This window comes from Piliocolobus tephrosceles, chromosome 2 (genome assembly GCF_002776525.5).
Source record: "Piliocolobus tephrosceles isolate RC106 chromosome 2, ASM277652v3, whole genome shotgun sequence".
In the NCBI taxonomy this organism is placed as follows: domain Eukaryota; kingdom Metazoa; phylum Chordata; class Mammalia; order Primates; family Cercopithecidae; genus Piliocolobus; species Piliocolobus tephrosceles.
Window position 1 is genome coordinate 169865646 of NC_045435.1, and position 70684 is coordinate 169936329.

The following is a 70684-nucleotide window of genomic DNA, read 5'->3' on the forward strand; positions in this document are numbered from 1 at the left end:
TTTAGTCTGGTGTGTGAGTTCTGCTGCCACTTCCAGGAAGTCCTCCGAATGAACCCTATCCAAATGTAACCACAGCTCTCCAGGCTAAGGAACAGAGTGTGGCAAGGGGCAGGTTTTCAAAAGGATTTGGCAATTTGAGGACCCTCAGCCCAGAAGACCACTCCTCGCCAATCACCCACTGGCAAGGATTTGGGGGTATGGTGGGAGTGGGGGCCAGAGAGATCCTGCAGGATAAGGTTAACACTGGGGTGATACTGGCTTCAAAGAATCTGCTGCAGTGAAAGGGGAGGTAACCATTTTGAACTGGATTTTCTGAGCCCCAGCGTTTCTACGCGGGGCGGGGTGCGGGGGTGGGGAAGGCAGTCCAAGGAAACAAAACAGTGGACCCTTTGGCAGTGCACTGCTCCCAGTGCCTGCTCTGTTACTTTCAGGCTGAGTGACCCCAGCAAAGTTTTTTAACCACTACCTCAACCCTCCATTTTCTCATCTGTAAAATAGTCATAAAATAAAATCTGTTTCGCCGGGCGCGGTGGCTCAAGCCTGTAATCCCAGCACTTTGGGAGGCCGAGACGGGTGGATCACAAGGTCAGGAGATCGAGACCATCCTGGCTAACACGGTGAAACCCCGTCTCTACTAAAAAATACAAAAAACTAGCCGGGCGAGGTGGCGGCGCCTGTAGTCCCAGCTACTCGGGAGGCTGAGGCAGGAGAATGGCGGGAACCCGGGAGGCGGAGCTTGCAGTGAGCTGAGATCCGGCCACTGCACTCCAGCCTGGGCGACAGAGCGAGACTCCTTCTCAAAAAATAAAATAAAATCTGTTTCAAATCAGTTTTTTGTTTGTTTTAAACAGGGCTGTGAGTACAAAGCATTTACAGAAAATCTACAGTAAATACTGGTGTGTTGTGGGTGTTGCCACTGTTGTTTTGATTATAAATGCTGAAGTAGGTTTTGCCGCGATACTACCACAAAATACAGGTTCCTAACGAGCGGTTCATTGGACCCATGCCCTCACTCTATTAGCTCTGAAGATTGAAAAGTGTCCAGAGTTGGACACCGAGAGCCCTTCCTGCACCTCTACCATTCTGGAATCACACTCACAAGGTAAGAGCCTCTCCCCGACTGGGATCAAGCCCACAAGCTGAGAGGTGTGAGCCGCGACTCAGTCGTGGTCTGGGCAACTCCCTCCTTTCCCTGCGCTGGGCTGCAGAGCCCCCTAGAATACCTGAGGGTATCCCCAACCTGGTCTCTCAAAGATGCCCCGACACTGGAAGAAACCTTTAAAGATGGACTGGAGAAGCTCTTTTGGAAAAGATATGGCGCTCACTTTTCTACTTTTGGGAAGTAAAGTAAGAGAACCAGAGGAAGGCGTCGCGGCAACTGAGAGGATCCCATCAGCACACACAGCCTACTTCAGGTTCACATCTCCAGTCGTCCCACTGAAGTATTTTTTTGCAGAGAATGCCGGGAAGAAACCTCTTCTCCCAGGAGGACTGCTGGGGGTCTGGGTAGGGAGAGTTTGGTTCCTGAGTGGGAGTCGCGACCTCCAGCTGCTCCCAGACCTGAGGAAAGGAGGCACAACTGCAGCTCGGAACCCAAGACACACCTTTAAAATACACTGCCAAAATTAATGACCTCATATTGTAGGAGAAAGGAACTAAAAAACAAACAAACAAACAAAACCCACAAGATTTGGCGGCCGGTTTACTTCAACCAGCACTTAGTGACACGTAGAGGAGAGGTTCTTTGACCGCTGCTTGGAGTTTCCCCACTTATTTGTAATGTTTGAAGTGCAGAATGGTTTGAAGTGCAGAATGGTATCTACCAGAACTGAGGATTCAGTGAGGATTAAACTTTCTGTCAATATTTTCCCAGTCTTGACTGCCACAACGACTCCCAGGATGTCTCATGCCTCAAACTCAAATTGGAGCCCTGCCTGGCACCCAAGTTAGAAATTGAGCAATACTCAGCGTCCTCAAGAGAAGGGACTATCAAGAGTCTAATACTGCTAGCCCTGGCTTTGGACTCTCTCACCTGCAGGGAGCTAGGGCCAAGAGCTGCTTGCTTAGGCTGCAGCAGTTGGTCTGCTAGCCACCCCACCCCTACTGCTAAGGCTCCTGACCTTGTAGATGATGGAATTCCCAGGAAAGTGTCATCGTAATATTCACACCCTGAAGAATGGAGATAGGACAGAGAGAAATTCATGGACAGAAACTGGTATCTTGGTTGTTTGTAGATAAAGAAAATCCACTGGGTTTAAACCCAAAGGTTTCCATAGTTAAAACTCAGAAAAACAATCTGTCTGTGCCCAATAGATGTGCGTGGAAGTGGGGTGAAGCTGACTTAAATATCTGTCCTGACAGATCCCTGAACTACTGAGCTGAAGATTTCTATGACTAATGAACTTTACTTTGTTCTTTACAATTTTCATGGAACTATCAGAAACTATAACCACTTAAATACGTGACCAGTTTTGTACTTCACAAATTGTGGTATATCCAAAGCACTCATTTGCTTCACCTCAGCTTTTATGGCGCTCCACTTGGACAATTCCAGAGACCCCAAAAGTTTGCACAAGACAAATCATGTTCCCACTCCCAACCCACCATCTCTCTCTTAATTCTCACTTGTTTGTGACTTTCTATGTTGGGCAGTATCAATGGAAAGGAACTTGGGCATTGGGTGGCTAACATTCCTGCCCACCAGAGGCGGGGTCCCGGAGTTAATTGTCCCAATAAATTGAGATATACTGTGCATAATGCAATGGAGCAATATGGTTATAGACCACATGTATGACTTAATTAAGCTATTTGCAAGCAACTTGATGTTGCAAGTCAACGGGTGTGCAAGTGGATTAACAATTGCTGGCTTCCTTATCCTCAGAATGGTGCATAATTACTTTACTAGTGGTACATATCAATTTTTGATGATTGTGGAAGCCGTGTCCCCTGCACCAAGAAGCTGTTTAATAACTCTCCATTGCGTATTAAAAAAAAAAAGTAGTGTTTGGACATATTTTGAAGTCCCTCCCAACGTTTGAATACATTCTTATTGTGGCTTTTAAAGGGGTGCTGTTTTATTCCTGATGTATTTTTTATAAAGGGGCAAAGGCTAAACTCTAAGTCCTTGCTCTGAGAGGGAATGGGAGTTCTCCTCTTGCCTTCCATGCAGAGAATGCCTCTCACCTATGCTCGATGTCAGGTTGGCAGAAGAGGATGTAGTTCACCAGAATAAAAATATGCAGCTGAGCCGCTGCCTCTAAAATTGTGTCTGGCCCCATCTCTCTCTCTCTCTGGATGGATAGATAGATAGATAGATAGATAGATAGATAGATAGATAGATAACACACACACACACACACACACTTCAGCTTAAAGATAAGTGAGGACTGGAAGTGCTCTGCTCCTTCCAGCACCCCTTTCCCAATTTCACCAATGCTACAATATCCCAAATGCTACAAAACTCCTCACGGTTGAGGCTTAGGAAAGCACGGAGTCTGGCAGCCCCACAGGGTAGTGTGTACCAACACGGGTTGATGAAATTTGCAAGAGAGCTAATAAAATTACCCAACCTGATGACAGAGACATCGACATTCCTACTTCCTGGGCTCCTTGCCCTTTGTTTAGAGTCAGATGGCTCCAAAACCCCAGCTCACTTCCATCCTGTCTGGGGATGAGTGGTGACGATGTGCATTTGTTCCATGTGATTAACTATTTAAATCCTAAGTCAAGGTTGATAATTTGACCTCTCTGGATTGAACTAAATTCATCACCTATAATTTTATTAAAAAGCCCAGTGGCCATCAATCAAAATGGGAGCATGGGGAGCCAACATTTTCCAGGAAAATGTGTCAACTTCATTGGCACATGGTGCTTCCACCATCCCTTTTCCATCTTGAGTTGAGCAGGCATGTACCTGGGGTTTCCTCTGAAGATCCAAGGTCAATGCAGCACCCAATGAGTGGTGGCACTTGGGAGGAGGGTTTTATTAGTTATTATTTTCCTTGACTGGACGAGATGGTGTCCCACTGTCTGATTTAAATCAGTTCTAAACTAGTTCCCCACCTTTGGACTGTGAGATAATTTGGCAACTATGTGTCCCAACTTTAATCCAAACGATATTTCATATAATTCCAAAAGGTGAAATCAGGATCAGGGCTGATCTTCACCATTTCTGACAATGCTGCTGTAAATCACTTTGAAATCATAGTATATCAGCCTGTACATATGCAGAAGTATTCACGTTATTGCCTGCTGGTGAAATAAATATAACAGCACTCTCATTAAAAAATTTAAGAAGGGTAAAATTTTCCAGTGATCTTTTAAACCCAACTCGGCATTAATTCTGTAAAACTAAGGTTGCAGAGTCCCTGTTTTTAATGTTTCCTGGTTAAAGTCGATTTGTTCTTATACCTGAAGCAGGTGATGTTTCTGTAGAGACATCTGAACGACAGCGGGAGTGAAGGACAAATCTAATAAAGCCTAATAAAGCGTGAGCGCCAAAATGTCATTAAACTTACAAAGATGAGACTCAAAATCACTAAAAAGGTAAATGTCTTCATTAGTCTGATCTCTGAAGACTGTCGAACATTTCATTAATTTATAATTTATGATTGTTTGACAAATATTGAAAAGTATGTAAATATGAGCTGGATAATGTCTTTTCTGCGGGAGATGAGGAAATGACCCAAACTGTACGTGCTTGCAAGATTACACACAGGACCTAGCTCTCTGTTATCAAACTGTGCCGCCCCTTTAGCCAACATATTGTGCAAGTGACAAGTGAAATAGTGCAGATAAACCAATGGTTTAAAACGTAATAAAGACAACAGCCATTTGCATTTTTTACATTTTATTACAAAGGTAATTTACTATGACACATTTCTGAATGTAATTTATGAAAACATGTTAAAGCAATTACATCGTGTATACAGCACTCAGAGCTACAAAATTCAGATAAATATTAATATTATAGATCTTTAGAGACTTTCACTATTGAAAACATATCATAAAGGGAATCTTTTATATAAAAAATGATTTGTACGGAAGAAAATAATGACATTAAAATCAAAACTTGAGATAAAATCTTGAAGAACAATAGTAAATGAATACTATGCTTTGCTGGATTTGCAAAAATAAATCTTCATGATGCCAATTTGCTTATTTCACAGAGTGTGTTTTCAATTATTTTTTTCTTTTCTGGAGTTGTTAGGTGAAAAGTATTAAAGGCTTCTTGAGAGGGAGATACAAGATGAATATATGTTTCCTTTTTCAAATTTGTGAGGTGATTTCTTCTCTCCATTTCTCTTTTCTAACGTACAGGGCTGTGCTAACTTTGAAAAGTAAAAGAGATATCTATTCCATTATAATCAGTACTGTGTGAACCAACCCTTCAAGCACACCAGCCTGTCAGGAGTTATCAAAATGGGAGAAAATTTGCTGGAGGAAGATGAAAGAAAAGTTTGCATAATAAAGCACAAAATGAAAACTAGAAATATTTCATATCTCCTCCTACTCCCCAGATCAAAATTTATATTGCAGTGTTTCCTTAATATGTTCTAAAACTGGTAGTGCATGATAAGATACTAGAGATTCAGTCTCAAACTATTCTTAACAACTTTTTTTTGAAAGGAGAGAATCTTCCTTTCTTCTGTATTTGTAGGTACAATACTTTTCTTAAATATTTTAGCTTTAAAAATCAATCCTAATGCAAGCCTGAAATGGGACCTTTTCCTGCCTATGGGGCACTGCCCTGAGTTTGTTTCATAACCTTGAGACAATCTACTGGGCCTTCTGTACTTTTATCTGAAATATCCCCTAGGGAACATTACCTGCTGTGACAGACTTAAAGCCACAACTCCCCTCCCACATGTATTAAATCTCTTCAACCTAAAAAACAGGCCCTAGACCCAACTTAGATCCAAATTACAGTGGCATTGGAAGCATGTGATAGTTGCACTGGTTTCTTCTCTTTCAGTTGGCTGTCCTAGCAACCCACAGTAAATAGCCTCCAAACCTTCACCTTCCTCTGTCGTTCAAACATTCAACATCCTCAAGTGTGGGTGTGGATGCAAAGGTACTGGAGCCTTTGAAGTATGTCCGTGCCCATAGAGCCCATTTAACTACCAAAGGTGGACCATCGCTAAAGTTGGACCATGGCTATGTTCAGGTAGCCAACTCTTTCTTTGAAAGTGTTGGGCAGGTGAGTCCCAGATCTACCGAACCGGACTCCTGAAGTCCTTACTATAGACTCTTGCTCTAACCTGCCTTTTCCTGCTAGGTGTTTTGCGACCCAACTGGCCATGCTGTTCACGCTACTATCACCCTCAGGCAAAGCTAGCGCCCCTCTCCTATCAAGGATCAGGCAAGTCGGCATTCCTGGCGGATAGACAGGCATCTCGAAGGGCTTGAGCTCCAAGATGCGATCACTGACCCCCTTTCTTGCCTTTCATTGGCGTGGGTCACCCTTCTATTTTGCATTGGAACCTATTTTTACATTCCCACCAGAAATTGCCCCACCACCGATCCCTAGCCCAGCAGAGGCAGGGGCCTAAGTAAGTATGAGAGCTCCTGACCCTAGGAGGGTCTAAGAGTCCCCACATTACCCTGCAAAGCTCTAGCGGGCAAGAGGGTGAGCTGTGAGTTAGTTTTAACCAGGGTTAAAGTCAGTCCTCGGCTCCAGCCTTTGTCTCTCTTGGAATGTTTAGGGGCTGCATATGCTTTTGTGTTGCAAACAGCAAGCAGGGTCCCCAGGAGTCCCTGATCCCGTGCCTTGGCTGGAGCGCCGTTTCCCTGGACGACTGTGGCTGAGCTGGCCTCCCGGCAGTAATCTTGCGCAGACACACCGCCACGCGCAAGGACGCCAGCTCAGACACACAGCGCCCCGCGCTTACAAAGGAAAGTTCCCTCTTGAAAGAAAGAAAGAAAGAAAGAAAGAAAGAAAGAAAGAAAGAAAGAAAGAAAGAAAGAAAGGAAGGAAGGAAGGAAGGAAGGAAGGAAGGAAGGAAGGAAGGAAGGAAGGAAGAGGAGGATGGGGGAGAGGGAGGAGGAAGAGGAAAAGGAGAAGGAGAGAAAGAAGGAGGGGGCAAAGAATAATAATAGATATAAGAATGCATTTCTCAGTTGGTAAACTACCCACGAAGGGGGAAATGTAGTGGGGAGGAGTGTTGAGTAAAAGGAGAAGAGGAGAGGGGAAAAATGATACCTGCTGAGATGTCAACACCAATAGTCAAATAATCTCCTAATAATAAATGAAACAATGAAATGGCTGCATTGTTTCCTATTAAGCTTTTGTACGTGACCCCACCTAAATCTGCACCTCCATGCTTTGATGATTTACAGTATATGCAAAAAACAAAGTTTCCCTCAGTGTTTTTTTTTTTTTTTTTTCTTCTTCTTCCCCTCTACTTGTCAATCGTTTCCTTCTAGTCAGATGGTTTTAGAAGAAGGAAAAGGAGAGGAAGAAAAAACCCTCCACCATCATCACCACCCAAGAAATGATAAATAGCATCGCATAGCTAATCGCTGGAGGGCGCATTTACCAATTCATAATCATTTATTCTTGGTGATGTATGGCTGTTACTCCTAAATCTGAAAAGCTTCTATTTGAAGGTGTAAATAGCTTTTTTTTTTTTTTCCTTTCCTGCAGTAAACCTTCCTGCATTAGCAGTGATTGATCTCATGTACAATTCGTCCCAGAGTGCTATTTTACAGGGGGAACACTAGCTTTTGGAGATTAACTGGGGAGTCTGTTACATATTAATGAAGCCGGGAGATATACTAACGTTTTGGTAATTTAGTTATTTGTGTCTATAGCTATCGTCATTATTTTCTTTTAGACCCCTGTGGTTGCTATCCATCGAATTAAAAAGTGGTCCTTAGAATTTTTTTTTTTCCACTGGCAACTCATGCCATTTAATGTGAAAAACAAATGTTGACTTCTCTCTGGAAGGGAGTGTGTTTCTTGGCAAGACATCAAAGTGTTTTATACTGTATTAGTAGGTTATGTTAGTTTTCTTCCCAGAGCCTGATCTAAAGTAATAACCAAGGAGGAAGAAAAAAAGAAGTCTGAGACATCTCTATACTAGAAAAATTATTTGATCTTCTATGATAAAGGGAGGAAGTTAAAACACTAGGAGAAAAGTGTTCTTGGCAAGAGGGTCCTTAAAACATGTGACAATCCAAACTGAATCAATGTTGGGAGTAGAGGTGAGGGAGGAAGAGCAGTGGTTGCTCATTGATTTGCAACCTGATAATTAATATCCATCAAATGAGACATCAACGTCATTAATGTCCCTGTGTTCCTAGAGAGAGACTGAGTGAATTCCCATCTGGAGTGAAAGCCAGATCCAACAGAGGTTGCTTCTCCACCCAGTATAAAATCGTATTAATCCTCTGTTTTCCTGTAGGATTTGTATGGGGTGAGAGTTTTCCTAAAATACTCTGTGGCCCCCCACAAAAGATCTGGGGCATTGTCTGTGGGCAGGAAGCTCCTCCATATGCCCCCACAACTCCCTTGGCTCTTTGGAGAATGCAGGACTACAGCCAATTGAGGGAGTGAGGTGAAGTGGGAAGAAAAGTTTGCAAAACGCTGTGGTCAGAGTACAGTGAGTGCTAGCACCTGCCTTGTGTAAGAAAGGTGGATCACTCCTTTCCACTTTCATGAAGTCCAGAAACTGCCTGATGAGTTCCGGTTAGCCCAGGGGATCTGCATCACATTCCTAAAAGACACATCTTCCCCTGGATTCCTAGTATATGAGTCTTAGCCCCATTGCCCTTCTGTGTGTCTACATCCCCCACCCACTAAAAAGGAGGCCCCTATACTTTTCTCTTTAAGGAGCCCAGTCGCCATCCTCCTCCCAGAAGCCCAGATCTGGAGCTCTGGAGAACTGGGGACTTCCAGCCCAGTGTTTGCTGAGATGGAAGCCTCAAGAACCAAGAATCTTTCTGGAGCCCTGAAACGCTGAAGCTTGATAGCGCCAGTTGGCTAGGGCGCGCCCCTTTTGTTTTCGGGGGGCGATTTATGTCCTTTATAAAAATGTGGTTTGGAAAAATAGAAAGGGCCTTGAAAACGTTGTTACAATGAAAAAGGGACAAATTAGAAGACATTTTCCGTGATCAAAGGAAAGAGGGAGAGCACGCACGGACATTCACAAAGCTTGACTTATTCACTTCCCTCCTTTGCAAGCCAGGGCAACAAGCGTGTCCCCCATTGACAAGGAGTCCTATTCAGACTGCAGGTGCGAAGTGGGCCGGCGCGCCCGGCCACATTATGTCAAGGTTGTTGGAGATTAGTGTTCGGCCCTAATAACTAAAGCGCTTGATTTACATTGGAAAAAAGCCTCCTCAGCCGTGAAAACAAAATCGTTGAACGCGTGATCATTGCGAGGGCGGCTGATATCCTAATACTTGCATTGTCTGGGCCTGGCCCAGGCGCGCCCGGCCTCCTTAGGAAGGGCAAGGCCTGGGCTGCTGGCCGTGGATCAGGTCCCCAATCATACACCCTGTCAGGGTCTGAGAAGAAAAGGTGATGGGTGGGGCCTGCTTTAGTGACGCCCAAGGAAGGCAGAGTGAGGTCTTCCCTGAGAGTCCTGATCTGGGATCCGAACTCTGGCAAAACCGGAGATAGGAGAATAGTGGGGGCTCCAGGGCCTCCACAGGTCTAACACAGTCAAGTGTTCCAAGGCTGAGGCAGCTCCAGCTTTACTATGGTGGAACAGCTGGGGAACTTGCCTTGAAGTATTGTGAGTAAGAACAATTTTACTCACAGGTGAAGAACACTTCGGGGTAACTAAGGAGCCGAAAAACTTACAAAGAACTAAGCCACCCCCACTGGGTTTGGCTGCCTCCAAAACCACTATGGAGTGTTCAGGCCAAATTTACTTCCTGCAAGAAGAGTCCACTTCAGAAAAGCCCGGAACAGCCTGCATCCCATGACTTGGGTGTTTTTTTAAATTTGTTTTTGCTGTTGTTGTTTTGAGTTTTTTCTGTTTTGTTTTCTCAGGAGTGGAGGGGTGGGGGTGTTCATTTTGGCCTTGGTTCTGTGTGTCCCTGTATGCCTATTTCAGGGCAGATTTTATTCCCTCATCTACTTTCTGTGCCTCCTAGATACCACCCTCCCCCACCCATGAGAAGAGATTCAGAGAACAAGAGATCTGTAGTTGGGACTGAAGAGCAGGCATTTCAGTATGGATATGTATCCATTCTATCCATTCTAACTGCAATATCTTTTGTGAAAGTGAAGCTACTTAAGGCAATTTCCATAAAATCCGTCCTAGAAGAAAAGGTTCTGTGGGGACAAGGTGAGAAAGCTGTTAACTATTGTCTGGCCCTGAAAAGGTCGTAAGTCAGAGCCTCAGTAGCTGACCTGTCGGGGGAAGGTATAAAGGCTTTATTCATGCAGTTGCTGCAATGTTCTCAGCTCTCACAAAAGTGTTTTTATGATTCGATTTTCTTACCTCTTTTCTTAATTAAAAAGCTGAACCGTTAGAATAGCACCTGCATCGGTCCTGACAGTGCCTGCATACTAATTCCAGAGTCTTTACAGCTTGTAACTATAACATAAAATCAGAGATTGAATAAAACAGAAGGATTTTGCTCCCAAAGCCCTGCTAATCCCCTTTTAAAAGGGTCTGGTGAAATAATTCACAACAGTTTCCGGAAGTTGGATTACCACTCCTTTTTTTTTTTTTTTTTTTTTTTTACTTTTTACAATGAAATGATATTTTACACTTTTAAAAAGGCTGTTTTTCTACAACAGGTTTTTATTTAATTTTTTTATAAAAGAAAGCTGTCCAGCCTTGGGGGCAGTAGAAAACATTTCACTATAAATTTCTTACTCACTAAATGCAGTGGGGAAATGTAGAGAAAAATTTGTGGTATGTTTGAAACTATTTTCTCAGGTGAAAGTGGCTAAAGTGTGATGAGGAACTGCTTATGTGCATCAGGCAACTCACTTCTCTCAGAGGAAATAAATAAGCAAATCTTTTGGGGGCAGATGCCTATTTTTCATGGCTTAGAAATATGAACATTTCAGGAAAAATGTTTTTCACCAAGATGCTGGGTGTACTCTTTAGAGGATTAATGAATACATTAATCAGTTCAAAAGCTAGAGGCCTCTGTTAAACCCTAAGTAAGACTTTGCAATGACACAAAGCAAGGACCTTGAGGTGTCTGCAGTTTCTCCTTAGTTTTGGCAAAGAATACTGTTCTCATGTGGCTAATCTGGTCTTGCATGGGCTAGCCTTCAGTCATAGACAAGGGAAAACTAAATCATCCTTCTGATAGCCTATATACATCATCTACTGTTATTGGTAGATTATTTTTTCTTATTTTTGCAATTCTACAACTACATGTCACAACTATAATGATAGATAATTCTCTAATTTTGCTTTATTTTCTCTGCAGACATTTCCCAAGGCTTTTCAGATTCAAGATAATGTACAGCCTTGCTCATTTTGTTTTGCCCTGCATTTTGGCTCACGTAGTCTACACTGGCTCGAAATGAGGAAAAGAAAAAAAAAAAAGAAGGCAGGACAAGTTTCAAAGTGTATCCTCATGGTCACATTTACACTAGATGGACCTGTACCCATGCCCTAAGGTATTTTTTTCGTTCTCTTCTTATCCACGCAGTTGCTTTGGATGTTTGCAAAGCCACTAGACAGTTTGGACAATTCAGGGACAAAACTCAAGACCTCCCCAAAGTGTCTACTGGATTTCTGTTTTTCCTGAAGGACTTTGGGTTCTGAGCTCCAAAACATTCCTAGGAAACTCCTGCTTGTTTTTCTCATTGGAGATATTTGGGTGAAAAGGCAAACCTATCCTTATGCCTAGAAATGAAGTTGGTAAAGTATGTAATTTGGGGATCTTCAGTCACTTGTTGATCAAGATATTATTAATTTTTCTGAAATGAGGATTTAATAAGAAAAAAATCATGATTGTGAAAAAGGTCATGATGTCTTCTTGAGAAAAAAGTACTTTTGTGTGACTTTTGCCCAAACACCCTGTCCTCAGACCCCTAGCTGCCTGTCTCCTCTCTCAACTCACATTTTCCCACCTTACACACCCAAGACTTGAAAAGCCCAAACCGCAGAGGCTTATGATAAGATAAATTGACACAAGGCAGACTGAACCATGTGTCTACTGCAATGCCAATCTTAACAAGTCATAGAGGTGACATTAAGGCAATTGGTTTCTTCAGCTTTTTTCCTCTCCAAAATAAACAGAATTCTTTCTAACTTTTCTTGTGTCTTTAAAAACTAATTTACATTTTTGCCTCAGTGCCCGGGTGCCCTTGGCTCTCAGAGAATAAACTTCTTAGAGAGTTGATCTCAGAAAACAAAGTGACATTGGGGCTCTCAGTTATCCTTCGGACTGCCTGAAGGAGGTGCACACTGCTACGGAGTTTAGGGTCCCTGAGGGTACCACCATTTCTGCTAGGGACCGAAAATATTTACCTGATTCAATGAGGAGCTAGGGAAATGTTTCTGAAAGACAGAATCCCAAGATAAGTAATAGTAATAACAACTAGCACTAGTAAGTACATTCAAAATGTTTAAAGGATTATCTTATTTAACACTCAAAACAAACTTGCAAAGGAGGTTCATTTTAATTTCATTTTACAAATGAAGGAACTAAAGCACAGAGAGGTTTCATCATTTATCCAGGGGCACAGGGCCAGTAGGTGGACAAGTGGGCAGACTGCCTCCTCTTATCCAAGATCTTTTCACCAGGCCAGCACAGTTTCTACCTGGTGCTCTAATGAGGAATAGCGAAGAAGAGAGCAGGATGAGGTGGAGGGATCATTAGATGACTAAAGCGCACCCAAGCTTCTCTGAGCATTGTCAGTTCAGGGTGGGAGGTGGGTAACTTCCCCAGAGAGCAAGTGAGATAATTCTAGGGTGAGGCTAGCCAAGGGCACTTGGGGACCAGTAAATTCAACCTTCTGTCAAAGGTTACTCTATTCAACTCTGCCAAACAATAATGACTCAAAGGAAATCTCAGCTCTCCTAGTGGCTGGGGCACTGAGGTGTCTAAGAGCACTTTCTCTTTCCTCTTCTACTGCCTCACAGTTAGAACTTGAAAGTTTCGAAGACAGGCCTTTCTTTCTCCAAAACCCTTTCACGGAATGTCAAGGACAGTGGAGCCTCCTGGGCACCCTGTCTTTTCTCTGCATTCTAGGGAATGATTCGGACCTCAATTCCTGAGTGCCCTCTCATGCAAGGCTTTCCTGGGAGGAATGGGAAGGTGTGGGTAGAAAGGCTGGGATCCTCTCTGGAGCCATGGGCAGGAACAGCTGTGAAGACTCCAGGCAGCAGGATTGAGCAGAGAGCTCCGAGCCCCAGAAAAGTCTTGACTGGAAGTCCCGAGTTCATTCCTAATCCCCACTTGCTCCTCACCACAATGCTCAGTCGGTTAAAGGGCTTTAATGAGTGCTCTTTCTCAAAAAGGCCGGGTTGAGGAGAGGCCCCTCTAATCCGTCCCTGAGACGGAGGAAGGGGGCCCTTCCACGAAAGGAACGGGAGGGGGCGCTAACTCCAGTGTTAACGCCCAAGGACCTCCTTTCTCAGGGATCCCATTGACTGGGACACTTCTTGGTTTCCCCTCGTGGTCGCCTTTATCACACCCGTGCGTCTCTCTCGCGCCTTTGCGCGCTGGGGTCCTTTCTCCCAGTGTTTTACTCAGGACTGCAGCCTTTGCCCTACGAATTGAGACTACAAGGTGTTCTCTAAGGAGACCCAGCATTCCCACCCTAGGAGTCATTGTCTTCCCACTCCATCCAGCCGCTTGCCCCAACCAAGCCCACGGGAACCAACTTCTCAGGAGTTAAAAAAGTGTCAGGCGAAAGCCTCCTGAGCGGTAGGTGCAGGGGCAACAAGGTATGCGGGTATCTAGAGGTCCAGTGGCCACGCAGTGGAGGAAGGAAAATGGCTCTGGTGAATCATTTGAAATAAGTTTCCCAGTGGTTGGGCCAGGTAACAGTGTGCGTGTATCGGATGCTGAAACTCACCAGAGTGAGTTTCAATCGCGGCCCAGGGAAGTGTCGTGTGGGCTGTAGCCCCCCCAGTCTTCAGGCATAGAGACCTTCGCAGGTATCTGAAGGGAGCCTTGAGGTCTGAGCAATCACTTCTCCCAGATGGGGCAGGGTCCAGCTAGGAAGATCTCTGCGGGCAACTGTGCCTGAGACACTCCACCAGCGCTTAGTTAGGTCTTAAAGCCGAACTGTCCTGTCTTTTTCTTTCCTTGTTTTCATTCCCACCAGCTATTGGACTTTTCTCTGAGAATTCAGACGTGGTTTATTAGATGTTGCTGTGAGCTGGAAATGCAGAAAGGTAGCCTTTCCTGGCAGACACTGAGAGCATCTTTTCAACTTTTTCCATTCTATAATGTATTAATAAATTGGTTGATGATGTCAGTGTCATTAGGGTGAAATTGGGATGAGAGAAGTCTTTCTCATAATGGCTTCTTTAGGGGGTCCCTCCATTTTGCTGTCCTGAGACTAGGCCCCCAGAGATATTTGTGTGAAGCAGTGAAGAAAGACTGAGGAGAGAATTGGAGGCTTCTGGAGGGCCTCAAATCTCTCCCAAGATGAAGAAACAGGACACCAGGATTCAAAAGAGGAAGGGAAACATCGCATAATTTATTTCCAAAGAAAATAGCCAAATGGAGTGCCATGTACACAAAGGCCTTTGGAGGGAAAAGGAATCACAGATTTAATATCATTTATATTTACATATTTACAAGATCAAGCCATGGCTTTCAACTTTGTTGTTCTTTCAACAATCACTTTCAGTTAAACAACTTTTTATCTTCAAGTTAGTTCATAATTTAACTGACATTAAGGAGACAGATGATAAATCACAAACAGTGTGGGTAGAGAGGGTACAAATAGTCTAAGGTTTCAGCCAGGCTTTTGTGTATATGTGAATTATGATTACAAAATGTTTGCCTGTCTGTATAATTCACATTCATTGCGATTATTACATTTTCTCATAAATTAGCAATATAAACAAACATATGGAGACTTCCAGTTAACAAATAAAATCAATATCAGAAACAACATTTGCAGCAACTATAGTAACAGCATGGGTTACAGCTTGGAAAAACTTTACAAGTCATTTATTCAGTACACACAGTGTAGGGAGACCAGCACATCCTTATTTATTTAAACCACTTTTAAAACCACAACAGGAGTTTTGGGGAAACCTGAACTGGGTGAAAGTTTCTTTCCTGGGCACAATATAAAATGAACAACTGCACATGTGAATGAGGGGAAGAATGGGCATTTGCATGCATTTTCGATCACTATATTGTAGACCAAACCTTCTAAGCTTCAATTGCCAAGATTCTGAAGGAAACAGGAAATTAATAAAACATCTCTCTCCTTCAGCTATTCTCCTTCTTATTAATGGCAGAAATGGCTTGTTGATTGTTGCTAGTGAGAAGAAATACACAATGGGTCTATTTTTAGCAAAGGTGGCTTTGAAGGAGCAGGAGATGTTAACAATTGCTTGGCTGCAGTCCTAAGTTCCAAGGATCCTGGGCAAGAATATTAGCAGCCTGAGGGGTACCCAAAGGAAACCCATCCAGGTGAACCAACTTGGGCTGATTGAGTGCAAGTCAGAGCAGAAGGAAGCAGACACACAATTATGGACTTAGGGTATGTATTCTACTTGGACCCTCTCTGCATACTTTTCCTCATGTCCCAAAGCTTGTCCCGAGGGTCCCCCAACTTCTGCATACTTCACCAGGCCAAGCCCTGACCCTGATGTCTAGGCATTGCTTTTGTTTATCCCTTAGCAAGACTTAGTCCGAAAGTTATGTATTGGTGGAGTGTGTGGATATTTTCTTAAAAGAAATTTGATTTTTATCTCTTTAGAAACGGTTTGAAACTAACGGGGCAGAGGGAGTTTGACAGAGAGGAGAACAAATCGCTGACAAAGAACCTTTTACGTTTCATCAGCGTTGTTAGGACGACAAGCAGGAATGTCTCAGATAATAACTCCCACTTCAAAGATTTCTCAGCTCAATAGAAAGCGGACCATCCTTTTTATTCAACCACAAGGACTGGCACTAAAGAAGACTCCACTGTTTGATTTTTTTTTTCACTGTGTTTATTTTTCCCCTATTCACTGGGGTACTTGGATAAAATAAACAACAAGACAATTAAGGGAACATGGACTTCTAACTTTCCTGCCATCTTCCCCATATCCCCTTGGCCGTGGGCTTTTGAGTTTGCATCTAGGACAAGTTCAGGCCTAACAGTACCACACACCCTGCCTTAGAAAGAAACAAGTTTGAGGGGTTGCAAGAGACTTGTGGGATGGAGAGGAAGAAGAGTGGTAAGGAAAGCCAGAGTGGAAATGTCCCAAGGGCACAGTCTGAACTCCTCAGACTCTCCCAGGCTAGCTCCCTTCCCCACAAGTCCCCATTAAACTTAAGCCTCCATCCTACTCAAGAGTCAGAAGGGCGATTTGCACAAAACTGAGCTTGGAATGCTCGTTTGTTAAGCTTCGGAGGCTGCTTTAAAATCTTTCACTCCTGATCTTGGAGCCTCTTTGGTGCGCAGTCAAGATGCACAGAGTCCTCGTGCTCCTCCCTTTTCTGAAAGTGTCCCTGCTCCAAAGCCTCCCATATCAGGGTGCAGAGTGAACCCCTAAACGCGGGCAAGTCGGGTTCTAGGAAGGAAGTATATACTGGAGAGCGCAGTGACAGTATTAAATGGCGTGAAAGCAAAGGTCAGCGCAAATGTATCTTAATAGAGTGTCTGTAGTGAAGTGTGCCGCCTTTGAAGCGGCCGCTCCCCGCGCGTATTTCCATGGCGAGCCTAACGCGGCATGCTGATGCACCGTCAAACTCACACTTTCAACCCCAAAACCCGACTCTTTGAACAACCCAAGCTTGATTAGACCTTTCTCCTTTTCTTTCCCCTCTTACAAACCATTTCCTCGCCTTTAGAAACTCGCCATCAAACCCAAATGCGCCCTCTGATCACCGCAGAAAGCAGAAACAAAGGGGGCTGAGCGGCGATTCAAGCGGCTCTTTTCTTCCTTCACATTATTATCCATTTTTATTATGATCGGGTACAAGTGCCCATTCGCGTGGGTTTTGTTTACCGGAAATTAAATGAAAATGATTTAGTTCGCGTCAAACAAAAATATATACTTGTATACACAAGAAAAAAGGTCTGTTAGACGTAAATATTATGTCCTTAATGAAAAGCCTGGACGGGCTCCAGGCTTGGCCTTTCAGGATTTCAGTGCGACTTGCCCATTGCCATAGAAATCCTAACTTACCATGAAGATGCACCGTGGCGAAGAAACACTGCTTTGTGCGCGGGCCCTTTGATGTAGCAGGCGCAAGATGCGGGGCGCTCAGCTGCGCGGAGCGAGATTACCTTGCGAGCAACGCGATGGACATCTGTAACAAGCAAATGAAAAATTAAAGGCGATTAGTGGCCGACCAAACATTTTTGTTTTATTTCATTATTTTAGATTAGGATAGAAGGCAAAATGGGGGGGGGGGGGGGGGGGCTTAGAAACAGAAGAGAAAGGAAAGAGTCCTACTTCAGGAAGGGGGACTTTTTAAACATAGGCAGAAGCAGTAAGTTCCGCAAATGCCCTCTGCACCTTAGTGGTGGGGTTGGTGTTTGACTATGGGAAAGAGTTGTTTGTTGCCGACTGCCCGCGCTGGGTCAGGCAGCCTCTGGGCCCTATTGTATTAGGGGGAGGCAGGAATTTCAGTCCCCCTTTCTCAAGGATGGATTCACTAAGGGTGTATTTGGAAGATGGCATTTTTTATTTGGAGTCATGAAAATAGTTCCACTCCAGTTAGGATGTTATTTCATCTGATGAAAGTTGTGGGGACTGCGAGCAGGAGTGCTAATTGTCTAATGGTGTCTGAAGAGGAGAGAGCAGAAGAAAATTCATTAGTGGCAGGGCCAGGACTTGTTTGTTGGGCTCAGATTTTAAAATTGAGCTCTTTTGTGGGGCCCTCCCCAGAGAGAAAACCCACCTCTCTCCCCAACACACACATACTGATTTTCAAATTCTTAGGGAACTGGGATGAATCTGCCATAGCTTTATTATTTTATTTTCTTTTACTTCTTCAAATAGTAGCTAGGATTTTGGGGCAGCCCTATTCTCCCTGCGGCGGGGGGAGGGGGGAAACAGGACCTGATTTTTTTCCCTTTGGCAACAATTGCAAAGGTCTTTCTCCCCTCCTCCTTCAACATCTGGCTCTTTTTTTCTGGAGACTTCATAGGCAGCATATCAAATACACAGTCAATCTAGACTCACTGGTTGTTTGCCTTCACAATATTTATTACTGTTGATCATTTCTCTAGTCTCTTCTACACCTTTTTAAAAATAAAACCAACATTGTGCAATTATTGACAAAGACCGTCACCGAATTGACGCAATGCACCGAGACACGGCCGCCTAGGTCAGGTCCCTCCACTTTAGAGGCCTCGACTCAGTGACGTCATCAGCTCGCTCTACACCCGGAGCCCAAGAACCTACAAGACTTCACAGGCAACGCCTCTACAGGGGATGGGGTGGGAAAAGGACCCCAGGAGGCCTCATAGCATTGAATACTGAAGCCTCTCTGGAGTTCCTTTGTCTGTATTTCATGTTGTTTTGAATTGACTCGCCACCCCACGTATACAATGCATATCGAGTCTGTGGATGACAGGCAGATATTTATCTGTGTGCCCAGGCCACTACGTAGGGGTGGCAGCATGTAACCACCACCCACCCATCCCCTGTTGAAAAGACAATGGATCTGCCTTATCTACTTTATAGAGGAGGCCGGAAAAATTAAGGCTTGTGTACACTTTGTTTCAAAGGATACCTAGGGAAGGGGAAACCATAGGAAGGCAAAGAGGAAAGAAACTTGAGTCAAGAAAACGGCTCTGGAATTCCCTTTGCCGCCTTCCATCTATCTGAACTTCTGAGGTTGGAATTAATGTGGGGGAGGGAAGTGTTAGAATGGGGGTGGGAGCGGCCCAGTTCTCGAGAAAAATATTTCCCATCCTGCGAAGCATGCGGGAAATTTGTGGCTTTACTTTTTTCATCTGAAGTGGCCAGGATTGCACCTAAATTCTCCAACTTTTTTCCATCTCCCTGTCTCTTTTCACCCCTAACACTGGTTTTATGATACTCAATCATGAAGGCGCGTGTGGGGGTGATGGTGCTGAGTGTGACTATAGAATAAATAGGGGGACCATATTTATCTTTTAAAATAATGGACATTATATTAGCGTATTCAGTGAGCTCTAGCAACTATTACAGGTGGCCGGCCGGCCTTCCTTCCTTCCGCCCTCTCCCTCTTCATGCCTCAGAAACGTGGCCTACTCTGCATCCGGTTTGTGCGGAAGCAGCAACCACAGAGGCAGCCCTAATACCGGAGGCGGCGGCGGAAGCAGCAGGGCCAGGTGGTAGCTCTTGGTTGAGGAGCGCGGCGGGGGTAGCCGCGGTGGGGCCCAAGCCCTGACACACGTACCATTCGCTCAAGTCGGCGCTGCGCGCCGCCACCGCCGCCGAGGAGGCCACCTGGGATTCGTGGCCGCAGTCTGACGAGGGCGACACGAGGGCAGACGGTGTAGCCGAATCGTAGCCAGAGCTGGGAGGCGGCGAGCGCCCGTGCACCTTCATGTGCTTACGCAGCGAGCTAGGGTGCGTGTAGCACTTGTCGCAACCCCGCACCTTGCACGTGTATGGCTTGTCGCTAGTGTGCACGTGCGAATGCTTCTTGCGGTCGCTGCTGTTGGCGAAGCGCCGCTCACAGCCCTCGAACTCGCATCTGAAGGGCTTCTCGCCTGGCGGAGGCAACGCAGAGACATTAGTGCTCGCCACCCTCCCCCTCCCCGCAATTCGTCTCTCATTTTCTGGGAAAGAACTGCAAAAGATTTTCAGAAATCTCTTTCCGGGTGCTCAGGTCGAGCACCCCTTTCTCTCGTGCAGAGAGCGCCCCCGGTGCACTCTCCTGAGCGCCTCCATCCCTCCCGCCTTCCTGGTCTGGGCTCAAGGGGAGGGTAGGGAGGAGGAGCGACAGTGACTCCATCTTAGTCGAGTTTTCATCCTCGAAAATCCTAATCCACTCTGATTATTTCCTCCAAATTTTCTCCACTTGGAACCAGAAGCACCTCTGTTTGGAAATACATTAACGGAGTAGCTCACAATATAGCTAACGGGGAAGCTCACATCTGCTCGATTTAAAGTTGCCGTTTCAGCCAAACGTCTCTGCCCCTACCCTGCCCAGCCGTTCATCGCCCCCCGCCCCCACTCCCATCCTGGCCCAAATTGTTTACTAAAGTAGGTTTTGCGCAAACGCCAAAGCGATGAGATAATTTAAGGATGCGCAGCCGATGCACATGGCGTGTGCATAAAGTGGATTCGTGCTGCAGGGAAAGGTATTCTGAGCAATGATTCACTTCAGAGGAGATTTTTACTGGATGTGGAGCCCCCTCCCTCTCCACTTCTACCCCCCGAGGGCAAACATTTAGCAGCATTCTTCAAATCTTGCCTAAACCGTCCGAGATCCCTCCAGATACACTCGCCAGCAATAATATTTTATTACGCTGCTCGAGAGGCCTCCCGGAGACCTTGCTGTGGGCAGCTGGCTCTCCCAGTCCGAACTGACTTGTGATGTCGACCAGGCTCCCCAGACCACCCCGACCTGGCTGTCGGGTCTCTCGGGCCTAAGACGAGGGGTTGGCGCAGTAGGGTCCACACAGGCCGAGTGGGATCCGAGGTCTCTACCGCAACCACGCCCTTGAGCGCTGAGGCTTCGGGAAGAGAACAGCTGCAGCTCTTAGGGCAGGCCCGGCTCTGCAGACTGGAGGGCGACCGGGCGGCTGGGATAGGCCTGGGAGGGGCTGGGATCGGTGGCTGCGATGCCCTGTAGAGCCGAGGGAAGGCGCGAGTGCACGTTAGAGTGATAATATTGGCCGGACTGAGCCCCAATCGGGGAGCTCACGGCCACCTGAACTCGCTGACGTGTGGGAGAGGAAAGGATCCCAAGAATCCAGAAGCCTAGATTCCTGCCGGAGCTGCAAGTGCTGCGGAAATGGGGGAAGAAGGTTCCTGGGCGCTTTAAACAAATGGCTGCCTCCCAGCGCTCTGAGTTAAGGGACCGGCTACCTAGCATCTAGCTGAGGAGGAAGACGCACAGTGGGAGAACTGCTGCCTTTGTAGTTGCTTCTCCCGCCGCATCCAGGAAAGACAGGCGCTTTTCTGGGGCTGGTTAGAACAAACAAAGCCCCAATTCCCGAGCCCTGTTGAGGCTCGGACAGAGAGGTTTGCGCACAACTCGCACTTCTGCACAATCAGCGCCTCCTGAGCCCGGGTCTCCGGCACCACCCGGTCGCTGGATTCCCACCCTACAGGAGCACAGCTAGTACACTGAACCCTCTGGAAGGTGTTGGCACCTGCCATTTAGCAGAACACCGGCACCATTTTATAAAACAGTGAGAGAAAGATGCGGAATAAATCAGTGTTCCTATTTGCCCCTCGTTTTATCTCCTCTGATTCCTGCCAACATTTGCAAACCCCAAACTTTCTTCCTTCTCTTTCAAAAAAAACTTACCAAAAAAGAAAAAACAAAAACAAAAAAAAAAAAAAACGTACAATTCAAGGCCTGCAAGAGAAACCAAGGTTTAAGAAAACAGAGGTGAAATGGAATTTGAGGTTGGTGCCCCTCCCCAACAACCCCTCCCCGCCCCCGAGCCACAAAAATCCCGCCAAACGCTTATCCGATCTCGTGAACGCCTAGCTGGACATTCACGTAAAACAAAAACAATTATTTCGCTCCAGACGAGGAGCAGAGGAGACAACAGCAGTGCAATGAGTGATACTGGCAGCCGGGAAGTTCGCAGGCCCCTAGGAAGCCAGGTGAGGCTGCGCCCCAGCTTGCTCCGGAGCTGCAGGAGGCGCCCTGGTTTCCGCGCTTGACATCACCCCCGCCCCCCGCCAACTCCCTCCAGTCCTTCCCCCTCCCTCCAGCTCCCTGCACTGCGCCCTGGGTGGGTGGGTGAATGTGAAGAGGCAGCGTTGGGCTAGGCCCCTGCAGCCTGCCCGGAGCGTCCTAGGCCTGGGGCTGAGCTGTGAGACACCCAGATTGTCATCCCAGAGGCTCCGCAGCCCGGAAAGGCCTCCTCTCCAACCCTGCGCCGGGTCCACCGGACAAAGTTCGGAAGCTCGGGGCAGCTGGGCCAGCGCCATTTTCTCGCACTTGTGGCTGGATCTGGTTGTCCCAGCGACTGCGCCCCGGCGCGGTCTCTTCTCCTCTACCTCGGATCCCCAGCGCTGACTCGCCCTCAGACGCCGGGGAAGGTGTGACGAGCTCCCGGCCCCGGCCGAGGGGTCCCAGGAGAGAAGCTGGGTGGCGGTGGCCAGGCAGACCGCGGTAGCTGGCCCTCGCCTCCCTCCTCGAGGCACCATTGTTCCGGGATCGCTGTGACCGCCGCAAAGTGAATCCTTTCGATGCAGACAGTCGCCTTCAAAGCCAGGCCCGGGATTCAGGTCAGGGAGAATCTCAACTCCTGAGAAATTTGCTCCTGTTTGCCACTTCCGCGACTCGAGGAAATGAAACGCCATTAATATTTGAAAAGGCAATTATTTTCCTGTTGAATCGAGAACTGTCTTCATGAATAATTTGTACTGAGGTCTATTGCCATTTGAGAAACATTTCTCTCTCTCTGTCTCTCTCCCTCTCTCTCTCTCTGTCTCTCTTTCTCTCTCTATCTCACTCTCTCTCTCCTCTTTTTATTACTTAGGAGGCGGATTTGAGGGAAATGCCCGAGCAGGCCAGACTCTGTAGTTTGTTGTTGGTGGTGTGTGTTTTTGTTTGTTTGTTTTTGTTTGTTGTTCCCCCCCGCCACCACCCCCACCAGGAATGAATCAGGGGAGCCGAAAGAACGCACAAAATTCTGTCCTGAAAAGATGAAAACCTGAGCCAGCCGTGGCGCACTGAACTTGCTTCTCTGCTGTAGGTCGACTGTGCTAAGAATTTAACCATTTTCTGCTTCACAGACTTCAAACAGTGGGCCAGCAAAGAGCTGTAAAAGTTTGTTTGTTTTAAAAAAACAACAACTCTGTCATTAAAGATGAGTTCCTTCTCCAGCTCAGGACTGCGAATCTACCTTCCGGGTGTCCGCCGCCAGCTCCCGGAGTAGCAGGCCTGGGACCAGGATTCGAGAGTGACCTAAGCCCCTTCCCGGAGCTAAAACTTCGGGTGAGGGGGTGAGATCCTTGCGACATTGTGGGAAACCCTGAAAAGAGCTCAGGGAAACTGTACACTTCCAGACAAGCTTTAGAAATAAAGTGCCAGGTTCCAAGTGGACTTTGGTCTGGTCTCCGCGTGTGCCAGTGTCTGGGCCATGGACGTTCCCCGGGAAGGGAGAGTTTGGGGAGAAGATAGGCTTTAGCACAACTAGCCTTAGTCAATTCTTTGACTCCAGCAATTGTCGACGTTCCAGCAAGAATAGGGGCGAGTAAGGCAAGGCACCGGGCAGTAGGAGAAGTGGGGCACCAAGCTGGAATTCATTTTATTTTCTCCTGTCCCCATTAGTCCCCTTCTCCTGCCCCCAAAATGGGGGAGGGGAGAAAATGTTGATTTCTTAAACTTCCAGGGAGGAGGAGCAAGAAAACCCTAACTAAGGAGAGTACAAACAATGGCTGCTAAACTAATTAATGTAACTTCACAGGCTATCCTGGAAGTGTGAAAACTTTCTCCTTGCAGTTGCATTAATTAGAGATGCTCTGGCCAGAGGAGTTCAATTTTGCAGGCTCTTAAACGGGACTCCTTTTTTTCTGTTAACTAGAAATAGCAGACGTAGTTGACACATGTCCCCAATTCCCTTAACAACTTGGTAAATGATATTTAAGGTGGCTAGGTCCCATTAGGTCTGTGCTAAAGCAAAAGTGAGGGTTCACCAAACATCCCTAGTGTCTGGCCACCAAGGCTCAAAAATAGGCACAAAGTTAGCCCATTCGACTCCCAACTCCTAAAGAAGGCTTCAGGGCCTGGTAAACCCTCAGACCAGGTGGGCCAGGTTATCAGGAAGACAGGTGGAACAGTTCTGCCCCGCAATTCCAAAGGGACCAGGAAACAAGTTAGACAGTTGTTCTTATGTCTTTACGACTTTGGGGAATAATGCTGTTTTTAAATGTCTCAAAATCAAACTCTTAAGCAGAGATCACATGTCTGCACACACAGGGTCTTAGACACGTTCACCCTTGTCCCCCCAGAACAGAAATCCCTCACTATCCTCCCTACACACAGCCTCCGGCAACTTCTGTGATTCTAAGAATAGAAGCGCATAATTAATATTTTATGGCCTTGGCTCATGGTAACAACACCAAAATATCTTCCCCCTCCCCTCAGTTGGGACTTGAGGAAATCCAGACCCGAGGGCCTGCTTCCCCAGAGGGTCCGCACGCGACAGACAGCGCCGAATACTGACCTGTGTGAGTTCGTTTGTGTATTTTGAGATTTTCTGATCTAGCAAAGACCTTCCCACACCCCGGGAAAGGACAAGGGAAGGGCTTCTCGCCCGTGTGCACGCGGATGTGATTTACAAGTTTGTATTTGGCTTTGAAGGGCTTGCCCTGGCGCGGACACTCCTCCCAGAAGCAAATGTGGTTGGCCTGTTCCGGGCCGCCGACGTGCTCCACGGTGACGTGCGTGACCAGCTCGTGCATGGTGCTGAAAGTTTTGGAGCAGAGGCTCGGGGGCGCGGTGCCGTCGGCCGCCAGCCACTTGCAGATGAGCTCCTGTTTGATGGGCTGGCGCATGTAGCGGAAGAAAGCGCCAGGACCGTGGGGCGCAGCGAGGTTCACCGTCAGGTTCATGCCCCCGTAGCCATGCAGAGCTGCGGCAGCTGCCAGGGCGTCGCTGCGGGCCGCAGGCCCTGGCGGGAAGGGTTCTGGCCGCGCGTACATGTCTCCAGGGAGCCCCAGACGCAGGAGTCCATTCAAAGGATGGCTGGGGGAGGCCTGGGGAGGCTCCTCATGGAGGCCCGGGAACACGGAGGGGCTGGAGGCGGCGGTGAGCTGGGGGCCATGGTGTCCAGAGCTGCTACCTGTTGTCGAAACAAATAGCACGCATGAGAACCGGTGGGGTGGGCTACGCGCTCTTCCCTGGGCCCCGGGGGCAGGCCCAGCCCAGACGCACTACGGACTCTGCAGTCAGCCGTGGAACTCAGAGCCAGACCGCGCCAGCAGTGAACCCGGTGGACAGAGCAAGGCCAAACACCTTCGCCGCCGTTGGGCCGGATTGCTGTTCGGCCAGGTCCCCTGCCGTGCCATGAGCTGGAGAGGGATGGTAGCGGCACAGTAGATGTAAGGGGTAATGGAAGGCGCAGGGCTGAGTCTGTGGGTTGCTGGGGGTTCTGCTCCAGAGGGGTAGGACCTGAGCCCCAAGCCCACTTTGGCGGCCAACACCCCGGGGCGCTCCGGGGCACGGTGCCCTGCCGGGGAGTGGAGGTGATAGAAATGATGGTGTTGGAGGTGGTAGTGGTTCGGAAGCGCCCCAGCCATATATATTTTCAGTGCCCGCTTGGCTAGGAGAGAGCGACCGGCTGCATGCCGGCCCAGGTTCACCGGGGCTCCCTGTACCGGGCCACTAACACCACTGCCACCTGACAGTGGGGAGGGGAAAGGAAAACCACACAAAAAAAACTTCTGTAAAGTTTTCTTTCTTTCTTTCTTTCTTTCTCTCCTTCTTCTCAAGGTTTGGATTTGGGCGCACCTACCCCCTTGGCTATTAATGCCAACGCGAAATCCTGCACACTACAGAAGTAGCAGCAGGGCGCGTTAGGAAGTCAATAGAGATTCAGGGCCGTGGCCGGGACCCACAGAGAGGAACAATTGCCTGGGTCGCCCATTGGCCAGCGGCCGGGTCCGACGTCAGTGATGACAGGTCCTGCCGCACGCGGTCGGTCTCCCTCTCTCTCACTTCCTCGTTCCACCCCCAACCCCCTCACACACCTCTCCCTCAAACACACACCCTCCTTCCCTCCCTCACCCCACCCCCACAGCATCTCACGCTTCTACTGCTCATGCGCTCTGACCTGGGCACAAATCCTTTTCTCTCTCCTCGAGCCTCCTCCCCCTCCTCTCCGGAAAGCTGAGTGGATCAGTTTTGACTCAGGGCTCCTGGAAGTACTCGGGACTGGGTTATGCCACTATTCACCACAACTTTGGGGAGGGAGCATTGCGCTGCGCCTAAAGTCCTCTCCGGACCTCAGTCGGGGCTGATGGCTAGCATAGTGTGCGCAGAGATGGCGGTCTGGTTGGGCAGTTTGTCTCTGTAGCCTGCAAGAGGAGGGGGTCGGGATCGAAGGACCAAAGGAAGCTGCTGACTCGGGGGCCAGGAGCTGAGAAACTCCTAGGCTAGCAGTCGTTGAGCCTAATTTTATTTTTTGGCTTTCTCCGAAATGTCTCGTTTCCCTCATCTTTCTGGTTCTTTTCGTCTCTCTTATTTTCCCCAAACCCTCTACCTCACTTTGTCTTCTTTGCTTCTCCCCTCCCCCTCTCTTTCCTCTATACTCTCTTCCCATTTAGCCTTGCAGGCCCCTCCTCCCCGGTGTTGGAGAGCTCAAAGACGTGCGAAACCCAAGGATCTGGCCCTTACCAGGGACGGGATTAAGCGGGAAGTGGTGACGGCCTGGAAAGGCTGGGCTCGAACCCATGCCTTCCTGAAAGAACCCTCCCCTCCACAAGTCACACCCACCGGCGGGCCGGCTTTCCAAAGAAACAAAGGAGTCGGGCGTGCATCCAGGAGAAACAGGTTTTTCGCTCCGGGATCTCCCTGCGCCAATCAGGGATCCTGAGCGCTATACCCTGCAGTCGTAAGGAGCCTCTGGGAAAGGGGATTTAAGGGTGACTTCCACTTTCAGCAAGCTTCCTCTGCTTCCTCCTAGCTCGTCTTAGGCCTCTCTAGAGAGTGCACGCCGCGTTTCCCCGTCCAGGCTCTGAGAGGGCCTGCAGGCCGCCTCCCACAAGATGCCCTCCAGTGCTAGGGGGGCCACTTTGGTGGGAGGGGGGTCGGTCGGTTGAAAAAAAACTTAAGTTCTGGCCCAGTCGAGTGTGGCAAAAGCCACAGGGCGGGGAACTGGGGGGCTTTGGGGGCGGGCGGGAGTCCTTTGTCTGAGCGGACCGGCTAAGGTCAGCTGCGTCGTCCGGCGATTTAAAGGGCTGCTGACCGGGACTCCTGCCTTGTCGCTGCAGCCGAAAATGCCAGCCTAAGTGCTTGGGCTTCCCTGGCGGCCATAAATGGTGCCCCCTAAACAGAGAAAGGCTTGTATTTTTAAGAAAAGTTTTAAAGATTGAGTAAAATATCCCATACCCCTTAGCAGAGGCTAGAAGTTCCGGCAGATTACCAGCAATACTGAATAGAAATGGACTGAATTGCCCCTCACCCCATCACCAGCACCAAGGATTATTCTTTTACATTTCCTGGTCCGTAAATAATGGTTAAAAATTTTTTTTTTTTTTAATAATTAACTGATGTATAACAGTTGGCAGATTCTCTGAGACCTTCATTTAATGCATTGTTCCTCCCTCGGGTGCACTTTAGGGAGGGATTAACTTCCACAACAATTTCTCTCCACTTAGACACGTCCAGGTCTTTCTGCTCCTCCTACTGGAAGAGCTTGGATAACTTTACCAATAGATACTCTGTCAGTATTAAAAATAAAACAAAACAAAAAACAGAAGAGTATTTGACTGCCAGACCCCCACTCCCTACTCTGAAAACCAAGGGCTTCCACACAGCAGTTTTGAGACCAGACTCTCAGGATATGCCTCCCTGGTTTTCACCTTCTCCCATGGTTTACTCCTCCACCAACAGGCACCAACTCTCTGATCCTTCCCCTGTCTTCCCTTCATCCAAGCAGTGGTGTGGCCAGGTTTCCAGTGAAAGGTTTCCACATCTCAGTGAGTCATTTCACATCTCCCCACCTCACAGGTGTATGTTGAATGATGCAATTGTCTAGGCAACTCTGGACTGAATCCATGAAGGGCTCCAAAAAGCAAAACAAAAGACAGAGTGTGTTCTTCTCTGAGACTCCTTGCCCAGCTGTTTTTACTATCCACATCTTAACACCGAAGGTATTCAGCTTCTGTGGTATTCAGGTTTAAGTGCAGGGGCACTTCTGCAATAGTCCGGCAATCAAAATATTTTTTCTCCCCTGGAACCTAGGTAATCTACAACTAAGAGTTCAGAATGTTTATCAAACTCATTCACTTTAGCTGTAAGACTCTGATTTGCACAAACATGGACTTTTTTCTTTCTTTCTTTCTTTTTTTTTTAGAGAGAATCTCGCTCTGTCACCCAGGCTGCAATGCAATAGCGTGATCTTGGCTCACCGCGACCTCTGCCTCCCAGGTTCAAGTGATTCTTCCACCTCAGCCTCCCAAGTAGCTGGGATTACAGGCACCCAACATCATGCCCAGCTAATTTTTGTATTTTTAGTAGACACAGGGTTTCACTATGTTAGCCAGGCTGGTCTTGAACTCTTGACCTCAGGTGATCTGCCCACTTCAGCCTCCCAAAGTGCTGGGATTAGACGCGTGAGCCACTGCACCCGCCGGATTTCTTAATATATACACTATGACCCCACCTCCATTAAAAGCTTTGAATAACAGTATAGACAGACAGGAGAAGAAGGGTTTTTAGTTGCTTGAGGCTATGGAACCCTTAGGAAGCTTGGTGAGTCTGTTGAACTCCTAATAGTCCAGTATTTGCTGCACATATTCATCACAGAAGAAAACACTAACTTTCCAATAGAAGGTTGTGAAAATAAAGATGCATTTTTTTTCTCATCCAAGTTTATGGGCCCTCTGGAGTTCTAACCACTGACTCTCTGGACTTCAGGGATAAGAAACAGAGGTTTCATACACATAGTCTGCTAGCATACTACACACTCTCTGTTAGTCACTTTGCCTTTGAAAAGCTTTGAACTTGTGTATGACTTTTTTGTGCCAGCAGCAAAAGGGCAAACACATCTGATTCAGCCAAAATCATGGAGAGTAGGCTGGCCCCATGGAGTTCCTTCCCAGATGCAGCCTTCTCTTGAAAGCTGAAAACATCTGGACCTATTTTGAGTAGCTGCTTCTTGCTTGAGTAGCCAGGGGTCAGTAGACCTGCAGGTCACTGAGGTTGCCTGATCTTTGGAAGTTCCTTAGAGGCATATGGTCTATATCTTGGTTGGCTAAACCCAGCAATGGGACCAGACATTCTCCTAGAAGGACATTTCCCCAGAGACAGCAATAAGGGAAAACCAATTGTACAACTAATATTTACAGACAAGGAACTTTGGGCAATTACATAAGGGTCTTCAAGGACCTTCTTATATCTTTGAAATAAGCCCCAATGCAGTATCCAGTTGAAGGTGATAGGGAATCAACATCTGAGAGGCATAGTTTAGTCTTTAGAGAGATTATTTTGAGTCTTCCAGAGCCCGGGAAACAGGGAACCCAGGCTACAGATATTATCAATTGAGCAGGCTAAGGAATGGTGTCTCCTCAGTGGTCTTCAGATTTTTTTTTTTCCAGAAACATCTCACTATACATGTCCCCAACACCAAATGTTTGACTGATGCATTCTATTCCTACCCATGCCTGGAGCTATAGCATTGTTAAGTCTACTTTTCTGCTTCATTTGTAGAGAAAAAGAATATCTCACAACCTACAGATCTTTAGCAGATATCAAAATGAAGCACTGGAAGCTTGTTTTCATGGGGACCTTTTTGGAGCATATTCCATCACTAGACCCCAAATATCTCTCAATCTTCAGAGCCTCTGCAAACCAGTGCCCAGAATCATGTCCTAAGTACTTTTGCTCACCCTACCCAGACGAATATAATGGCATAAACAAGTGATTTCCTAGTTCTACTTTCTAGAAACAGAACATTCGGTTGCCCTACCATCTGCCAGAGCTCCTTAAATCGCTGGTTTGAATGTCTGATCTCACTCTCTTGGAAAGGAAAAAAAAAAAAAAAAAAAGGAGGATATTTCAAATCAACAGCTCGGCTATTTTTCCATTTTAATGTTTTAAGCAATGCTAAATTAAATGATGATTATTTGTTTTAAGTTATGCCCAGATCAGCAGCTGGGCCCTACTCAGCTGAGGGCCACTGTATAGAACCTGGATAGAAACAAGTCTTGTCATTTGAATGTTCTGCATCTGAATCAATTGTCACTTGTTCAGTTCTTTCTTCCCTGTTTCTGTCCAGGTTGCAATCCTACACAGAGGTAAATTTCTTTAGAGGCTAGTCACAGACAGACTTCAAGATTCCTACAGAGGGAGGTTGTCTCTATTCTTATGCAAAGAAATAACTTAAGCCCCAGGAGCCCATCCATATTTCTAAGCCCAAATTGTGCAAAGGAGATGAGATCTTTTAGGATTTTGGCAATAAAGGAGGATATTCTTCTCCTCTGCTATGGAAATTTGAATTTTAAACATCATTAATGGAACTGAGTATGGAAGAAAATATGCTTGGATTGGCTTTAATTTCCAAGCAAGGATTCTACAAAGCATCCTGTGACAAAAGCTTAGGAAACATTGCTTTTGGATCTTCCAAAACAGCATTAAGTAATTGAAACAACTGAATTTACATAATAACTCATACCTCTCTTGAGACTTTTGCCATCACATCATCCCCAAATAATATAGAGAGCCATTTCCTGAGTTGTCTATTTGACTTTGGTTAAGAAAGTTCCTTTGCCTACCAATGAGGGAACATCTTTGGAGGCAACCATCAGCTAGTGATATAGTTGAAATGAGGAAAACTAGACGCCTGGAAGGGAAAACACCCAACCCTAAATCATATGCTTATTCTAAATGGAATATTAAATTAAATTCTTCACAATGAAGGTATTCCTGACAGAGCAGCTGTCAGTCACTCCCTGGTCAGACACCACATTGTGGGAACCTCCTCGCTACCACATTGCACAAGACTGGTATCCCTGGTAAAGATGATGTATATCATGTAAACCCCATCATCCAGATCAAAGTCTGCTTCTTTCATGGAAGCCAATACATGTCAAACCTCATTCCAATCAAATTGTCTGGAAATGAATTCAAGATGAATATGTCATAGAACAACGTGACAGTGGAATTGCAGAAGGTCAGGGGTGGTTGTTTCAATGAGAGAATCATCAAATATTAATTCTGGAATGTCCAGATGAGTAGGCATTGAGGGGGATTAGCCGGCTGCTGGTGGGAAGTTGTGTCATTGATTCATTGATTTGTGTGCAAATGTATTGAACACCAAGGTGTTTTAAGTTTCATTTGAATTCAAGAAACTCCACCCAAACTCTCAACCCAACATAAACGAAAGACAAAACAAAACTTCCTACTTAAAAAAAAAAAAAAAAAAAAAAAAAAAGAAAGAAGAAGAAAAGAAACTAGCAAACCAATATTCAAAGGAGGATTTTAACTTACTTGACTCTTTCAGAGTGTTTCGGTAAAGCCGTAATCGTTTCCTCATCACCAAGGATGTCTTGTATCTCATTTTCTGATTTTGAGCCTGTTTGGGAAGAAAAGAGTGACAGTCACTAGTTAAACAATTTTATACATCTGTGTGGCAACATTCTGTGGCTTGAATGTATGAATGAAAGAAGGTGTTGATCTGAAGATCTTTCGGTCTTTCTTTGATCATTTTCAAATTTTGAAGCTAAAGAAAAGGATTCTGCCGGGAACTGCCCATTTTGCAAAATAATATATCTTTGGTGATAAAATCATTGAAAAATTATAACTTCCCAGCTAGGTTTTTATTTGAAACTCCTTTGTTGTTCTGCCTTGCAATCAGAAGTAAGCTCTCTTTCAGTCAGTGCTCAAAAATCTGTAGCTTCTCGAATTTGAATTAATTATATAAGAAACCTTATTATTTTTCTGAAGTTTATTAACTGAAATTTAGTAAGGTGTGGTGGGGAGAGTCTACTGAACTCTGAGAGGTTAGCAGTTAAAATCTGATTTATAACTGTTGGAACCAAGAAGAGAGGAATTTCTTTGCAGGTTTTCAAATCCTGCTCTGCCTGTGGTGGTGCAGAATTCCTTAGCCTCACATTTCCCACACCCCAGACCCATTTGGGATTAATCACCGGTTGACTCTTTAAAGTTAATACAAAATTTGTCAGATTAAAAAGGTATAATTTTAATCATTTGGTTCAAATCATCCACATTTCATAGTTGAGAAGGGTAGAAATAACACCTCCCATAAGATGTACACATTACTTATCAGATTCACTTTGCAGCTAAAACTACCAACCATTGGCCGCCTTAAATACTTAAAGCCATCCTGAGGACCTCTGCATCTGTCAGGCAAGGCTGAGGCCAAACAGAAGCATCTACCCGGCCCCCACCCTCAATTTGGCCTAGAAAGAAAAACAGTCATTGAAAAGGTCTCAGGCTGGACAAACACAGCAAGTCCTCTGTCAATGGGGATGTCTGCCCACAGAACAAGCAGTTGTTTAACTTGTTGAACCACAGGCCAAATCCAAGTGGGACTCTGTTATCTTAAAGTGTATCTAGTTCTCTGTGCACAAAGATCTCTCTCCCCGCGCCCCCCCCCCCCCCCCCCCCCCAACAAGAATTCCAACTGGCTTGGCAGCTTTTACTCTTCCATCTCCCCTCTTTACTAGGTCCAGGCCTGGGAGGCAGGGGGTAGACTCACCTTTTCCCAGAGGGTATTATTATTTTCAATTATTTCTAACCAAAAGGCATTCTTCCCCAAAGGTAATAAGCTCCTTCCAGTGCAAATCAGGAAAGAAAGGAGGCCTAACTTTGCATTCCTACAGAAGGGCGGCATGCTGGGCATCCTCGCTCTGAAATTTCCTCATGGCAGGATGTCTGGCATGGAAAAGTCCTGGTTGGTTGGCAACAATAGAATTTACTCTTTTGCTTCTGGGGGAAATGTGTGTGAGGTTCCCTAGAGATCTCTGTCCACCCATAGGGCTGCCCCAACCCAACTTCTAAGAGGTATGGATCACTTCTGCTCCAGGTCTTGTCAGCCCTTTGTGCACTGCAGACCCATAGACATGCAAACAAATGTTGCAGAGGTCGGACTAGGGCAGGCAACTTGGACCTTAGGAGGCTCTCTGTAGCATTTCCATCACCCAGTCTACCCAGGGAACCAGGGTAAACATCTCCTTTCGTGCAAACTCTGACACCGCTTAGCAAACAAGCCAGTCATCTTGCTGAAGGAGAGGTGAGAAAATTTGGGAGCAATCCTGAGGCCCCTGGACCTGAGGTCTCAAACAACCACGGAATGTAGAAACTCAGTTTCGTTTTCCCCAAAGGCTTGCTCCCCAAATCAACCACGGCCTCCTAATTACCAGTCCATAGCACATCCTGGAGACTTTTTGGAATCTGCCCTTCTGCCTCTACCTTGAGAAGAGGAACTGGTGCCAGGGAGTTCCAGTGATTGATAGTGCCGGAGGAGAGCCAAGAAGGTGGGGCAGCGGGTAGGTGCAAAAAGCACAGTTTTATTTGGGGGAGCCGCGGAAGCTGCAAGTTGTGGGGCCGACCTAGCCTGCGCAGGACTACCCAAGGTCAGAGGTCAGCTGCAGTTAGAGACTTCATTTCCCGAGCTGCTCCTTACTGATTAGCCGGCAGCGGGAAAGGCATGCCCACCTCTCCGCTGCAACTTGTCGCTGGCGGGCGCAGAGCAAAAACCCTGAAAGCTGGCTGGGACCTCTGAGCCAGAGAGGAAACTGACCTCGGCCTTTGCCCGCTGCCTGATTTCCCCATCTGCACCCCGCACCTTCCTGGCTTCCCTCCATTCGACCCTCAAGCGCCAGGAGTTTGCTGAGACTGGGTTGTGCAGGGGCTTTTACTCATTCTCCTATTCTCTAGAGGGAGATGCTTGGGTTTCCCAGCTCGGGGCTGAAGTAAGTGTGGGCAGCCTCCGGGTGCCCAGAATAGAGTTTGTATCAGTAGATCACCTGCAGGATCAGGCTTGGCATTTAGCCCTCCTTTTGAATCACCCCTCCCCCAACCTGCAAGCGGCTGAGATAGCAGAAAAAAGAGCGGCGTGCAGTGGTGTGGGTCGCTGCGAGGCCAATACTGTCGGAAAGCGGGGAAAACATAACCTTGGAATCCAAAGAGAGTTTCCTGAAGACGGTGACGGTCGAAGTGCAACCCTCCAAAGCCCCTCCGCTTTCCTAAGACTTTGCCATGGGCCATCCATCAACCCCAACTTTCAGATCCAACCTTTGAGCCAGTCCTAGCTTTCTTTCACAGCTCAGCTCTGTTCCCTCCTCACTTGCCCCTAATTTCCAATGTCCCTGGGCCTAGGCTAGGGGCCAGAATCCTAGGAGCTGCGGCCTGCTCCCCAGAGAGCTAGTTGCTGCTCTTGTTCGCACTGGAGATAAAGAAAGCCAAGTCCCGAACCCACTGCTGGCCGCGCGCAGAGAGCAGATCCCAGCAGTCAGCTTCCTGAGGCAGGACCAGGATGAGGGAGGGCTAGGAACCGCCGGGAGGTGGACTCAGGCGGCATCTGCCGTCAGGTTGGGGCGGAGAAGTTCCGTCGTCTTGCTGCCATCTGGGCTAACTTGGCTCTTTGACCCTGGAGAGGGGAAGCAGAGACCCTCCTAGCCATCCCCTTGGGGGCAGAGCAGAGATACCGCCTGTAAAGCCCCCCTCCCGGCACCCGCCTTGTTCATTTTTCGCGAGGGAAGCTCTGGGCCACGACTTCCATTCTTGTGCCCATGGTGGGGCACCCAGGCAATTTACAAGAAGAGAAGGGAAGACAGGCAGGCAACAAACTGCTCCTGGTTCTTGTACCAGTGGGAGCCCCATTTGTCCCCCTTTTCCCTCCTCCTGGGAAGAAGGATTGGACTCATCCTAGGCGCTGCCCCTTTGCAGAAGGGCCCCCCTCCTCCCCTCATTGTCAGTGGGGTGGGGCCTGGATCCATGGTTGTGGTGGGGGGATGAAGGAGGAGATGGGGTAGAAAGACTGGCTGGGCCTCTTCCCCCACTGGGGTTTGGGTGCCAGTGGCCCGCTTGAGGGCACTTGCTACCCGGTCGCTGGAGGTACAGGTCTCATCTGTCTGCCCCCTGGACTCACGCACTTACCCCACTCCACCTGTTGACAGGATCGCCTCATTTCTGCACATCATTTCGGGGTGGCTAAGAGGGGACCACAAACCCCTCCAAGCCTCTCTTTTGTGGTTCCAGCGAGGCGGTCATCCTTCATTTCTCCTTTTCCAGCTTTCGGGAAGCAGTTAGGGAATGTATGATGAAGCAGAAATGAGCCGTCAGGATGATATTTTAATGGCTTATATGTCACGTTGGTGCATGTGGCTTTGAACTGGAGCCGCTCGCGTTTCCTGCAGAGAGCGCCGCAAATCCCACTTGATAACTTCTACAACCCACAACTTTTTTTTTTTTTTCTCACATTCACTCTTACCCCTGTATATTTGGATGTGTTTCCTAAATATATCCTCTTGTAAACGTCCCCGTTGGATTCTCCACGGACTGGAGAGGAGAAGACTGACTTTTCTTTTTTGAAGAATTATTTTCCCTCTCCCCCTCCCAACAGCTACCCTTCCCCCTTAGGTCCCCTCCCTTGTTGTGTGTGTGCGTGTGTGCGCGCGCGTGTGTTTCCGAAAGGCGGGCGAGGTGGGTTCAATATCTGTTCTCCCTAGTGAGAGGAATACAGCCTCTAGAGAAAACTTCTTGCAGATGAGGTTTTCTCAACTCCAGGGGAAGTAGGATCCAAATTCCCCTTGTAGGTAGAAAGACTTAGTTGCTCCGATATATATATATGTATTTCTAACGAAGTGTATAATAATTTAAAAAAATGCCTCAGTCCTTTCTTTACCTCCACTCCTCATTCCGTTCCACCCAAAGTTGGTGGGAAATGCTGGGCTGCTAGACTCAGACTTGTTAATGGGAACAGGACAATTGTTTTTTTTTTTTCTCGAATTTCTATTTCCCAGCACAAGCACAAATGCTCAGTCAGGTCCCTTCAGGCACCGGGAAATCATCCCGGATACCCAAGCCGACTTTTGAGCAAGCACAGCCCATGGAAAGGGCAGTCCGGCCGGCCAGCCCCAAGCGAGAATCTAGTCGGTGAGAAGACGAGAAAACCAGAAAGGCGAGGAGCGTCGGACGCTGATCCTGCCTTCCTCCAGCCCGTGCAGTCAGCGCTGGCGTCAGGGCAAAAAATATATTCATTTTCATTTTCCTCTCGCTGGGGCACTGGTGAGTTTCCTAACCGGGCCGCCTGTGAAAGGATGAGTTGAGGTTTCTTTGTCTGAAAAAAGAGTTTAGGGCTTTGATTCAGCTGCAAAGAAGCCAAATGAAGTTAGAAACAAAGGGTAAATTGAAGGATTCCGACTCTTGGCTTTTTGTGTTTTCCTTACTAGAAAATAATTAGACCTAATGAATATGCAGACGCTTCAGCTAAACCCTCGGCCAGGACTGCTGGGTTTTAAACAGAGCTGCGGAGAAATGCAACCTTCATCCCCACAAACCCCCGCATCCGCGTGCATTTTTTGAAATTGCATAAATGTTGCTCGGCTTAATTGATTGAGTCACAGGGATTTTTTTTTTTCCTGCTTTTAAGTACCATACTCCCCTACCTTTCAACAATCATTTTAATATATAGTCAATGGCTCTTTGTGGAAGGGACAAAAAGAAACTACGCGCAGTTGTTGAATAGACTTTGCGCTAGGCAGACAGGTTAATCGAGGGCCGCATCGCGAAAACAAGCGAGTGTTGTATGTTTGCACTGAATCCAAATGTCTGCATTTTCCTAACTAAATCAAAGGGAGTGTTATTTCTTTTTCTGCTCACTCATCTGAAGGTAAGTAAATTTTCTCTGGCGATCAAAAGCCTGGTCGGCAACAAAGACCGCGCCCGCTTTTTCCACCGTCCTGGTGTGGCGAGTTGCGGAATTTCAATAACTGTGACAAGGGTGACTGATTTGTGAACTAGAAAAGGTTTGAATGTCACAAAATTTACATTGGTCCTATCCACTGGGGATTTAAATACCAAAAAAGTATTCGGGGATCTTTAGGAAGCTTTGGGCAGCCCAAGGGAACAATGGCGCATTGGGAAATTTACAGTTTTACCTGAATGAAAGGGGCCCAAGTAGGGAACAGGAGTGAGGAGAGACAGGGTTACCGGGGGCAGTCGAAGGAGACAAGGGAAAGGGAGAAAAGAGAAAAATAATGCAAGACAGGGAAAAAGTAAAGGAAACTGACAACAACGTTTCAAATTTGCCATTAAAAAACTCAAACCTCAACAACCTGGGAACTTAAGCGTTCATCCACCTGTGTGTGTGAGTGTGTGTGTGTGTGTGTTTTGGGAGGGGGTGCGGTGGTGCAGGAAGTCTGATTAGATAAAAGCGAGAAATACAGAGGCTACCGGTTACACTGAGAAATTACATTTCTTGTAAAGAGAGCATAGTGCCCGTGTGCTCCCAAGATCTTAAATTATAAACAGGAGGAGGACCAAGCAAGAGGGAAACAAACTTCAAAAGGAGCAAATAACAAAAGCCTCTTTTGCTGCCCTTGAAGCGGGGGGAAGGGGGAAGAAAGAAAAGAAAGTTGCTGAATCGGGACATTCTGGAAGTGCCTTTGCTGTGTTTACCAGCCCCATCCCCGCCTCCTGCACCCGGAGACGTCCGAAGTCTCTAATCGCTCAGCGAAGAGTAGGTTTCGGGAAGGGCCGCGCCGGGGTGGTGGGGGCAGGGGAGAAGGAGGAATGCATATGACTGTGAGAAGGAAAAGAAATCGTGGCAAAAAAAAAAAAAAAGAAAGAAAGAAAAAAAGAAAAGGAAAGAAAAAAAAATTTCCGTGAGAAGAGGGAAAAAATTTGGCTAAAAAAAAAAGTTGTTACTCCTGGCAGCCCTGGTTTGTCAAAAGGGGATGTCAAGCGTTTTACAATACCTGGGATTGATGAGGCGGGCGGGCCAATGAGCTGCGCGCGGCGGCTCGGCGCGCCCTCCGTTGGCGCGGCGGCTGCGGGCGGGGGGAGTGCGAACGCACCAATGGGCGCCAGCGTCGGCAGCACGTGACACCTCCCCCTGCTCCCATTCATCAAGGGGGGGACGGTGTCGTCCTTTCAATTCATTTATCTGCAGGAATGATTGCTGCTATCAGTCTCGCGCTCACCGCCCGGCTGAGGAGGTGAAAGTTTCTCCCCAGGAAGATAAACCGCAAAAGACAATATTGTGCATGATTTGCGCCTTTTCTTTGGCTTTTTCTTTCTTTCTTCTCCCCCCACCCACTTTTTTTTTTTTTTTTTGCAAAAAGCAGAGAGGAAAAAAAGGAGAGTGAAGGAGCGAGGAGGCGAGCGTGAGAGAAAGGAGAGAGAGAGAAAAGAAAGAGCGAGGGGCTAGTGGAGAAGTGAGGAGGGGCGCGCGGCGCGAGGCGGAGAGAGAGCGAAGCTGTCGCGGCTCTGGCGCTCACATTCCTCTATGCTACAAATCCAGGAGGAAGTTTTTTTGGGGGGCTGAGATGCTCCATGCCTTTCCCCGGGCAGCCTTGACGCGCGGCCCTCTCGGCAGAGACTAAGCGGCGAGAAAGTGCGAGCCGAGCCGGCAGGGTCTGCCTGGCGGGCGCTGGAGCCTGTCTTACTCACGGCCCGCAGCCGTCCGGCTACTTTGCGTTTGGCCGGGCCAGGGCGCGCCGCGCCGTTGCCTGCAGGCTAGGACTTCGCGAGGTGGGTCGACTCCCCCTCCCTCCTCCTCTTCTTCCTCTTCTTCCTCCTCCTCTTGTTCCTCCTCCTCCTCCTCCTCCCGAATTTCCCTCCTCGGCTGGCGAGGGTGGGGGGGGCGGGGGAGGCCGGGGCTCGCCCCGAGCAGCCACGATGCTCCTGGACGCCGGCCCCCAGTACCCAGCGATCGGCGTGACCACCTTTGGCGCGTCCCGCCACCACTCCGCGGGCGACGTGGCCGAGCGAGACGTGGGCCTGGGCATCAACCCGTTCGCCGACGGCATGGGCGCCTTCAAACTCAACCCTAGTTCTCACGAACTGGCTTCGGCCGGCCAGACAGCTTTCACGTCGCAGGCGCCAGGCTACGCGGCTGCTGCGGCCCTGGGCCATCACCATCACCCGGGCCACGTCGGCTCCTATTCCAGCGCAGCCTTCAACTCCACGCGGGACTTTCTGTTCCGCAACCGGGGTTTTGGCGACGCGGCGGCGGCAGCCAGCGCACAGCACAGCCTCTTTGCTGCATCGGCCGGGGGCTTCGGGGGCCCACACGGCCACACGGACGCCGCGGGCCACCTCCTCTTCCCCGGGCTTCACGAGCAGGCTGCCGGCCACGCGTCGCCTAACGTGGTCAACGGGCAGATGAGGCTTGGCTTCTCGGGGGACATGTACCCGCGACCGGAGCAGTACGGCCAGGTGACCAGCCCGCGTTCCGAGCACTATGCTGCGCCGCAGCTGCACGGCTATGGGCCCATGAACGTGAACATGGCCGCTCATCACGGCGCCGGCGCCTTCTTCCGCTACATGCGCCAACCCATCAAGCAAGAGCTCATCTGCAAGTGGATCGAGCCCGAGCAGCTGGCCAACCCCAAAAAGTCGTGCAACAAAACTTTCAGTACCATGCACGAGCTAGTCACGCACGTCACCGTGGAGCACGTAGGTGGCCCGGAGCAGAGTAATCACATCTGCTTCTGGGAGGAGTGTCCGCGCGAGGGCAAGCCCTTCAAAGCCAAATACAAACTGGTTAACCACATCCGTGTGCACACGGGCGAGAAGCCCTTTCCCTGCCCCTTCCCTGGCTGTGGCAAGGTCTTCGCGCGCTCCGAGAACTTAAAGATCCACAAAAGGACGCACACAGGTACGGAAACAGCTGCAGGACCCCTACCCATTCCCACTTGGGCCTGGGACCCAAACCGAAAGTCAGCGGCCAGGTCGCAAAAACGCAGCCTCGGTGGGATCCCGGGCGTCAGGTTCCGGCAGGCAGGCAGGGAAAGTGTGCGCTGATTTTTAGTTTGGGGCTTGAAATTACGGAAAAAAAAATCATATATATATATACGTATATATATATAAAACCACACAGAGGGCGGACGAGAAGGATCTGGGGATACAGATTTTTTAAATGAGAAACATAAAAGGTCGGAGAACAGGAAGCCAAACCTGTTGGCGGAGACCTTGGTGCTTTCGAAGCCGGGGAAAGTGGCTGGCTCCGGGCAGCCGCGGAGGCGCCAGCTGCTCAGGCTGCAGACAAATCTAAACGCTTGCTTGCTGCCAACATCTCTCTCCGTGCACTTCACTGAGGACTTTGCCAAAGGAATGAGCTGAGGAAATTGAGGAGGCCGGATTAAGGGCGTAGAAAGAAACAAAATAGAGACAGAAAGAATTGAGACAGAGTGGGGAAAGGAAATAATTTGGGATTGAGGAGACTTTTGGAGATTTATGCACATTTGAAGAGTTCAGTTTTAGTAGTGACTAGTTTTAAGAGTGGGCTTGAGGGGTGGAGAAAGTCCGAGGAAGGCAAGGAAGACCTTTTTGTCTGTTAGACTCCGTGAGGGTGGTTTTCAAAACACCGGATTCCCCGTTTTGGCCTTTAAAAATAATCAAGACACAGGTCCGGAACAGTTAAAAAAAAAAAAAAAAAAAAGTTCCCGCGAGCTCAGGGTTGTAGCCTGGCATCAGGCAAAACATTCTGGACCCCCTGCCCCCACAAGGCCAGGAATTGAGTCTGCTTTCCTATTCTGATTTTCCCGGGTGAGGTCTGAGAACCGTGCTTGGGACTTCGGGTTTAACGCCCGAGTCAGGGAAGAATTTGCGGCGTTGAGTTCTCTACGGCCCAGATTACGCTATAAAATGCGAGTATGTAGGGAGTGGGGTGGGTTGGAGGAGGCGACGAGGGGATGCGGAGCGTCGGGGAGGGGGCAGGGGGAGGAGAGAAAAGCAATAGGGCAGGAGAATAAGCCGCAAACGTGAAAACTAGAAACCAGGAGCCAGGTGGAAGCAATTCGAAATCGTGTATATAACTCTGGGTAATACGAGTTTCCAGATCTGATGCTAAAACTGACTCCTCCTACTACTATTTTTTTTAAACCTAAAAATAAAATGTAGATCTAATTGTATTAGGGATTAAAATAGAGTTAAAATATTTATAATTCAACTGCAGACATAAGAATTTATTGACGTTCCAGGTTTTTAAACTTGCAAAAAGTGCTAATCCTGGGCTGCTGGCTTTTAAAATTTTTTTTATTTTTTATTTTTTTACATTTGTTTAGTTTTTGAAAAACGGCCGCGGGATTTTTTTCTAATTAGACCCCTCTCATTCTACTTTCGCACCAGGGGAGAAGCCCTTCAAGTGCGAGTTTGAGGGCTGTGACCGGCGCTTCGCTAACAGCAGCGACCGCAAGAAGCACATGCACGTGCACACGAGCGACAAGCCCTATCTTTGCAAGATGTGCGACAAGTCATACACGCATCCCAGTTCTCTGCGCAAACACATGAAGGTAATCGCCGCGCTCTTGTCGTCCCCTTTGAGGCAGGAGCTCTCTCGGCTCTCGGCTTGGGGTCGAGCGGCGAGTGGCAGCCAGGCGGTGGCGGGAGCCAGAGGAAGCGGGAAGGCAAAGGTTCCACTCCGTGGAGCTGGGCAGAGAGGGTAGGGCGGGACCTGGAAAAGGGGATGGGAGTGATCAAGGCCGTTTTAAATTCTTGGTTTCATAATAAAAGTTAAAAGAGGCGAGTATGAGCCAAGGCCGCCACTGAATTTGGCCCGGAGCTAGGGCTTTTTCTGGGGGTTGACGCTGCCAAAACTGCGGCCCTTGCTGCTGGCCGGTGAGACTCAAGAGTTGGACTCCTGCGCCCAGGCCTGAGCTCCGGCTCACCTAAACACGGGCAAGCAACGTTCAGGTAAAGAAAGTGCAGTCTCTAGCCTCAAATCCACGCTCCCCCTTCTGAGACCTATTTTTCTTTTTTGAGTCTTTTGGGACGCTGACTTTCCCGGGAGCACGGTGTCTGCAGGCCTGTGAAGGGGAACCAAGCCCAAAATCCCGCTGATTGGGCCTCGCCTGTGTTCAGGGAGCTCCAAGAGGTCCAGGAGGAAGGGCACTCGCGGCCGTCGCCACTCTAGGCGGCCGCCACACTGGCTGGCTCTTTATGTCCGTAAAAACGCGACTTTATTCCTGCAGGTCCACGAATCCTCCTCGCAGGGCTCGCAGCCTTCGCCGGCCGCCAGCTCCGGCTACGAATCCTCCACGCCTCCCACCATCGTGTCTCCCTCCACAGACAACCCGACCACCAGCTCCTTATCTCCCTCCTCCTCCGCAGTCCACCACACAGCCGGCCACAGCGCGCTCTCTTCCAATTTTAACGAATGGTACGTTTAAAATCAGAAACAAAACACCGAACAAAACCCTATTTAAGAGACTGATCACACACGTATACACAACATTACTGAAAGAACCCTGCGAATAAAAACAACCCCCCACACAGACCCCGCAATCCTTTTTAAAAAATCTGCCAATAGACCCAGGACGAGTAACAGAGGAAATATCAACCTTTAAAAATTTCCTTTCGCTTTCATTATTTTTCCTTTTTTGGCAAAGGCTTGGTACCCAAGGTGCGGTAGGGGGTCTAGGGGGAGGAGGCCACCTGACCAAATGCCGCCAACCCCGAGGGCCAGTTTCTTGTCGGATCGGTACGGGCTCTCTGGGGCTTCGGCCTTTTTTTCCTTTGTTTTCTTGTAAATACAGAATTATTAGCTTAAAATTGTACTGTTGAATTCTGTAAATAGTTATATCGCGGTTGGAGCGGGTGGGTGGGATTGTGGCGTTGTGGTCTTTGCATTGGGGGAGGGGGGAGGGGCCGGGCGGGTGGGGGGAGGGGGAGGGGTGGGCGGCCGAAAGCCAACTGTTTGTACTGAATGGCAAGAATGTTCTAGTAAATGTGTACCAAAATGTGAATTACTTTGTACGATTACAGTCTCCACGTCGACCTAACCGAATATTATTGGTATTAATGTGCTTTTTTTGTATAAAGTGCAAACATTTCGTCCCAAAGTCTAAGTACTTTAGTGCAGTAAAATGTTGTTTCACGTCCTGTCAAGAATTCGTATAGTACGAGCCTGGATCTGCGTGTCAAACTGTTCCATTTGTTTATGTAAAGTGATATTAAAAAAGATATAAACTATAACTGTCCGTTACTTTTGGCAAAAGATACAACCACATAATGTATATAATTCCTAGTTTCCATATTTATCCGCATGTAAAGGGCCGGTTTATCCATGTTACAGCTCTTCAATATTTATGGTTAGAAGAACTCGTATGTACACTTTAGTTTTCAGAACTGTTTGGTAACCTTTCGTACCTTATTAAAGATTCTTAAATCTCAGTGATTGTGGTAGGAATTTCTTCTTCACCCACCAGCAACCTGCTGCCTCTTCTGCCAGTCTTAAAGGGTCTCCGGAAAAGCTCTCCAGTCTCCCTTGCCTTCCCTTTCTGTCATTGCAGGTCGTATAAACGTGATAAATGAATGCTACCCTGCTGGCTCTCCGAGATAGTGTAATTAGTATTTATATCAAAATTTATGAAACAAATTTTCGGTCGCGGTATAATTTAAATGACCTTTGCAGATGTAGAATAACAACCATAAAAATAACAGAAATAGATTGCACAGGCGACATCAATATTAATGTAGACGAATTGTCAGAAGCTCAAGGGCTCGCTCTGCAACATTACAAATGAACTTGCAGCCGAGGGTTCCGCTGCCCCCTAGATTAAATTCCCCGGGCTGAAACCGAGTTGCAGATTTACAATATCATATTTTAAATTGCTGTCTTCAATTAAACCGTTTATGACCATAACTAATTTTCAGGATGTCGATGCATGCTTTTCCAGGCCTTCCTTCTTTGTACAAAAGTAAATGTCCATAAAGCGTTTCACTTATATTCTTCACACATGATGCTAATTTAAATTAATTACTTCCTATGATATGTTATTATTCCTATGATTTTGCCAGTGTTATTATTTCTCTCAAAAATACATCTAGGGAAGAAGACTATTTTAAGTAATTTGATTATCTTTCTATCTCTTTTATTTATTTCTCATTTACTTAAGAAATTCGTTCCATTGGTTGGCATTGATACAGTAAATTTGTAAATGAGGAGACAATATAAAAAATCTAAATTACTTGTGCTTAATGACTGTGGCAGAACGCCTTTTCTCTAAATCAGATTGTCTTTCTTGCAGTTTAGTTTGATAGATTTGCAAGCTATGCTGCTTCCATGAAGTTAGCTGCGCTGGTAGGAACGCAGGCTTCTTTGTCTCTGGTTGAAGCTTGCATGATCGCCCCATTAGGCAGACAACATAGCCGGGGATCACAAATCAGGCCCTTGGCTGTAGCTGCTAGGGTGTGGAGGTGCAGTGCAGGCGGCAGAAACTGACCTCAATGGGCAAGGAGGGCCGTGGACCTGATTCTTTAATATATTATATGTGTTCAGGAAGCCACAGATCATATTTGACTCTGAGAAAGAAAACAAGAGGAAAAACCCCACAAAGTATAATAACCCCTTAGGATACATCTATTTTAAAGTGAAATTAATTTTTCAGATTAAACCATTGGTCAATTACAAGATAAAAATGTTCAATTCTCTTTAAGAATCCTTTGTTGACTTGTCTTTTCATCTCTTACTATTTATATTTGTCACTGTTAGTCAACAAAGTCTTATTTGCTGAGTAAGGACTTTGCTGCACATCAAACACTGGGGAGGATGGTGTTTAACTTTTTAAAAAATGTTATTCTGATTATAACAATATTATTGGCTTTTTCATGAAAAGAGCGCCACCTTGCAAGGTTTAGTGAGATTTATGGAAGTTGAATACCTAAGCAGGAACTGCTGCTAGCTCCAAAAATTTGTGAAGCAAAAGCTAGCCCCAGTTGGTTTGGAAGTTTGAAATTGATTAACAGAGTTGCATTTGAAGTGACTCCAGACATTAAGTACAATAGTTAAAAATAGAGGAATAAAGAAATCTCCTCTCTCTAGAAAAGATAACACTGCAATTAATAATCCTTTCCACTTTCATTGAGATCAGGTTGTCTGATAACCTGATATGAGTGTGATAATGACAAGCATGATAATAATGATACTTTTGTAATTTTGCTGGTTTTTAAAAGAAAATAGTAAATGATGAGTTCGCCTTTTCTTTGAACATTCCTATTCCTAAATGTAGTTTACCTCAAATTTGGAATTATAAGTGTCTAATTTTTGTTATGTACTTGATGCCCCTTTTGCTTTAATATCATAGTGTAATAATTAAATATCACACTATGACATATGATTTAAGTAGGATATTTTAATGATAAATTTTAGGGGTAAGTGTGTACCTCAAAATGACTTCATATTTCAAATATCTATTTAGACTTTGAAGGCCAAATAATTTTTAAGAAAACATTTAAAGAGTAGTGTGTTAGCATTTGTGAATAATCTCACTCACAGCAAATACACATAATAGAAGCCAACATTTAAGGCAACCCTCCTGTGCATTCTCTTTTCCAACACCTATCACAAAGAAAAAGTCATTAATGATGTAGGTGGCCTAAAATAATGCTTTGAACTTAAATGTAGCCTATTATTTTGCTGGTACCTTTAATATTTGCTTCTTGAGATGTATTCTTCATACTTTTTTTCATGGACTATTAGGTTTTGAAATACACAAATGTGAATAGCAAAATATATTGTTAGTCTCTGTTTAGCAGGAGCTGAAGATGCTGCAAATGGCCTGTTTCCTGTTTCTAGATTCTGACTTAGGCAGAATGCTTTCCTGGTTCATTTTGTAATTGCATTGTATTCTGAATACTATCAAATGATTAGAACAGCTAACAAGTTATTAAAAAGTTATGTTGTGTCAACAGAAAATGCCTGAGTACAAGCAATCATATTTGAGAAATGAAGAGAAATGAGTTGTGGTATGTGTGTATGTGCATTTATAGAGCAAGCATATAAATATACAAGCACCATTTATGTGGGGGCTAAGTAATTTTCAAACATTTCAGATCCTTTGTTTTCTTCTTCAAAAGCTACCCCCAACTGCTTTAAGCATTTGCAGCTGATGATTTTGATTTTTTAAAGTCAAGCATTCAAGTTAACCTTTAAAAAGCAAACCACCTCCAAAAGAAAGATGTAACCTTTCAATTGCCCCACCTGCTTATCTTTTTTTTTGCTGACAATGAAAGTAGCACTAACCTTCTTTGCTGATGGGCCTGGCATTTAGATGCTTTTATTATATAGTTTTCTCAGAACTTGTAAAGGGCTGGCCAGAGAATTATACCCTCAAGTACCTCACCTAGCCCCAAAACCTTCCAGAAGTTTTCTTTTTGAGGCCAACATTAAATCAGTGTCTGAGACCCCTTGTGAGTCAGTGCTGTTGGAGTTGTTACCTGAGCATACTGCTTTTCAGGAAGTGAGTTGGAGAAGGCCCTAGACCTTAAAGAGAGGATTTAGTTTAAGATGTTATGAGGAGTTACTCTATGTGGTCTGGCACACTCAAAATAAAGGCACTTGTGCCCTTGGCTGTGGACTAGATATGAAGACATCAGCTCTTACACATTCCTAACTTTCATTTCTTTTCTTTTTCCAACTTAAAATACTGATTACAAATTTATCTCCTCCTCTCTCGGTAGAGAGTTCTGTCTTCTTTGTAGCATCAAGTGTAGTTAGTTCTTAGAATTATGTGTTCATATTTGAGGGGGGAAGGCGTTTTCATAAAGATAGTCACAGTTGATATCAACTATTTTAGAATTATTGAAAATAGTGTGGCAATGGAAGGATTGATCTTGTCTGTGCTGTGAAGCCGCTAAAGGTACAAGTTATCCATGAGAGTCTCTCTTTCAGCTTTTTAACCACCCTGTCCATCCTCTGTAATATGTACCATTTAAACTAAATATAGAAAGTAGGATTATTATGGGTAAGCATACAGCAATTTTTTAAAAATGATAACCACTATTTTGGGGCAAGAAATACAAAAAATGTTAACTTCTTATGTCACATTCAATCTTTTTCCTCAAAGTTTATTGCAAATATAATGGCGTAATCAATGCAAAATATGAATAATGTTCTCCTTAAATCTATGCAAGGCTGGTTTGCTCCAGAGTCTCTTCCTTAGCAAGAGGAAACACACCAGACCAAACCAGAGGCTATTTTTACTGTGGAAGCTAGGATCTGTCATCAGTTCCTGAAATTGATATCCATTTTAGAGTGAAGAACTAAAACAGTATGAAGTTTCCAATTGATGTTATATACTAAAGGTGAGTTTTTAAAAAACTGGACTTAGCTATCTAGAGTGGAAATATCATTTGGCAGTGAAGATGCCACAGACTGACAGTGTGTCAACTGTCCACAATACTTTGGTTGCCTCTGATGGTTGTGAGACATCCCTGTAAGCATATGCAGGAAAATTCACGTGTTGTGAATGTTACACAGTGACATTTTCACCTACAGTACACACAAGAATCAACTATTGAACGTGGGTTTAAACATATTGGAATCAATCTTTAAAAACAACAATAGCAAGCAAACCCAAGCCGTCCGACCTTAGCAAACTTTAAAAACTTGTTATTTTACATCTTTCTTTTGTGTATCAATGTCCATTAAGTTACAGAAAGCGGGAACGTAAACGGCGAGAGAAACTCGCATCGCGATTCCTTTTTAAACGTGTTCCATTCATCCGGGAAAACCCTAGCCTCTGACTAAGAAAACTGAAAGTTGTGGAGAAAGGACGGGGTGAGATGAAGTGAGAAAAGGGAAATTTTTGCATTGGTGGATTTATTGAAAGCATGGAAACAGTCTTCGGGGGTAGGTGTAGGGGGTGCAACAGCGAGACTTCCCCACAATACCTCCACGGAAAGCTGGGTCGTCAGCATTTGAGGGACCCTCCAGCCACCCGCAGCCCCGCGGGGCGCTTTCCAAATGGTCGCGGCAGGCTCTGGCCGGGCAGGGCGAGATGTGCGCATGCGCGGCCTGCGGCCCGCGGTTCCACGTGCTGATGAATATGCATGAGACTCCCCCGCCCTCGCGGGCTGGAGAGAGAACCGCGCAGAGGCTCCGGCTTGTGAAAGTTGCTGGCTAGGCTCCCAAAATAGTGCGGCGGGGTAGCTGCACGTGTTTGTTTTCAAACCGCGCTGGTTTAAGTGAGTTCACAATGCCGAGCCGACAGCAGAGGCTAGAGCAACCTGGGGCTGCTGCCATTGGAATGGCGACTTGAGCGGGCCTGTCAGAGCCTCTCCTTCGCCGAGGGCCGGGGGCTGCGGCCTGCTCGAGCCCCAGCCGGCCACACCGCAGTGCTTCAGGTGGCTGGGCTTCCGGTTCACACCGGGCCCACCAAGGAGGCCTTCTTCTCTTATCCTCTCCCAAGCCGGAGCTGTCGCCACGGCTGTTCTCATATCCCTAGCCCCTGGGAGAAGACTTAGCCTGCCCCTAGTCAGAGCTCAGGCCCGAGGTGACCGGGCAGCGGCATGGGGGAGGTTTCCTAGGCCCTACCCTCATCCTTTGCCCAGATCCAAGTCTGGGTGTCGGCTCGTCTTTGTCTCTCCGCCTCTTTTTCCCACTCTTTTCTCCTAGTTCCTCTTGCTCTCTGGCATTTCCCCAGCCTCCCACTGCCCCCTTTGGGATACTAGAAGCCATTTGCTTGAACGACTGTTCTAGGGTTTCCACTTGACCCTTTGCAAATAATACTAGTCAGCTTGCCTGTCTTGGAGTTGAAATGGTGCTGTGAAATCCAAACGTGCTTAAGTAGTGCAAACGTCGGGACTGGAGAATCTGCCCTGGCCTAGAGACCAGAAAGTGTAGGGTTTGGTGAGAGACACCTGAATTCAGTGGCTGAATTATTGCTTTCTTCTCTAGTGACGTTCTTGGGGATCTGCATGGTATTTTGTGGCCAATGTGCTGACATTTCCAGAGTGAGCGTATAATCTGTCTAGGTGGAGTGGCCAACGCTTGTAAACAAAGAGGAGGGGCAACGGAGGATCCCTGGGTCACTCCAACCTCTGACCGAGGAACATCTACACCTTTGGGTGTTTTAGTCAGCGTCCTGGGTCCCATAACAACAGAAGTGGTTGCCGACAGATTCCAATCCTACTCTAGATTTTTACTTTCAACTGAAGAGATAGACCCACTTTGTGGAGTCTATCATTTCATTTCCCTTACTGGGAACAGGAGATGCCTAGGTCAGTGTCCTGCTCGCACTGCAGTTTATCCCAGGGCCAGCTTCATCTGTGCCAGTTCTGGAATACGGGGACCACAGTATCATTTCACCTGACAACCGCAACTCCCCAAGCCTTCAGCGTGGAACCTGAGGACGCAGGGAGGGAGGCTTTGGAATGTTCCTGCCAGGACAGTGCCTTTCTTCCTACCCAAACTCCCGAGTCTCCGAGCTCAGTAACACAAGGATGGCTGAAGAGCGTCTGCTCCAGGTCTCTTTGCCGGCCTCAACGACCCTCACCCACTGCTACCGAGTGCTAGGCCCACAGAGGCCTGCCAGAAGCCACTCACCCCTCACTACCCCTGACTAGGAGGAAAGTGGCCGGGGCATGAGGGTTCGAGTTCTTCTGTCCTAGGGTTCTGGAAGCCAGGGCTCCCAGCGTCTAGTCAGGGGCGCAGAAACCCTTGTTTCTCCAAACCCCCGCCACAGGGACCACCTCAGAAGAAACCCATTCGTGATTTGGGTCCCTTTGTGTTTGAGTATTGTGAGGAGTGGGCTATTTAGACTCTGCGGACTCCAAGCTAACGATGACCTGTGTGGGCCTCGCTCTGAACGGAAAACTCAAACCCAGCGTGGGTTCGCGCGTCTTTCCCAAAAGTCCAAGGCCCAAAGAACCCTTTTCATTTGGCGAGGGGTTTGAGGGAAGGGAGGGGCGGAGACGGGAGCAGGTCGGGGTCTGCAAGCCGGCGGCAGGGCGCAGCGGACTTGTCCGGCTGCTCAGCTTGGCAGCTAGCGTCCGTGCCGGCAACGCGGTTACGCTCTCCCGGGCTGGAGAGTGGCGCCGTCTCTCCCCCGCCCCCAGGCGTCCCTGGGGTCGGCGCCAGAGCCCGGGAGCCCCGGAGGCTCTAGCTCGATGGCGGCGAGGCGGGCTCTGGGTCCTCTCCGGGCCAGGCCGAGCTTAGTAGGTGGAGGCGGCGGCGAGAGCGTGGGCATGCACCAAGGGAAGGGGGAGCCCCCCAAACCGCACTGGTGCTTTCCTTTCCCTCCACTCGGGCCATAGCGCTCCCCAAATTGCCCGTCTCCGGTAGGACTGAATCTGTCTGCTGGCCTCTCAGCTACCAACTTTGCCCGAAATCTAGATCCCAGACCTGGTAAGTCGCGTTCCTCCCCTACCCCGCCCCGCCACCTTACTAGCTGACGCGGCCCGCGACAGCGTGCGCGCGCTTGGCCTGAGGCGCGCGCCGAGAAGTTGGGCTGATTTGGAACTGCCGCGCCAATTCGGCCTCTGCCGCTGGGGTGTATACGTTTATACGCGGTACACTCCAGGGTAGTCAGGATTGTCTCGGGGCCCCCCAGTGAGGCGGGAGCGAAAAGAGTGCAGGCCCACTCTTCTGGATCCTCTTGGTCCTGTGAACACCAAAGCTATTTTTTAAGAATAAGCTTTCTGCTGGTCTCTAAAAGAGGAAAGGGGGAGCGGGGGAAGAGAATTGTCCCTTTCCCTAAGCAGTTTCTAATCACTAAGGTCTCCAACAAAGTTTACTGGGCGGTTTCCATTTGAATTCTGTGAAATTGTTACTATTATTATTTTAAGTTAAGGTTTCTAAGAGTCACAGCTTTTCAAATATACGTGCCTCTTGAGGATGCGTCGACAATTACCTTGTCCAGTAACTGCACTCCCTTCCCACTGGAAAAAATAAACTTAATTTTTCAATAGTTACCTTAGGTCATGTCGTTTACGTGTCACTAATGTGAAGAAAGAAGTAAATAAAGAAAAACAGCCTTGGCATTTCTAGTTGGAGCTCCGTACGCTTTATTATTGAAATGTGAAAGATGGATTTTGGGGTGGGAGGGGGAGGTAGGGCGCTGGAAGACTGCTTTTGAACCACGGTGCCCTGTTGCAAGGGGCTGACCTTTGGCTGACACGGCCACGGAGCGGGCCGTTCGTTAACGAGGATTTGATACATTAGACATTCGAGCTGGGCGTGTAAACCTACACTCTCAATCCAGATTTCGCTCAAATTAGTGTTCGAGGAAATGATCTTTCTAAATCTTGAGGCTTACTCAAGTGTCAGGCAGCCCGATTGCTCCCTGAAAAGGGCAGCGAAGGACACCGGGTAAAAGACACATTCCTAGCTCCTTAAAAACAAAACAAAACCCCCCAAATAAAAACGACAACAAACATACAAAACAAAGCAAGACAACAAAACAGAAACATTTTTTTGAATAATTCCTAAAGTCCTTTAAGTCGCCACTTTGAGGCAATGCTTATAAATAAGGTTAATCACCTCTTTTTAATGAATTCTGTTCTGAGAAATCCTAACACCAGTCAAGACTGTGAAGACAGTGTCACAGTTATGGCAATACTTTTTTTGAGATTCATGTGTCTGTGTGTTTCTGTTTTACTCGCTGGAGATACTAGAGTGTGACAATTTATATCCACCAGGCAGTGGGGCACATGGAAAGGGGATAGTCACAGGTTTTTAAAGCCTTTTGAAAGTAGATGCGACTCGATTTAATTTGGTTCGACTTATTCCCAGACTTTGGAGCTCAGAAAGGGAAGGCAGACTGGCCACTAAGTCCCTGGTCTGGTGCCCTGCGGCTGAACCTGCAGCGTTTCGGCCTCACAGATGGGGCTGGAGTTGGAGACGTCGCTGCGGCCAGGACTGGGAGGCCACTTGCTTGGCGGGTGAGGCGGCTCACCCGGTATTTATTGACCGGCTCGGCAAAGGGGTTCTTTTACTTCAGTTGTCATTAAAACACTAAGTTTTAAAAGCGCATTCCCGGAAAATGCTTTTATTCTCTTTCCCCCAATAACAGAGCCCGCTAACTGCTTTCAACAGAAGAAGGGGAGAAATTCACTCCTGCCCGAGTTCCCAGCCACTGGTGGAAGCGGGAGGGCGAAGCGAACTTGTGTTCTAGCTCTGAGCCCCGCAGCCCTCCAATGGCTGACTTCCTTCAGCTGCTGTCCTGGGGTGCCGATCGCAGCGGCAGAGGCAATTTTCCGCACCTGAGTGTTGTTTTCTGCCGCCGGGTTTTGCCGGAGCCATGCAGGCGCGGTTCCTGGGACCTGAATTTATTCCAAGAGAAAACGCAAAAAAATCAGTTGTGGTCTCAAATCTTTATTCAGGAAGTCTCTGCCTCACTCCCCCCTGTCCTCCGGCTGTAGATGAAAAGATGGAAAGTTAAATGAGAAAGGCAACCACTATCATGAAAAAAAGATACTCTGAGGATTCCAGGGAAGAGAAATTATTCCCCAACAGCCTACGTTGAAGAAATCCAGAGAGGATAGGGCCCATGAGAGCTACAGGATTTTTTCCAGACGTAGTTCTGTAGACTCAGTCCCAAGCATGCGCCGATGGCTTCCCAAACTCGGGTCCCCCGACTCTCAGTACATGGGCAACTGCGGGGGATTGAACACACTTTTCTAGACAATAGAGTCCAAGGTCCCCCTTGGAAAATCAAACCTTTCCGTAATCTTGATAACTCCCCAGTGTGGGAGGGTTGTAAAAGGTGAGAAGAACGGGGAAAGAAGGAAAAGTTGGAGGAGGGTGGGAGAGTAAGGAAAGAGGGAAGACTGTGGTTAGTTATGTGCGAGGTCAAGTTCATTTTCCTTTAGTGGCGGGTTCCAGCACCAGCTCACGGATGAGAAACTCTCCGGGATCTCCAACTTCCAAGTTGTGTCAAGTTGAGGTAGAAACGGTGGGTCCATTTCGTTTAAGGTCCACGTTTTGGGAGTCAGTGGAAAACAGTATTACGTTGACCCATATAAGAGTGGAGGGAAGGAAGCACTCACTGTTCATAGACTTGCCCTGTTTCTCCCTGGTCCTTTTGTCTAGAACTTTAACCCCGTTTTATCCCAGGAGCCTATAACGGGTTTGGGCCTCCAGACTCTGTTGCAGTCTAAAGTGCCTGTGAGTCCCCCGGAGCAGCAAACGCTGCCATTCTAACTGCGACAGGACTTTCGGGCGAGTGCGAAGAAAGCCCCTTTCGCCAGTTCTGAGGTTTTATCCGACCCTGCCCAGGACTCTCTCCCCGCATGCTCCCGGAGCTCCAGTCCAGGCCACCCGGGGGCTGCTGGGGACCTGACGCAGGCAGCTCAGCCACTGACGTCAGGGACTGCCGGAGGCTGGAACCCGAGTCCAGGCCACAGGGGCCCGGCGTGGGCATCATTAATTATCAGGCACAAAATGTTGCAAAGAAAGCGCAAGCTATTCAGCTGGCAACTGATAAATATATATATATATTTTTTCTTCTGGCAGGAGGCAGCGGGAAAGGAAAAGGTAAAATGCAATAAGAAACAGTGATTTGGTTTCTTAAGGCGTTGTTACTAAGTTCTCAACCTCACCTCCTCCCTCCAGGTCTGCCCCTTGGGTCCACTCTTTTGTAGGTATGAGCTCCGCACTTTCCACTTGGTGTGGGGGATTCCTAGTGGAAGTGTCAATATTTGTTCTTGTGGGAACCGCATTGCTACCATTTCCTTGTAGATTCCAGCACGAGAGGCTGTCAGCCGAGGGGTATTTGCTTCCTAAAGCTGGATTTATCTTGTTCATATCACCCCTTCCGTTTGGTCAGATCCTTAGCCAATATCTGATATTATTATTGTTGTTAATAAGTAAAAAGGAAACAGAAACAGCCCCTCCTCACACCAACAAGGCCAAAAGAAATGAACAGTGAAATTCGGCATCAGGAACATAGCCTTTCATTTGTTACAGCAAAAGCATCTTTCCTTTTTTTCTTTTGTTTTAAAAAGAATTATAAGAAGTAGCTTAAAAAAATAGAATTTTAGGGAGCAATAAAGTCTTCAAAATCACATTCGTTGTTGGTTCTAATTCCAATGCATTTTCAAAATCCTTCTTCTGAGGATCATTGCCGAATGAATACAGGACAGACCAGGGTCATTGTGAAGTGAATTCTCTCTTGGGCTCTTCCTTGCAAAGTAAAAAAAAAAAAAAAAAAAAAAATGTCATTCATAACGGAATTCCACAGGTGATAGTAAAGTGATTTGCTGGAAAAAGAACAAAGAGAAATTAGAATTAAGCGTTAAAACCCACCTAAATTTAGATAATTTTTATATAAGTGGAAACAATGCTCTGCAAATTCCAATGACTTGACTATTATCTCATTTGTCATAACTAATTTCCTTGAAATTAACTGACTGAATTAAAAACTCCTCCTGGAAGAAACTGTGTAAAAAAATAGAACTCACATGTATCACTGCATATTGTCAGTAAATAGCAGTTCTTGAAAATATAAGATTATCTTTATAAGTATGCATGTAAATGTATTTGTCAGTTATCTACAGGGTCAGAATAAAAAGCTCTTTAGTTATATTTTATAGGAGGTACAAATATCCAGAAAATTACTTTATAGGGCAACTTGTTTAGTGTTTAATAGACAGAAAAATCAATGAGCTAAATTTTAATTTTCTTTTGGAAATTTCGTATCACTGTAGATGGTCTTTTATCCAGAATTATGTTGGCGATGATTTTATTCTTAACTTAGTGACTTATTTTTAACCACTAATTACATGGTAAACACTTAACATATATATATTGATTTCTCAGAAATGTGTAATAATTATTTTATAAAATAGGAGTGAAAAGGAAGCTCATTCTCATATAAACTATAATGTATTTGTGGTATTTAAATCTTTATGAAGGTGAATTTTAGAAAGCTAAATTGGTCACAATAATACATGTATAAAATATCATAAACATGCATCAATAAAAACATTCAGGAGTTGGTGTGTTAAGATGTTAACAGTATTAGAAAAAAAGAGATACCTGCACAAAAATAAGAACAATGAAAAGAAACCTCATTTGGGATAAATAAAAACAAGCAAAAGTTCAGCATCCAAATTTTTTTCTTTAACGATTATTAACTATTTTTATGGCTTGTAATACCTGGACTTTTATTTAAAATTTCAAACGTGTGTTAATGAGATTGGAAAAGATTTGGAATTGAGGGCAGCAGTTAATCAGCATTCAGTAACTTCAGTGCTGTGTTTCTATTTTATCCACCACTTCTTTCACATACTATAAATCTTTCTTGAGGACTCTGCTATTTTTGGTAGAGCAGGCTGAAATTTATGGGTCTAAGATATATTCCAGAATATGTGTATAACACTTTGGCCAGAAAAATTCCCAGGAAATCCACTAGATTAAAAAATTCAGCTAATATTATTATGGTTTTCAAATCAGTAAATATTTACAGATTTACACCAATAATTAAATGGAAGTGCCAAATTTTAATGTCATTATGTGTATTTGTCTTCAAATAGGTGATTTGTACAATTTAGACAATATTCTATCAGGGTTATGTGATTTTTGGTGATGTTTCATTTGTGATTTCACTCTCTAATCTGGTCAAGTCAGTTGATGTCCTTGGCTCTTAGCTTTTTTACTTGTGAACTTCAGTGTCCTGGACAACATGCTTTCTAAACTTTTGTACAGTTCTGAAAGGAGTGATTTGGCTTACTCTTGCTTATCGATTAAAAGAAAAAAAACTTTTAAACATAGTATTTTATTCATAAAAACATTTAAATAAGGGTACTCTACTTAATTGACTTGGGTATAAATGCAGTTAACTAACAATTCATACTGTGAAACCTCATTGTTAAAATTTTTTTTTTGAGAGTCTTGTTTCAGAAATAAGCACTCTGTTAAACAAGGGAAATTACAGAAAACCTACCTTTCTCTCTTAGTTTGAAAACAAAATACTGTCCTAATGTTTTATTTATATGAATAATAATGCATAATATTTTTCCGAATCAGGGATAGAATGTACCTACAAGACGGAAGCAATGTTAAATTCAATTGTTAAAGGGCATGCATTTGGTAGAGTGTGAACTTTAGGTTCTGGACATTCATAAATATATGTGAAATATGTTTGCTATATTCACTGAACGCTATATAAATCTCACTATGTTAACCAATAAAAATAAGAGGAAAGCGTAACAACTCTTCTCCATATTCTCACTGCTGGATCAGTGTGAAGAGTAAAATATGTTGAGTACATTATTCAACCTACAGGTTCTGCAGCTGTGGCTTGTTACTTACTTATCAGCTGACTGCACCTGGATGGATTAATTGATTGATTAATTAATTAACTCAACAAACATTAAAGACAAATATGACCATTGTTATATAGACTATGGCATTTCAAAAATAAATTCCAAATACTTTCTTCACTCCAGGAATTTAACAGGAGAGACATATATAGTTAAACCATATACAAAGTAAAATATAGTATTTGCCACAAGAGAAGCATAAATGAAATTAGAATTTTTAAACTTTTTGGTTCCCTTTAGAAGATGCTGGGTGTCACGTGTTCTTTTCAATAACAACAAAATATATCCCAAACTTCTCCTTCATCCATCCCCTGTTCCCTTCCCCTTCTTGCCTCTTCCTCCTTCTCTTCTCCTCATCCTAGCTCTGGAACCTAAGGCAATATGAAATTTTTAAAAGGTGATGTGAGCTCGCTGTCTGAATCCTCGCTAGGCCTCTGTCTTTTGGAGGCAGTTTTGTCGGCGTGCCCATCTGCAGTCAGCTAACTTGGACTCCTATGATGGGCTTAGGCTCTGTGAATGCTGGGCCCCAGGGCTGGTCAGAGCATTTTGCTCCCAGGATGTCCACTTCATGGTTGAAGGGTGTCAGACCAAGCAGAGATCAAGTTCTAACAACTCCAGAAAAATATTTGAAAAAAAGACACTGCTTGGCCATCAGAACACTTAAACTTTGCAGAATTATGCAGTATTCCTCCCCCTTTTATTACTTGTTAGATTTAAATACAGATTTCCTTGTCACTAGCAAATAAGCCTTTTCTTACTTTTATTATAGCTCAGTTGTTCATTTTTATTAAGCTTAAAGTATTTACTATAAAAGTGTTGGGACTCACAAATTTTTCATAAATTTTCAATTTATTCTGAAATATTAAGTCACATTTTTCCTTTCCCTAAGACTGACTTGTTCTCTGGCAGTATTTTTAAAGAAAATGTTATGTCCTGCTTTTAACATCGATAGTAACCCTCATGAAACCAGGGAATAATTCATGTTCTCTGAAACCGTTTGCATTCAAATTCTATAAATTCCTGTTTTCACTCCTTTGTTGCTGTTCTTTGATTCAATTGGAGAGTGGTGTAACATACAGCAGTTTGATTAGTACTTGCTAGCTGTTTAGATGAGTGGATTTGGGCAGGAGCATTTGCAAAGAGTGTTTGAATACTTTGTTTTGTGTATATTTTGTCATTTTCATGTGGTTCATGTTCCCTTTATAAAAAATTATTCTGAACAATTTTAAACATATACGCAAATAGAGAGAATAATATAATAAACCTCTATCATCCAGCTTCAACATTTATCAATTTATGGTCAATCTCATTTTGTTTATACTTCCATTCACTATTCTCCTTTAAGATTATTTTGAAGCATATCCTAGATATCATATTATTTATATGCAACTATTTATTATTTAACTGATATGTACTTAATGATTGTTACCAACAAATGGCTTTCAAAGACAACTAGTATGTTTTCTGAACACTGCCTGGTTTGAGGTTTTGCGTCATTATTCTCACTCCTTTTAACAAAGTGCTGCATTCGATACCAGAGCCTTTATTAGCCGCTGGAATCAAGAAGCTCTGTGGTTCTCTAGAGGAAGAGGATAATTTAGTTGATTATGATTATAATCAATGAAAATAGAAGCTTCAAGTGGGAAATCTCATAATTCTCAGGGCCCAATAAGTATAGTAGAATAAAAATAATTCATTCAAAAGTTTCTGAGTGTAAGAAGATATGGTAAGAATTTGTGGGGTTTTTTGAACAAAAAAATCATATGAACTTGTACTGGTATAAAGAAAACTATGGTATGAAAAACTGTCATTGAAAACCACTGGATTTCAGCTTTGAGCTAACTACAGCAACCTCCCAATTATCAATAAAAGAATTCATATGTTTATGCCTGAGATTTAAATGTAATTTTTTAATTTCATTAAATTATATAAAACCATATGTTGTGGCTTTTTTTTTTTTTTTAAGAAATAAAGCATTATCTTTTAGAGACCTATGCTGAACTATTTATGGATGAAATGATATGATACCTGGAATTTGTCTCAAATAGGTGCGGTTGAGGAGGGAGTGAGTGAATGTAAGAAGAACCAAGATTTTCATTGCTGGGTGATGGGTACTTGGGAATTCATGATAGTATTTTCTCTTCTTCATAGGCTTAAATTTTTTCTTAAAAATTGTTAAATATGACATGTAAAGACAGGAAAAATCCCCTAAATGTTGACATATCCATTTATCTATCAGCAGAGAAGTCAGAAGTTTTTTGTTGTTGTTGTTGTTGTTGTTGTTTTTTCTGGGAATGAGGAAATAACTTTATTTCATTGTGGGGAGCAGGCCGATGTCCAGCCTCAGAACTTCTGGAACTGCTTCTTGGTGCCGGCAGCCTTGGTGACCTTGAGCACGTTGAAGTGCACTGTGTTGCTCAGGGGCCGACGCTCGCCCACTGTGACGATGTCACCGATCTGGACGTCCCTGAAGCAGGGGTACAGGTGCACAGACATGTTCTTGTGGCGCTTCTCGAAGCGGTTGTACTTGCGGATGTAGTGGAAGTAGTCTCGGCGGATGACAATGGTCCTCTGCATCTTCATCTTGGTCACCACACCAGAGAGGATCCGCCCTCGAATGGAGACGTTACCAGTGAAGGGGCATTTCTTGTCAATGTAAGTGCCCTCAATAGCCTCTTTGGGTGTCTTGAAGCCCAGATCGATGTTCTTGTAGTACCGCGGGAGCTTCTCCTTGCCAGTTTCTCCCAGCAGGACCCTCTTTTTGTTTTGATAGATGGTCGGCTGCTTTTGGTAGGCACGCTCAGTCTGAATGTCCGCCATCTTCCTGGCCGGCCTGAAAAAGGGAGAAGTCAGAAGTTTTAATGAAAATGTTTGAACTTTAAAATTTGAAGGTTATAAGTTTGTTTCTCTCATCCTGGGCAACCTAGATAGGTAGTTCAACAAAGCAGTGAACCTCTCTCAATCCTGAATTTCACATGTATAAAAATACTCCCTCTGGTTTACATAGGGACTCATATTTTTCCAGGCCTTCTTATATATTACATATGAATTTCTAACACCTTGCAAGAAAATGATATTGTTTAATAATTTAAACTTGCAGTTACTTGAATGTTTGTTATCTAATTGTTCTGACATCTATGGAAATATCTAGTTGTTACATTCTGCTAGTGGTTGTTTTGTGCATTGATTATGACAAAACTTCTTTCAGTATGTGGTAAAAATAATGATAGTTACAGATTTTAAAATGAGATTATTGCTATAGCATAATGCTGGGCCATTCACTTTCCTGGTGGGAAACGTGGAGTTTTGAAGTTCAGAATTAACTCCTGCCTCATTGTTTCCCCTTCCATAACATAGCTGATCTTTACACTTTATTTTCAGGTTATTCCTGCTGGAGTTTGAAAACACATTCACATGCTCAGCTATAATTCATTATGAAATGTGGGATTAAATGATAATCTTTGGATATGGGTTTTTATGGTAGGCTTTTATTTTTAGTTTACATTGTTGTTCCCCATTTTATAACCAGATATGCAATATTAGAGATGAGAACGAGCAAGTCCTGCAAAGTGGCAAAATTATCTTTCTGGCTCACAAAGTGTAATACTGTCTTAGTATTGAACTTAGAACTTGCTATAACCAGGTTTTACTGTCTGAGACCTGAATCTCTTCTAAGGTCTATAGCCCTAGACTCTACCATGAGACTAGGACATTAGAAGCATCCTAGTTCTGTCCTCATTGGAGCTAGATCCTGATCAACATATCTCCAGCAGCAGTGGTTCTTCTTATAGAACTCAGAAAAAGGGGCTTATCACTGTGTTATGCCTGCCGTAACGGAGCTTTGGTACCAAACTATATCTGAACATGCCCAGTTTGGCATCAAATTGACTGACCTTCCCTCACCCATTCTTTGCAGTCAAGTAAGCTTTGTCTAGTCCAGTGTTTCTCAGGACTTGCATCCAAATCACCTAGGAGATGTTTGTTAAAAATTCCTGGGCATCACTTTAAGTCTAATAAACCAGAATGCCAAGGGTGGGGGTGGTGATCAGAAATCTGCATTTTAATAAGTTGTATTTAATATTTTTTTGAGACAGAGTCTTACTCCAGTCTCACAGGCTGGAGTGCCGTCAGTCTCGACTTCTCAGGCAATCATCCCACCTCAGCTTCCTGAGTAGCTGGGAGTACAGGTCCACCATCACACATATATATATGTATGTTTTAGTAGACACTGGGTTCGACCATGTTGCCCAGGTTGGTCTCAAACTCCAGGGCTCAAATGACCCACCTGCCCCAGCCTCCCAAAGTGTTAGGATTGCAGGCGTGAGCCACTGCTCCCTGCCTAATATTGTGCTTTAAAACTGCCTGACACTTGTACTTTCTACAGTCTACATTTTGTTAAATATTCAGAAAAAGCAAAAGAAGACTCTAGTTGGGCTCTTAGCAAACAAAGTTGCTGGTCTCAAACATACTACTTGTACTATGCCCCTTACTGCAATCCATAGCCTTCTTTTTGATCTGGCATTAGAATGAGAACATGTATATGTTATTCATAATAATAATGTACATGAACATGCCTCTAAATTTTTAAAGTTTAAATTGAGATATGATAATCATATATATATATATGGTACATAGTGATGTTTCCATACATATAGTGTATAGTGATCAGATCAGTGTAATTTTAGCATATCCATCATTTCAATTCTTTTTGTTGCTATGTATCAATTCTTTGTGTTGGGAAAATTCAATATCCTCCTTCTAGCTATTTGAAGCTATATATTATTGCTAACTACAGTCATTCTGCAGTAGTATAGAATACTGTAACTCTTTCCTCCTATCTAGCTGTAATTTTGTACCCTGTACAAGTCTTTCCCTATTCCTCCCTTCCCGCTACTATTTCCAGCCTCCAGTAACCTCTCTTCTACTTTTTACTTCTATGAGGGAAAGTGCCTTTTAAAAAGTTAAAAAGCATCTTATAAATGCAACGTATTATTTAACAGTCAGTTAATGAGCTCATAGTCTATTTGCGGGCACCATTCAACTTGCTCCTCAAATATAGTACCAAGAAAGTGAAGAACATACTTTCTGCCCAAGGGAAACCCATAATGAAGATCACATGCAGACACAATGTTACAAGAAAACAACTGGAAAGCAATATACCTGATTCATACCAAATATACTATTTAGTTATATAATTCTGGGTGTCCTAGGAGATATAGAATAATTATGTATCAACACGCCCATCTGTTGATGTATCTGTGACTATCTATATTCATCTTTTCCAAATATCTACTCTTCGCCATCTCTGTATTTACCTGTTTTTATCATGAGTGCAATGGAATTAGAATGTAAGCTCCGGCCGGGCGCCGTGGCTCACGTCTGTAATCCCAGCACTTTGGGAGGCCGAGGCGAGTGGATCACAAGGTCAGGAGATCGAGACCATCCTAGCTAACACGGTGAAACCCTGTCTCTACTAAAAATTCCAAAAAAATAGCCAGGCGTGGTGGCAGGTGCCTGTAGTCCCAGCTTCTCGGGAGGCTGAAGCAAGAGAATGGTGTGAACCCGGGAGGTGGAGCTTGCAGTGAGCCGAGATAGTGCCACTGCACACCTGGGAGACAGAGGGAGACTCCGTCTCAAAACAAACAAACAAACAAAAGAATGTAAGCTCCGTGAAGGTGAGGATTTTTTTGGTTTGTTTGTTTTTGTTTTTGTTTTTTTTTTTTTTTTTTTTTTGAGACGGAGTCTCGCTGTCGCCCAGGCTGGAGTGCAGTGGCCGGATCTCAGCTCACTGCAAGCTCCGCCTTCCGGGTTCACGCCATTCTCCTGGCTCAGCCTCCCGAGTAGCTGGGACTACAGGCGCCTGCCACCTCGCCCGGCTAGTTTGTTGTATTTTTTAGTAGAGACGGGGTTTCACCGTGTTAGTCAGGATGGTCTCGATCTCCTGACCTCGTGATCTGCCTGTCTCGGCCTCCCAAAGTGCTGGGATTACAGGCTTGAGCCACCGTGCCCGGCCAGGTGAGGATTTTTGTCTGTTTTGTTCACTGATATATTTCTAGTGCCCCAAACATGACTGTTACATAATAGATACTCCATAAATAATAGTTGATTGACTGACCAAATGATTGAGTGAGTGAAGTTAATCAGAAAAGGCTCCCAGAAGATGATGAGTGTAAGAGAGATGTCACAAGTGCCTATAGACTGGTTGAGAATGGTTACATAGCTGAGAACTGCAGGACCGTAAGATGGAGCTGATCTTAGTAGTGAATATCTCTACATTTGACAATTCCAGTCAGTCAGCTATGGGCAACTCAGTAACCAATGACTTTTGGTGGTAGTAATTGTGATTATCTGGCTCATAGAAGGACTTTTTTTCTTTTTTTCTTTTAGATCTGAGACTGTTATGAAGTGTGACTTAATTACATTTGGGGATGTAGGTGTGGGAAGGATTTTTTGGATTGGGAATTTTCTTCCTCTAGGAATTGTGTCTGTTTGCATTCACATATATGTTGGATAGTGGCACATGATTTTTAGGTCTGAATAGCAGAGATTCCTTCGCAATTTCATTTTCCAATTTATATAAGAAAACATTTTCTCTTAGAAGCAAAGTGAGGGTAATCAGAATTGAACAGCTACTGATCATAAGCTACTTGCACACAGACAAGATTCTAAATGCATTTAAAAATATAACTTGGCAGTCTTTTAATCTATATTGTGTGTGCAATTTTTATTGTAAAAAACACTACTTACACATATAGCAATTTAGTTTGTTGTCTGTATCCCAATACTGAAAAACAGTGATACTATGTGTGAGCATATATTTTTAAACTGCAATATTCAATGTTTTATTCACATGTTTAACAAGCATTTATTAATGCTTCCTATGTGCCAGGACCTCTTCTAGGTTATGGAAATATAAAGATGAATAAGTCAAAATTCCTCATGGAGCTTATGTTCTAGTAGGGGGATGGGTAACAATAGAAACACTGAAATGACAGAAAAAGTAACTTCAGATAGTCACAAGTGCTTTCCTTGAACTAAAACAGGGTGATGGGATAGAGAGGGTTTTAGAGGGTGGAGTGGCTAGGGTGACCAGTTGTGGCCTGTCTGAGAAGGCAACATTTGAGCTGAGACCTAAATGATGTAAACGAGCCAGTCATGAAAATAACAAGAGTAGGCGAGTCTAGCTGAGTAAAAAGAAAGGTAAAGGCCCTGGGGTGGGGGGCACCTAGCTTGGCATGTTCATTAAGCCAGTCATTTATTCCTCTGAACAAATATTTGCTGAGAGCCTCTTTTGTGCTAAGTATAGCATATTCTACTGGGGAAATGTTGTGCTGGGGGAATGGTGATAAACAAAACAGCTTCTTGGGTTTCAGATCTCAGAGAACTTATGTTCTGATGGGAAAGAAAGACAAGAAAAGAAAGAAAGAAAAAAGAAACAAACAGGAAAGTATTGGATACTGATAAGTATAATACTGAGACAGAACAATACGATAGACATTTTTGGTTGGTTACCTTAACCTGAGAGGATAGAGACTGCATTTCTGAGTAAGCAACCTGTACAATAGGAAGGTGGCAATATGAAGCTCACACTAGTGTCACATACTCCCTTTGGATATTCCAGGGACATAGTAAACTAGACTGAGGATAATGTGTGACTCTGTGGAGCTAGCTGTAACCCCCACTAATTTCTCTTCTACTTCTGAACACATATGGGAATTTATAAATTGTTTGAATTCATAGAAAGGGGAAACAGCTAATAAATTTAGGTACTTCATTATTAGTAGTGAATTACATGCAAATCTACACACCAAGCATTTGGGATATTGAGGCCGAAAATAGTTGTTTTAATTGATGGGACAGTATGGCAGAATTAAGGGATTTCTGTTAAAGAATAGTTTTAATAGCAATTAACCTTAAAAAGAAATAATGAGAGTAGTGCAAATTAACATATATTTGAACAACTCTGCAAAGGCAAGAATCCACCTTGGTTTTGGCTTTCTCATACCTTTTGGTTAAAAGCATGTATTCAGCATTGAGTACATTTTCTGGTATTTTGCATTTTTTTTCCAACTGTTGGGGTATTGCCTTAGTTTATCCAGAGGAGAAGATATTGTGTATTTAAGTTAAGAATCTATTATCTCAAGGAATAAAATTCTATTTAAAGTAATTCAAGTTGAAGGATGCTTATGAAAGGAAAGAATGTGGACAGAAAACAAAATGTAGTTTCTACATGTGAATGGCACTGAGAAGTAGGAGGCCATGTGCTTTCTGTCTCCACACGTCTGATGCATCTATGCTCCTGTTTTTCCTTTCATGTAAGCTTTATTTCCTTATTCATGGTCCCTTTATCTCTCCATAAATTCACCTGATTTGTGGCATTGGTTGACCTTTGTCTCAAATTCATGTGACCTATGGTTCTAGTCCTCACAGTTCTCTGACTGACTTAGTCCACACTGACCCAATTCTAAATTAAGTTCCTGTAAAAGAGAATCAGATTTTTCTTTTTTCTTTTTCTTTTCTTTCTTTTTTTTTTTTTTTTTTTTGAGATGGAGTTTCGCTTTTGTTGCCCAGGCTGGAGTGCAATGGTGCGATCTTGACTCACCGCAACCTCCACCTCCCAGGTTCAAGCAATTCTCCTGCCTCAGCTTCCCGAGTAGCTGGGATTACAGGCATGTAATAGCCACCACGCCTGGCTAATTTTGTATTTTTAGTAGAGACAGGGTTTCTCCATGTTGAGGCTGGTCTCGAACTCTTGACCTCAGGTGATCTGCCTGCCTTAGCCTCCCAAAGTGCTGGGATTACAGGCGTGAGCCACCACACTAGGCCAAAAATCAGATTTTTCACAGCTTGAATTAGATACACACCCTGGTCCACAGGCATACTGTAATATCATGCATTATATTATCATTAACAAATAACTCCATTATATAAAGATAATGACTATATCATATTTAAAAACTGAAAACAATAGAGGGATAAAGTATTTTGATAGTCTCCTTCACTCTCTGCCAATCATGACCCATTTACCATTATCCTACTCCCGACTCTCCCTAAGCTAAACTTGGTTTGAAGACACACACACGCTCCATAGAAAATATATAGTATCATATAAATTCATTTCTCTACTTAATACATATTAATTGAATGCACTGGAGATTCAATATTGAATGAAATGAACAAAAATTCTTGCCTTCATGGAGCTTAAATTCTAGGGGAGGCAAACAGATATAAAATTAAATAAGTAAGGACAGTCATGCATTGCTTAATGATGGGGATATGTTCTGAAAAATGCACCATTAGGCAATTTTGTTGTCTTAACAAACATCATAGAGTACATTTACATAAACCTAGATGGTATAGCCTACTATACATGTAGGCTATAAGGTAGAGCCTATTGCTTCTAGGCTACAAGCCTGTATAGCATGTTATTGTACTAAATATTGTAGGCAACTGTCACACAGTGGTAAGCATTTATGTATCTACATGTATCTCAACCTAGAAAAGGTACAGTAAAAATACTGTATAAAAGACAAAAAGTGATACACCTGTACAGGGCGTTTACCATGACTGGAGCTTTTCAGACTGTAAGTTGCTCTGGGTGAGTCAGTGAGGAAGTGGTGAGTGAATGTGAAGGCCTAGAGCATTACTGTACACTAGTATAGGCTTTATAAATATTGCACACATAGGCTACACTAAATTTGTTAAAAAAATCTTTAATAATATATTAACCTTACCTTAGTGTAACCTTTTTACTTTATACATTTTAAATTTTAAAAAATTGACCTTTTTGTAGTAACAGCTTAAAACACAAATACATTATAGAGCTGTACAAAAGTATTTTCTTTCTTTATATCCTTATTCTACAAGCTTTTTTCTGTTTTTAAAATATTTCGTTTCGTTTTTACTTCTTGAACTTTTTTGTTAAAAGCTAAGATACAGGCCGGGCGCGGTGGATCAAGCCGGTAATCCCAGCACTTTGGGAGGCCGAGACGGGTGGATCACGAGGTCAGGAGATGGAGACCATCCTGGCTAACACGGTGAAACCCCGTCTCTACTAAAAAAATACAAAAATCTAGCCGGGCCAGGTGGCGGGCGCCTGTAGTCCCAGCTACTCCGGAGGCTGAGGCAGGAGAATGGCGGGAACCCGGGAGGCGGAGCTTGCAGTGAGCTGAGATCCGGCCACTGCACTCTCCAGCCTGGGTGATAGAGCGAGACTCCGTCTCAACGAGGAAAAAAAAAAAAAAAAAAAAAGCTAAGATACAAACACACACATTATCCTAGGCCTACACAAGTTCAGGTTCATCAATATCATTGTCCTCCCCGTCCATGTCTTGTCTTACTGAAAGGTCTTCAGGGGCAATAACATGCGTGGAACTGTCATCTCCTAATAACAATGCCTTCTTCTGGAATTCCTCTTGAAGGACCTGTATGATGCTGCTTCTAGTTAACATATATATAATATATATATATATTTTATATATATATTATATATATTCACACACACATATTTGTAAGTAGAAGGAGTACACTCTAAAATAACAAAAATGATAATATAGTAAATATGTAAAACAGTAACATAGCCATTTATTATCATTATCAAATATTATGTACCACACATAATTGTATGTGCTGTACAAGCATACTCAATGATATTGAGGGTTAGGTTCCAGACCATTGCAATAAAGCAAATATCAAAATAAAGCACAATGCATAAATATTTTTGGTTTTCCAGTGCATGTAAAAGTTATGTTTACACTATACTGTAGTCTGTTAAGTGTGTGATAGTATTATGTGTTAGAAAACAATGTACATACCTTAATTAAAAATACTTTATGACTAAAAATGCTAATGATTAATGAGCCTCCAGTAAGTAATATTTCTTTTTGTTGGTAAATGACTTGCCTCAGTATTCATGGCTGTGCACTGATCAGGGTGGTGGTTGCTGAAGGTTGGGGTGGCTGTGGGAGTTTACTAAAATAAGATAATGAAATTTACTGTAGCAATTAACACTTCCTTTTATGAGATATTTTTGTATAGCACAAGATGGTGTTTAAAAGCATTTTATTTTATTTTTGTTTATTTTATTTATATTTTTTGAGACAGAGGCTCACTCTATTGCCCAGGTGTAGTGCAGTTGCATAATCATAGCTCACTGCAGCCTTGACCTTCTGGGCTCACAATCCTCCCACTTCAGCCTCTCAAGTAGCTGGAACTACAGGCATACACAGCCGTGCCCAGCTAATTTTAAAAATTCTTAATAGAGATGGAATCTTGCTATGCTGCTCAGGCTGATCTTGAGCTCCTGAGCTCAAGCAATCCTTCTGTCTCAGCCTCCCAAAGTGTTGGGATTACATGCGTGAGCCACCACTCCTGGCCATGAGCATTTTCCCACAGTAGAACTTATTTCAAGATTGAAGTAAATCTTCTCAAACCCTGCCACTGCTTTATCAAATGAATATATGTAATATTCTAAGCCCCTTGTCATTTCAACAATGTTCATTGCATCTTCACCAGGAATAGATTTCCTTTAAGAAACCACTGTGTTTGCTTATCTATAAAAAGTAAATCCTTATCCATTCAAGTTTTATTATGAGGCTGCAGCAATTCAATGACATCTTTAGACTCCACTTCTAAATCTAGTTATCTTGCTGTTTTTACCACATCTGCATTGACTTCTTCCACTGAAGTCTTGAGCCCTTGAAAGTCATCAATGAGGTCTGGAATCAACTTTTTCCAAACTCCTGTTAATGTTGATATTTTGACCACTCCAAGAATCAAGGATTTTTTTTTTTTTTTTTTTGAGATGGAGTTTAGTTCTTGTTGCCCAGGCTGGATGCAATGGCGTGATCTTGGCTCACTGCAAACTCCACCTGCCAGGTTCAAGCAATTCTTCTGCCTCAGCCTCCCGAGTAGTTGGGATTACAGGGATGCGCCACCACGTCTAGCAAATTTTGTATTTTTAATAGAGATGGGGTTTCTCCATGTTAGTCAGGCTGGTCTTAAACTCCTGACTTCAGGTGATCCGCCCACCTTGGCCTCCCAAAGTGCTGGGATTACAGGTGTGAGCCACTGCGCCCAGCCCAGGATGTTCTTAATAGCATCTAGAATGGTTTATCCTTTCCAGAAGGTTTTCAATTTGCTTTTTCGTGATCCATAAGCAGAATCCCTATTTGTGGTAGCTATAGACTTACAAAATGTATTTTTTAAATAATAACATGTGAATGTCTTTATCATTGATCCATGGGCTACAGAACGGAAGCTGTATTAGCAAGCATGAAAACATTAATCTTGTGCATTTTAATTACAGCTCTTGAGCGACTAGTTGCATTGTCAAAAAGCAGTACTATTTAGTTCTAGAAGGAAATTAAAAGTGCTACTAGTAAATATACAAATCACATATATGTATGCAAATATATACATATATATATATAAATCATATATACAAATCAGTAAATATACAAATCATAAGAATGTGAAACAGTCTTATTGCCGATATGGAGAAAGACCTATTTTTTTTCTGAGCAGTAGGTCTCAACAGTGAGTTTAAAGTATTTAGTAAACCATGTTCTAAACAGATGTGCTGTCACTCAGTCTTTTGTCTTCCATTTATGGAGCATAGACAGAGTAGATTTAGCATAATTCTTCAGGACTGTAGGATTTTTGAAATGACAAATGATCAGTGGCTTCAATTTAAACTTACCACCTGCATTAGCCTCTAACAGGAGCGTCAGGCTACCCTTCAGAACTTTGAAGCTAGGCATTGACTTCTCTCTCTAGCTGTGAAAATCCTAGATGGCATCTTCTTCCAACGGAAGGCTGCTCTGTCTACACTGAAAAATCTGTTGTTTAGTGTAGTCACCTTTTTGATCTTCTGGATAACTTGCTGCAGCTTCTACATCATCATTTGTTACCTTACCTTGCACTTTTATGTTACAGAGACGATTTTTTCCTTTAAACCTCATAAATCAACCTCTGTTAGCCTTGAACTTTTCTTCTGTACTTTCTTACCTTTCTCAGCCTTCATAGAAATGAAGAAAATTAGGCCTTAATCTGGATTAGGCTTGGGTTTAAGAGAATGTTGTGGCTGGTTTTACCTTCTATCCAGGCCACTAAAGCTTTTTCCATATCAGCAATAAGGCTGTTTCACTTTCTTATGATTTCTGTGTTCACCAGAGTAGCACTTTTAATTTCCTTCTAGAATTTTTCCTTTGCATTCATAACTTGGTTGTTTGCACAATCAAGAGGCCTAGCTTTTGGCCTGGCTTTTGACAGCCTTCCTCACTAAGCTTAATCATTTTGAGTTTTTGATTTAGTGAAAGATGTGTGACTCTTCCTTTCACTTAAACAGTTAGAAGTCATTGTAGGATTATTAGTTGCCCTAATTTTAATATTATTGTGTCTCCGGAAATAGGGTGGTCCAAGGAGAGGGAGAGTGACTGGGGAATGGTTTTTTGGGGAAAGTCAAAACACACACTTGCTGATTTTTTGTCATCTTGTGTGGGCATGGTTTTTGGCACCCCCAAACAATTTCAATAGTAAACATCTAAAATCTTTGATCACAGACCACAATAATGGATATAATAATAATAATCATAAAACAGTTTTAAATATTGTCAGAATTACCAAGATGTGACACAGAGACATAGAGTGAGCACATGCTTTATGCAGGATTGTCACAAACCTTCAATTTGTAAAAAAAAAAAAAAAAAAAAAAAAAAAAAAAAATCTGTGAAAGGCAATAAAATGAGGTTGACTTACACTTTTCTTTTTCTTTTTTTTTTTTTTTTGGTATGGGCTCAGCTCACCACAACCTCTGCCTCCTGAGTTTGAGAGATTCTCTTGCCTCAGCTTCCTGAATAGCTGGATTTACAGGCATGTGTAACCACGTCTGGCTCATTTTGTATTTTTAGTAGAGACAGGGTTTCTCCATGTTGCCCAGGCTGGTCTCAAACTCCTGACCTCAGGTGATCCACTGGCCTCGGCTTCCCAAAGTGCTGGGATTACAGGCATGAGCCACTGCACCTGGCAGACCTGTATGTTTATACAACTGGCTGTGCAGTAGATTACAACATCATTGCTACAAACATGTGAATTACAATGGCTAGACATGACTAGGTGATGGGGATGCTTCAACTTCATTATAATTTATGAGACCACTGTCATATATGTAGTCTTGTCATTGAAACGTCATTATGTGGCATATGGCTGTATGTCACTATGGTACTTAGGAAAACTGTAAATGCTGTGCAGAAAAATAAGTCATGAAGATATATAGGAAATAAAAAGGATGGTCATAGGACAGTTCAACGTGCAGGTAATATTTGAGCCAAGACTTCCATCATAAGCAGAGGAAACAGCAAATGACCTGAATGCTCAGACAATGTCAAGGATTTCTATGAGTCTGAAGTATAGTGAACATGGGAGGGGAGAGTAGGAGAGGTCAGAGTGATTAAGGAATGTGGAGAACTGGGGGAGAGAGAGAACTGTTCAT

At 44.9% G+C, this 70684-nt stretch overlaps 3 protein-coding genes across 5 annotated transcripts; 1 reads left to right on the forward strand and 2 right to left on the reverse strand.

Moving 5' to 3' along the window:
• Positions 1 to 14609: 14609 nt before the first annotated feature.
• Positions 14610 to 36200, reverse strand: ZIC4 (Zic family member 4). Of its 3 annotated transcripts, none has more exons than XM_023215382.1 (5): positions 35080 to 36200; positions 31447 to 31531; positions 24461 to 25078; positions 19498 to 19813; positions 14610 to 17415 (listed from the first exon to the last, which is right to left on the reverse strand). In XM_023215382.1, coding segments are annotated over exons 2-5 (1005 nt in total). In that variant the 5' UTR covers positions 31517 to 31531; positions 35080 to 36200; the 3' UTR covers positions 14610 to 17414. The 3 variants fall into 3 exon arrangements, with proteins under 3 accessions (XP_023071150.1, XP_023071149.1, XP_023071151.1); XM_023215381.1 differs by lacking the exon at positions 35080 to 36200 and adding an exon at positions 32678 to 32997; XM_023215383.1 differs by lacking the exon at positions 24461 to 25078.
• A 1878-nt stretch (positions 36201 to 38078) lies between these two features.
• Positions 38079 to 43324, forward strand: ZIC1 (Zic family member 1). The gene is made up of 3 exons (XM_023215380.2): positions 38079 to 39805; positions 41278 to 41441; positions 42120 to 43324. The coding sequence occupies exons 1-3, from the start codon at positions 38824 to 38826 to the stop codon at positions 42315 to 42317; spliced, it is 1344 nt and encodes a 447-aa protein (XP_023071148.1). The 5' UTR covers positions 38079 to 38823; the 3' UTR covers positions 42318 to 43324.
• Positions 43325 to 58475: 15151 nt separating this feature from the next.
• LOC111544722 (40S ribosomal protein S11-like) lies at positions 58476 to 59035 on the reverse strand. The gene has a single exon (XM_023215384.2). It carries the CDS (start codon positions 59011 to 59013, stop codon positions 58537 to 58539), a length of 477 nt encoding a protein of 158 aa, XP_023071152.1. The 5' UTR covers positions 59014 to 59035; the 3' UTR covers positions 58476 to 58536.
• Between the last annotated feature and the right edge of the window lie 11649 nt (positions 59036 to 70684).

Excerpts from the sequence above, each read along its gene's own strand:
- ZIC4 (XM_023215381.1), bottom strand. The coding sequence starts at position 32,821 with ATGCCCAGCATGCCGCCCTTCTGTAGGAATGCAAAGTTAGGCCTCCTT. Across the intron at positions 31,532-32,677 it reads ATAATACCCTCTGGGAAAAG|GCTCAAAATCAGAAAATGAG; the intron begins GTGAGTCTACCC and ends CTTCCCAAACAG. Across the intron at positions 25,079-31,446 it reads AAACACTCTGAAAGAGTCAA|GTAGCAGCTCTGGACACCAT; the intron begins GTAAGTTAAAAT and ends TTTCGACAACAG.
- ZIC1 (XM_023215380.2), top strand. The coding sequence starts at position 38,824 with ATGCTCCTGGACGCCGGCCCCCAGTACCCAGCGATCGGCGTGACCACC. Across the intron at positions 39,806-41,277 it reads CCACAAAAGGACGCACACAG|GGGAGAAGCCCTTCAAGTGC; the intron begins GTACGGAAACAG and ends CTTTCGCACCAG. Across the intron at positions 41,442-42,119 it reads CTCTGCGCAAACACATGAAG|GTCCACGAATCCTCCTCGCA; the intron begins GTAATCGCCGCG and ends TTATTCCTGCAG.
- LOC111544722 (XM_023215384.2), bottom strand. The coding sequence starts at position 59,013 with ATGGCGGACATTCAGACTGAGCGTGCCTACCAAAAGCAGCCGACCATC.